The 72,089-nt window shown below is 43.3% G+C and overlaps 1 protein-coding gene across 3 annotated transcripts; it reads right to left on the bottom strand.

Moving 5' to 3' along the window:
- Positions 1-6,390: 6,390 nt before the first annotated feature.
- Positions 6,391-55,665, bottom strand: ATP6V0D2 (ATPase H+ transporting V0 subunit d2). 3 transcript variants are annotated; one of them, XM_043880263.1, is made up of 8 exons: positions 55,344-55,664; positions 41,975-42,146; positions 18,199-18,377; positions 16,938-17,017; positions 15,070-15,147; positions 10,443-10,601; positions 9,179-9,256; positions 6,391-7,324 (listed from the first exon to the last, which is right to left on the bottom strand). In XM_043880263.1, the coding sequence occupies exons 1-8, from the start codon at positions 55,471-55,473 to the stop codon at positions 7,163-7,165; spliced, it is 1,038 nt and encodes a 345-aa protein (XP_043736198.1). In that variant the 5' UTR covers positions 55,474-55,664; the 3' UTR covers positions 6,391-7,162. The 3 variants fall into 3 exon arrangements, with proteins under 3 accessions (XP_043736198.1, XP_043736196.1, XP_043736199.1); XM_043880261.1 differs by having other exon boundaries at positions 10,425-10,601; positions 55,344-55,654; XM_043880264.1 differs by lacking the exon at positions 10,443-10,601 and having other exon boundaries at positions 55,344-55,665.
- Positions 55,666-72,089: the final 16,424 nt, after the last annotated feature.

Here is a 72,089-nt window from a genome sequence, read left to right on the forward strand (position 1 = left end):
CCAGTCTTTCTACTGAAAGCCTTTCAGGTTCTGAAAGATTTGTTCAATACAAACCTCTCATCACAGCACCAGGGTGAATCCTTGCACACAGTCATGTGATCTGGACACTCAGGGCTAGAATTGATGGCCACCCAAGCTTCCATGTTGCCACATATCTTAAGAAATAGATTGAGTTAAAATATATCTAATCATGATCACTAAGGGGCGTCCCTGATAGCTCAGACAGTAAAGAATCTGTCTACAATGCAGGAGACCTGGGTTCAACTCCTGGGTGGGAAGATTCCCTGGAGAAGGGCGTGGCAGAGCATGCCAATACTCTTGCCCGGGGACTCCTGTGGACAGAAGAGCCTGGCAGGCAGGCCACAGCACATGCAGTGGCAAAGAGTCAGACATGCCTGAGCAACTACCCCAACCACAACAACCAACAATCGTGATCACTGAAGTATTACCTATAGATTTCCTTTTAATCTTCACTTACATTTGGGAAAAAAGGAAGTCAGTGTCATAGAAACAGAGAGTAGATAAGTGACCAACAGGGCCAGGGAGAGGTACCAACAGGGAGAAGTTGGTAAAAAAAGGTCCAAACCTTTGGTTATAAGATGAATAAGGTCTTATTAATAGAATCTAATGTGTTACATGGTGACTACAGTTGATAACACTGTATTGCATGTTTGAAATTTGCTAAGAGAGTAGAACTTAAATATTCTCTCACGGATAAGAATAAAGGTGTTAATGTGATGGGAGGAATCCTTTCACAGTGTCGGTGTCTGTGCATATCAAATCATATTGTGCACTAAAATACCTTACAATTTTGTCAATTGTACTTCAAAAAAACTGAAAAAAATGAAAATCTGTTACTTTAAAAAATTCCTGACGTTGCAGATGCAAAGATGGGCTCGATAAAGGACAGAAATGGTAGGGACCTAACAGAAGCAGAAGATATTAAGAAGAGGTAGAAAGAATACACAGAAGAACTGTACAAAAAAGATCTTAATGACCCAGATAATCACGATGGTGTGATCACTCACCTAGAGCCAGACATCCTGGAATGTGAAATCAAGTGGGCCTTAGGAAGCATCACTACAAACAAAGCTAGTGGAGGTGATGGAATTCCAGTTCAGCTATTTCAAATCCTGAAAGATGACGCTGTGAAAGTGCTGCACTGAATATGCCAGCAAATTTGGAAAACTCAGCAGTGGCCACAGGACTGGATAACGTCAGTTTTCATTCCAATCCCAAAGAAAGTCAATCCCAAAGAATGCTCAAACTGCTGCACAATGGCACTCATCTCACACACTAGTAAAGTAATGCTCAAAATTCTCCAAGCCAGGCTTCAGCAATACATGAACTGTGAACTTCCAGATGTTCAAGCTGGTTTTAGAAAAGGCAGAGGAACCAGAGACCAAATTGCCAACATCCGCTGTGTCATCAGAAAAGCAAGAGAGTTCCAGAAAAACATCTGTTTCTGCTTTATTGTCCATGCCAAAACCTTTGACTGTGTGGATCACAATAAACTGTGTAAAATTCTTCAAGAGATGGGAATACCAGACCACCTGACCTGCCTCTTGAGAAACCTGTATGCAGGTCAGGAAGCAACAGTTAGAACTGGACATGGAACAACAGACTGGTTCCAAATTGGGAAAGGAGTACATCAAGGCTGTATATTGTCACCCTGCTTATTTAACTTATATGCAGAGTACATCATGAGAAACGCTGGGCTGGATGAAGCACAAGCTGGAATCAAGATTGTGAGGAGAAATATCAATAACCTCAGATATGCAGATGACACCACCCTTATGGTAGAAAGTGAAGAGGAACTAAAAAGCCTCTTGATGAAAGTGAAAGAGGAGAGTGAAAATTTGGCTTAAAGCTCAACATTCAGAAAACTAAGATCATGGCATCTGGTCCCATCATTTCATGGGAAATAGATGGGGAAACAGTGGAAACAGTGGCTGACTTTGTTTTTCTGGGCTCCAAAATCACTGCAGATGGTGATTGCAGTCATGAAATTAAAAGACGCTTACTCCTTGGAAGGAAAGTTATGACAACATATTAAAAAGCAGAGACATTACTTTGCCAACAAAGGTCCATCTAGTCAAGGCGATGGTTTTTCCAGCGGTCATGTATGGATGTGAGAGTTGGACTATAAAGAAGGTTGAGCACCGAAGAATTGATGCTTTTGAACTGTGGTGTTGGAGAAGACTCTTGAGAGTCCCTTGTACTGCAAGGGGATCCAACCAGTCCATCCAAGAGGAGATCAGTCCTCGGTGTTCATTGGAGGGACTGATGTTGAAGTTGAAACTCCAATACTTTGGCCACCTGATGTGGAGAGCTGACTCATTTGAAAAGACCCTGATGCTGCGAAAGATTGAAGGTGGGAGGAGAAGGGGACAACAGAGGATGAGATGGTTGGATTAAATCACCAACTCAATGGACATGGGTTTGGGTGGACTCCGGGAGTTGGTGATGGACAGGGAGGCCTGGCATGCTGCGATTCATGGGGTCGCAAAGAGTCGGACATGACCGAGTGACTGAACTGAACTAAACTGATGTTGCAGAAATGAACTATAATATATTAGCATTTCACTCATTTTTTAAAAAAGCAGAAAATTAAAAATAGAACAGTAAAACAAACCAAAAATTTAAAAACAGTGAACATCTTATACAACAAAATGTGTATCTCATCAGCATGAAGAGTTGAATACAGAATGAACTGCTTTAATTTTTAAAAACTTACAAAAGAAGAATCTGAAAATGTTTAAATAGTTTAAAATCTAAAATTACTGTTTGTTCAAAAAATGACAAAGGTAATAAGGACCATCACCTCTGAAGAGCTAGACTCAGTGTCAGTGAATCTGGTACTGCCTGATCTTATCGGAAAGCAAGACGCTACACTGTCATCTAGAGTTGCTTGCTCCTATCTGGCTTTGGGCATGACATGTCTGTCTTCAAATGGCACAGAAGTAGTCCCTCCGGGTCAGCGTCAAGACTCACTTGCAGGTGATATATGTAGAAAACCGTTACCTACCCCAACCGCCTGCAAAGATGACTGGAGAGTGGACGACTTAGGCAGGCCAAAGAAGGACTTCAGGGTGGCCACAGACACTGTAAGACATATCAGTGGATGACTACTGAGCGCCATTGTTTCATTTGTACTACTGCATAAAAGTACCCCTGATTGATCGGTTCAAAGCAACAACCCTTTATTGAGCTCAAGGATACTGTGGGTCAGTAGTTTAGGACAGGACTTGTCTAGGTAGTTCTTGCCTGGGGTCTCTCATGCAGTTGTGGTTAGGTATTGGGTTAAGCTTTAGTACCTGAAGGCTGGCCTGGGCTAGACATGGCAGTCTAGACATAATACTATTGGTAGGAGTTCAACTGGGATTGTCATATTGAATATACCTTGCTTCTCCATAGTGTCTGAGTGTCTAAACTTGGCTGCTGAATGTGGCTTGCCTTCCTCAGTCTGGTAGGCTCAGGTAAGCTGGACGACTTCCATGGTAGCTCAGGACTTAAAATCCAGTAAGCAAAGGGAACGGAATAACCTTGGACGGCATACAGCACTGCTTTTCTGGATTTTGTGGGTTATGCGTAAGTCACTAAAGATAGCTTATGTGCAAGGAGGGGGGACAAAGACCCCCATCTCTAGGTGGAGGGGTTTTAAAGAATGTGAAGACATATGCAACCTTGCAGAAAAGCCACTGCAAACAGTCTGAATGACAGCCTGCCCTATTGAGAGGGAGTCTGGTACTTGCTTCCTGAAATGGAGATCTAATAATTTCTTCTTATTTATTTATAAAACTTGCTTCCAACTTTGTCAATAAGATCCACACTAACTGGAATGTTAACAACATTCTTACAGATATCAGAAGTCTGCCTAGAGCTACCAATGTACTTTTATAGCTCATCAATGATCCTAGTCTTTAAATGACATTTTGTGGATCTGGACAGAATGACAATTTCCTGGGGACCATTTCCAGTATATTGATTGACACTTGTTTCTGTGTGCATCTCCTTAGTGTATTCTCTTTCCTTTTCAAAGAGAAGTCCAACTTGCCTTCCGTGGGACAAGCAGCCAGACTCTCTCATTGAGCAGTGCTCTGAGCAACTGTATTTCACTTAGTGATCAAGCGGGTTGTGTAAGCTGGAAATTGCAGCACAAAGTGACTGAGGAGAAAGTGAAAAAGTAATTGATGGGAGGCCAGATAGAGTAATGAAGATGTAAAAGAGAAAAATGAAGATGGGAAATTGCTCAGGGCAGGTGGTTTGGCTGTTATGATAGTTTCTGCAGCCTATTATTCATAAACCTCATACATTTTGTAACTATGCAGCAATCCAAACTGACATAAAAACTCCCACTATCAGGTCTTGCCACAATACGGGAGACACGGGTTGGATCCCTGGGTTGGGAGGATCCCTTGTATTCTTGCCTTGAGAATTCCATGGACAGCAGAGCCTGGCGGGCTACAGTCCATAGGATTGCAAAGAATCGGACATGCCTGAGTGACCAACACTTTCACTTTCACATATATCTGCATCTTACCTGTGAGGTCTGACATTATCAGCATGTTTCAAGTGGTAGGTTAAAAGTTATTACTGATGACACCTCTCAAATCTGACCACCAAGTCCTTCTTCACTCTACAAAGTTTTATTTATCTTTCTTAATGTCTTATTAAGTTGTTGCCATGCTGGGGGGAAGGGTTAATTCAACTTGTCCAATATTCAGCAAGACAGCCTTAGGCGAAGTTCACCCAGATTCAGAATGTCCTTTTTATTTGCTCTCAGCATTCCTAAAGCATTGCGACAAATAAAAGGACTGCAATTTCCCCCCCACCCCCCAGATATTCTCCAAATTTCCTGAGAACTGCAATTGCTGATTTTGAATCCCCAAGCACCGCAAATTCTCCTGACTGCAAAACTTTCTTAGAGATTTAACAGGTTCCTGCCCACGGATAAACTGATAAATGACTTTGGAACCTTCGAGAAGGGGGTGGGAATGAAGGGGTTGGGAGTGGCCGGAAGTCTGCCTGTGGCGCGGGCTGGACCGGGTGCAGACCAAGCATTTCTGGGTGTAGAATCCACTAGAATACAGTGTTCCAAGACCAACTGCAGCCGTTTATGGAGGTGGACATCTGAGACTGATGGAATACTGCTGGGAGGTGGGTGCTAAAGGGATGACAAGCAGCCTCAGCTCCCACCACTTAGGAAACGAAATACATTTTTGCCTCATAGTTTTTTGTGTTGCTCCATGTACCTGATTTGCTGGCCTCGTTTCCAAAGGGTCCCCGAGGTATTACAGAGAAATCGGATCCCAGCCACTTAGAGGCTGTAACTTCCAAGCCAAGTTTTCCCAACAGCAGTGTGCGCCCCGATGTCTAACAGGGCACATCCTACAGAATGTGCCTCATGAAGGGACAGGAAATTCCTTTCTCTTCTGTCCGCACGATGGTTAGACTTGGTGGCTAGGGAGGGCTTCGGGGGGCTGGCGGCTTCATTGCTGGCATGGAGGTGATGAGAGGTAACCGCAGCCCGCAGCCCTGGGGCACGTGAAGGGCCCACACGGGTCATGGAGAGGCGGGTGGGAACGGCCCGGTCTGAGAAAGCACTGGACTTTCTCTAAGGGGCCGCTTTGCAACCAGCATCTTTGCCCTCGACCCTTCCGGACGCCCAGTCTTACGCGTCTCCCCCGCTGCAGACACCCTGGGTGGAAATGTAGCCTACGGGCGTCTCCTGGCCTCCGGGCTTCGGAGGGGAAGACGGCAGCGGCAGGTAGGGGCAGGGGCGAGCCGGGGAGGACGCTTTCCACGCCAGAGGCGGCCCTGGAGCAGCTCCCGGGTCCGGCTGCTGAATCCGCGCTGGAGCCTGAGCAGGGCGGCCTCCCCGTGGGGACACGGCCCGGGTCCCCTGCGCCGCTGGGCGGAGAGGCACCGCCTTCCTTCTGACTCCGAGAGCCACTGCTCTTCCTCCTGCTTAAAAATTCCTATCACTGAAATTAGAACTATTTTACGGTAAGTTTAATTTTTTTCCCCCCAAAATGGATTTACTTCTTGGTCTTTGGACCTAATTCAGTATAGGTATACTGAATATTCCTGGACTGCCCTGGTGGCTCAGACGGTAAAACGTCTGCCTACAGTGCGGGAGACCCGAGTTCGATCCCTGGGTCGGGAAGATCCGATCCCCTGGAGAAGGCAATGGCAACCCACTCCAGTATTCTTGCCTGTAAAATCCCATGGACGGAGGAGCTTGGTGGGCTACAGTCCATGGGGGTCGCACAGAGTCGGACACGACTGAGTGATTTCACTTTCTATACTCTCTGTAAATATTCTTACTTCAAGAACTTTTCAAATATAAATATGTTTACCTTTTAAAATATAACAAAAAAACCCAGATTTTTCTATTTAGGAATTTTTTATTTTTATTTTTAAAGAAAGCACTGGAGCAGTGTTTGTTGATTTTTCTTTCTCTGGTAAACTTGAGTTTTATAGAGTTGCCATATCCTGTGAACCTATGATTTATGTTTCTGAATGAAATAAAATATAACAACTTTTTATTCTCAAAGTATTAATATGAAGAAACTGTAAGAAAGAGAGGTATACCTTTTTTTTAAATGAAAGTTGTGAGAGAATAAGTTATAGTTGGTAGCCTTAGTAGGAAATTTAACACTACCTGCACCTATGGAATATGATTTGGAACTGTGTAGCTTTCCCAAGCCTACCAGATCAAAGTGTATTAGGAAAAAATACAGTGTTTTCCACCAAGTGTGGTCCTTGATGCCTATGTACTACTCTGGATTTCTGTGGACATAGATAAGGAATGGACAGTTAACAAGTAAAGGAGACACTCAGTATTTGGGCCTGTGGATAAACATGGGAAAGCAAAACACTTTTTAATAGATTTGATTTTATAAGAAGAAAACGAGAATAGGGAAAGTACCACAGGTTAGTTAAAATTAATGTCTAAGGCCCAGTGGAGAATGAGGCATAACAAGATTTAAGGCTCCCGGAAAAAGATACGCTTTGTTTCCGGGTAGCTTTGCTGTGCTTCCAGTGGGTGTATAATTCATGAAGTGCAGCGTCTAGATAATACGACACAACTCCTTTATTGCCCTCATCACCTCCTCTTAACATTTATGATTTTCTGCATTTGAGGCCCCTCACTGGGTTATAAGATTGGAATGTAACTGTTGATTTTAGTTCGTTGTCTCTGTGAAATGCATTCGGCTATCCACACGATGTTTCTCATTTCTTGTTCCTTCAGCTTGGTGTATGCGTAAAACACGCCATAGTGGAATTGCCTGTTAAATGCCAGCAAGTTCATCTGTACCTGAGGAAGGAAGAAAAAAAAAAGAAAAACATCGACCATCACCTTATATGGAACATACTACATTAGTGAAAGAACAGGAAGCTACAGACCAGCTTGTTTAGTGTTTATCTGTATTTAAATAGACAATTTCCAAGTTGGGTCAAAGAAAGGGAAACAGCAGGAAATTTAGCAAGTCTAAAGGGAGGGTGTCACTTTGCAGAGAAAGGCAGACAACCAGCAGTTTAGGAAGTAAGTTTGGAAAATTGTAAGACAGGCTCCAGATCTCAGCAGCACTGCTAGCACTGACTCACTCATTCCTAGGACTGCAACTGTGTGTGTGTGTGAGTGTGTGTGTAAGTGTGTGTAAGAGTGTGTGTGAGTGTGTGTGTGTGAGTGCATGTGTGAGAGTGTGCAAGTGTGTGTGTGAGTGAGTGTGTGCGAGTGTGTGTGTGTGAGAGTGTGTGTGTGAGTGTGTGGCTGTGTGTGAGTGAGTGTGAGAGTGTGTGAGTGTGTGTGAGAGTGTGAGTGTGTGTGTGTGTGTGTGTGTGTGTAACTTGGTAGTGATATTGATTTGGCTTCTAGCTAGTGGGCTTCTCTCATTTAGATATTTTCCCTTGGCCACAACGTTTACAATTCTCAAGTAGTTTTTAAGCTACTGAACTCCTTTTCAGGGCAATGTCATACAGGAATCGAATCTGGACCAAGTGACGCTATGAGTTTCCTTAGAAACTTGACATATAGTTAAACTGTTAAAAGAACATTTAAAAAAAAATTTTTTTTTAACTAGGGTACAGTCTGAAATGGAACAATGCCTTTATTCTTTTCCATTTAGGAAAAAGAAGAGGTACCAAGTCCCTCAGTTCTGAAAACCTCAAGCAAAGTTGTCAGGAAGGGGAGGCTCCCCTCTGTCAGGAGCAGGCAGGCATTTTTCCTGCCAAGGGGGCCCCTTTAACAGCCGTCTTTGCAGCAGAAGTGCAAGAGTGTGGGCTTTTAAAACATCCCTAATATATGAAACAACTTGCATTGTTTTCACTTCCTTCTAGAGAGCTGTTAGAAAATACCTAGAGTAGGACTTACAGGAAGACTCTCATACTGCTTTCTGGAGCCAGTCTGACCCTAAAGTGTGGGTAAATTTCAGGCTTCTCTCTAAAACCAGTGGTTTTAGGGAGATGAATAAAACACATCGTAAAAAACTCTCCAGATTTGGGGGCCCCCATAGAGCTACCTGCCTCTTGTTGCACATTCCAGTAGCCCACGAATTGGCTATAAGATTAAAGTACTCTTCTGCCTTTTCAGGGAAACACAATAATCTAGACTGGATGGATTTCCATGCAAATAATTCTGAACTGTTATAACAGCACAGGAGTGATAAATCCTCCTTGAAGAAGGGATGGGTTAGAGGGTGTGCACTTAACAGAGTGAGCTCCATGATGACAGTCAACACGCGATCATGAGGGCATCCTAGCTTTGTTTCCCTAGGTAACTATGGACGAGCTGCCTCACTAGCATATGCTGTGCTGGAGAATCCCCTGGACAGAGGAGGCTGGTGGGCTACAGCCCAGGGGGGCGCACAGAATCGGGCACGACTGAAGCGACTTAGCACACACGGCTGGCTCACTCCCGGAACCTCACTGTGAGCACATCTGTCTGGATGGGACAATCCCACGCGAGGCCACCATTTGTGAACCTCAGGGCCTTGACGCTCCACGGCAGGCACACTAACTGATACCTGTCCAAGCTACGAATGTGCCTAGTCAGTTGGCCTGGTCAACTGTAAAAAGAAAACCCAAAGCGTACAAAATAAGAAAAACCCCTAAAGCCCAGAGTATGAGAAAAAGGGTGTAAACGTTAGGAGCATTTCCATTTCCATCATACCTCACGCTCATAAAACACATCCTCCAGGGTCTTTCCCCCACTGCTGGCACTTACAGCCTCAAACAAAGGCTTGTATGCCTGAAAAAGAAAGACAAGACATCATTTTTTAAAACAAGTTTTCACGTTTTACAAGCATAAAAATTATATCTTCCCAGCAACAAAAGAATTGCGCATCTATTTTAGAACATCTATCCAGAAGGCCTGGATGTTTTTTGTAGGCTCTTTGGTCTCTTGAGGAAATAACAAAAAAAATCCAAACAAGGAGAGTAGGGATGGAATTCCATTCTGTTGGCTTATTCAGGCCTATAAGCCAGGAGGCAAAAGCAATTCTACTCTCTGTGCACACAGTTTAAGCTAATTTCCATATTTGTCTCTTAGCACTGGTTAGACACATCGTAGAGGCTAAATGGTTTAATCGGTATGGGTTCACGGGTTTTTTTGAGATGACAACGGATAAAATTCATGTGGAATTTTAAGTGAGGAAGGGGTGAAAACGGGGAGAAGCTCAAATTTTAGGATTATGCTCAAGAGCCTCTTGCAGTGACACAAAGGTTCATGCATTGTTGGTTGGCTTATCTTTCCCTGGGGGCAAAGATGAGAGGGGTGTCATTCTAGTCCTGGAAAAGCTCCCTGGAGGCTCTGTGTGTTACTGTCTGCAAGTGAGAAGGGAGGGTGGCAGGGGATGAGGTTATAACCTTGAGCTGAGAAGCTTCGGGCTGTCCAAGAGCAACCAGGCGCGCAGTAAGAGGACGTGGCAGCCCTCTTGCCCGAATGCTGGCCACTGAGCAAAGAGAGTGCTATAAACAGTATGACCATATTCTGCCCTCCTAGGAGACATTCTGTACCTAGCAATGTTTGCCCAGTGGGCACTTGAAAGGGCGGCTGGGGCAGGCTCTTTCACATAACTCTGACATGAGCTCACATTTCCACCGCACCAGTCCCTTGGGGAATTTGCTCTATCAAGCACTTTATAAAAAAAAAAAAAAAAAAAGGCTCAAATGACCATCCCCTGGAGATTTAAACAAGTACTTGCTTGGCAGGAATCTTAGAAAACACACTAGCTTGGTTTAGAAACTTGGTGTATTTCTTTGGGAGAGACATCCTAGCAAGAGAGACTGCCTTCTAGCCTATAAACATTATAACCTCATTAGATAAAGTGTCAATGTGATGTGTGGACTTTCTAAAGCACGCGAGACGAAAGCACGCGAGACGAAAGCACGCGAGACATTCCAGGGCAAGCACGCACTCCGTAACTGTCCGCTACCCTCTTCATCTGCTCGAAGTCCTCGGCTTGGGCCAGCAGGCGCAGCCCCTCGGGGAAGAGCTTGCCGCAGGTCGGGTAGAGGGTCTCCCGGTCCTCTTTGCTCAACTCGGTGCCAAAGGAGTTCAGAGTGATGATAAAAGCACGCCGGTCAGCCTCAAACTTAATTTGCAAGACATCAGAGTCAGTGAAATTGAACCAGCTACTAAATGCTCTAGACAAATTCATTTTCAGAACGATCTGCCTTCTTTCCAATCTATGGCTAATTATAATGTGGACATGTGTTATTAATGTTCCCACAGTCTCTTCCTGTCACGGAGCAACTCGGCTGGCCAGAGAAGGAGCCCACAGCAGTGACGACAACCCAGGAGGCCAGGGCATTCCACTAAAACTCAGTTCCCAGGCTCTGTTATCAGTTACTCAAGCGTTTCTCTCGCATAGGCGCCTAGAGTCTCGAACGGCTCTTCCATAAAGATCAGAGTAAGACCTACTTGCTGGGATCGATTCAGAGACAGGACAAGATAATGCAGATAGAAGGTCCTGGCAAAATGTATAGAACCAGAAAGTGCATGTCCTACCAGTTAACATCCCTTTCTGAATGCTGACATCAGTAGGATCTTTAAAACAAACCGGGCTACTTACCATCTGTTTGTACTTTTTTCTTCTTTCAAGTCCTAGGGTCAGTTCAGTTCAGTCACTCAGTCGTGTCCGACTCTTTGTGACCCCATGAGTCTCAGCACGCCAGGCCTCCCTGTCCATCACCAACTCCCAGAGTTCACTCAGATCAGTAAATCTAAGCCTGTCGCTAAGGATCATGGGACTTGGGACAAGGAAATACCTGTTTCCTCATTTGTCAACGGTGAGGTCTGACCACACGCTCTCAGGAGGGGTCAGTCTGCTCCCCACCTGTCTCCTCTGCGCTGAGCCCTCCTAGACGCTGAGCTCCCAGCCCCACGTGCCGACTCTCTGCTTCATCTTACCGCCAGACCCTTCTTGAAATCGCCTTCTATGTCTTCACACTCCTCTTGGTTCTGCTTCTCCCCACTCTGACCATTCCATCTCAGTCTGTCCCCCATTTCACCTCCTCTGCCTGCCGGGGGAATCTGCTATGATGACCTTGGGCTAAGAAGGCCTTCTCCACCTACCCAAAGCTACCTGCGCTTACCACATTATTTTAAAATCTCCACGTGTGTCTTTCATCCCACTGCACTCTAAAATCTTTGAGGGGTCATGTCTGTCTTGTTCCTTATTTTTGGATATCTAGTGCCTGACACAGGAAGATCTTAAATGTTTACCAACTCCAACAGAACGGTCCACCGTCCTACCACTCTAAAATTCTCCACCATGTTGCTACCCGAGGTGTGTTTCAAGGGTTCGTAGTTTTGACATCAATGGAAAGCTTATTAGAAGTTCAGAATCTTAGACTGTAGTCCAGACCTAGTGAACTAGAATCTGCATTTGAAATGAGATCCCAAGATTACTCATATGCACATCAGAGCTGAAATGAATTGCTCTGCAGTATCATTTTTTGTTTTTTTTTTTACTAATTAACCAATAGCAAATCCAGACTTACAACACATCTTACTGGAACTGTGTTGTTAGAACAGGTGTTTCCTATCAGAGCGAGAGTTGGTTTCTTCTGATTCTTTTGATTGCTCTCATGGAAATTATGGGCACGTCAGAAGCAAGGGGAGGCCTTATATGGAAGCAAAGGCAGCTGCCTCTGGCTACTGAATATAACCAATCCTGTCAGTAATCTTAGGCCTTCCAGGGATAAGAAAAGAAATGCAAGAGGGAGATTTCATGGCAATAAGAAACCCAGTTTCTGGTATATAATATATGTTAGCTATTAATAGTGCTATTGTATACCTCTGTAAGGTTATTATTCTTTTTTAATTTTTATTAAATGAAAGATTATTCTATAGTGCTTAATGATTTTCAAATTTCACGTTTCATATAATCCCATAATAACCCTTCCCCCTGTTCTGTCCTTCCCCCTTCACTCACTTCACTGGTAACCACTAGTTTGTTCTCTTTATCCCCGAGTCTGCTTCTTTTTTGTTTTATTCACTGGTTTATTTTTTAGATTCCACATATAAGATAACATACAGTACTTGTGTCTCTCTGTTTTATTTAGTACAATGCCCTCCAAATCCATCCAAGTTGCTGCAAATGGCAAGATTTCATCCTTTTTCATGGCTGAATAGTATTCCATTGCATATATGTACTACATCTTCTTTACCTTTTCATCTGTTGATAGACATTTAGGTTGCTTCCATACTTTGGAAATTGTAAATAATGCTACTATACACATTGGAGTGTATGTATCTTTTCAAATTAGTACCTTTGCTTTTTTCAGATATGTATCAGGAGTGGAACTGCTGGGTCATGTGGTAGTTCTAGTTTCTTTTCTTTTTTTTTGAGAAAATCCCATACCATTTTCCACAGCGGCTGCACCAATTTATATTCCTAGCAACAGTGATGATGGTTTCCTTTTCTCCACATCCTTGCCAACATTTGTTGTTTATATTCTTTTTGGTGATAGTCATTTTGACAGATGTGAAAGTTATTAATCTTAACATAACTCTTTCCCACATATTTGTTAGGTACAAAGTATGTGAATCATTGCTAAGCCACAGGAATTATGCCATGTAGAATCTATACTTTGAGCCATAGATAATGTGGCTTTTTATAAAATAGCTAGTACTTAAATTTATGAAAAGAAAGTGAGATGCTTCAGAGGGTCACTAGGCTGCTTGTGTTATGCGCTCAGCATGTCTGGAACTCACTTTTTGACAACTGGCATGCCTTGAAAAAATCATTTTTGATGCCCACTGCCTATGTAATACAGATAGAGATAGAAAATATTTTTGGAGTCCTCCAAAGAGCTCTTACTTCAAGGACTGCTTTGACTTTAAATTTTCAACAGTATCTTTAACTATAAAAGTTTAATAATTAGATATTTGAAGGGAATTACTTTTATCAAGGGGCTTCCCAGGTGGCACTAGTGGTAAAGAACTTAAACTGCTAATGCAGGAGATGTGAGAGATGTGGTTTGATCCCTGGGTCGGGAAGACCCCCTGGAGGAGGGCATGATAACCCACTCCAGTATTCCTGCCTGGAGAATCCCAAGGACAGAGGAGCCTGGTGGGCTACAGTCCATGGGGTTGCAGAGTTGGACACAACTGAAGCGACTAAGCACAGACACACTTTTATCAAACGCAGTATCAGAACGTTAGGTTAAAATACGTGCAGATGACGTTATTTCAGCTTTTTTTCTTCTTCAATGAACAGTTCTTATCAGGCTTTTCTTGAAATCAGAAGTCATTCAAATTTGTAAATATTAATATCTACCTAGTCCTGAGTGTTCATTGGAAAGACTGATGCTGAAGCTGAAACTCCAATATGTTGGCCACCTGATGCAAAGAGCTGACTCATTTGAAAAGACCCTGATGCTGGGAAAGATTGAAGGCGGGAGGAGAAGGGGACAGCAGAGGATGAGATGATTGGATGGCATCACCGACTCGATGGACATGAATTTGAGTAAACTCTGGGAGTTGGTGATGGACAGGGAGGCCTGGCGTGCTGGTTGCAAAGAGTCGGACACGACAGAGAGACTGAACTGAACCCACCAATGAAGCCAGTATAACTGATAATCTAATGATTAGGGATATTCTTTAGACAAAACTCCTTTCCACAGGGCAAAGCAAGAGCTTTCTAAGCCCAGTAAGCTTTTGTGTTTTATTTTTTGGCTGTGCCACATGGCTTCAGGGATTCTTAGTTCCCCAACCAGGGATTGAACCTGTGCTCTTGGCAGTGAAAGCGAAGAATCCTAGCACTGGACCACCGGGGAATACTTTTTTTTTTAAGATCCAGGTGAAATAGTAAGTCAGCAAGAGAGATCCAGGTAAAACACTCAGCACAAACTACGCCCAGAATTCCCCTCCGATCCCTTGATCTCTGGCCTGAGTCTCCCGTGTGTGTGCAGACTGACAGTTGCAAGCAGGAGGGCCTCTGGGCACAGATGAAAGCTGTGATGATGAAGAGGGATTATAGGGAGTATAGCATCAGTTAGAGAGGTGGGCGCCGATGGTGGCATCTGCCACTCTGTGAGGAGTAAGTGGGCACGCCGACTGGGAATCACCACCCCTGGTCTTTCTGCTGGGGGTGGTGATGCTCAGGGGTTGCTCGTGGAGGCCTGTACTTTAGGACTTACATGAGGAGCGCCACCCACAGGGGTTTTGTTGACAAGCTGTGGGGGTTCCCAACAGGCCCAAAGTCGGGAGGGAACTTGGTGATTGTTATGGGAACCTATAGTGCACCAGTTGTCCAAAGCATACTAAATTTTTAATGAATTATAATCTGCTTTCTTCCTACTACATCCAAGTAAATCATGATCAAACTTCTATAAGCATTATTCTTTTTTAATTTCCAAATAAGCTCTTCTCTGTAGAAAACTAGGAAAACACCACTCTATTTGAAGACATCAAATGATACACATAATAAAATATATTGCTATTTTATTTCTAGATAAAATAACTTCTAAGAATAAAAAAAATGGTAGGACTATATAAGTAAAAAGCGTGTAAGCCTGTTATTTGGCATAAAAAAGTCAAGGTCTCTTTCTTACCTCCAGAATGGGACACATGACTTCTGCTGTGATATCACCGTGATTCTTACAGAATTTGTAGAATGCCTCGATGTAGGACTTAAAAAGAAGAAAGACCACAAAACAAGAAAATGAACATATTTTTATTTTGGAAATTTCTAGATCAGCTTTTCACTACTTATTAAACTGTTTAATGAAAATTGAATTACTTCTCCCATAGGGAGATATCTTATAATACGTTTGATGCAAACTTTCACCTTGCAGTACATTGCAGAGCCTAAAAAGCAAAACTCCGTAAAAGAACAAAATTGAACTTATCATAGCTTGAAATAACTTACCAAGCACTTTTTTGCATGGCTCTTGGATTATTTCATAGTTAATTCTCGCTATTCTAACAAGAGTATGAAACTCTCTTATGAGCTCAGCAAATAAATCCAGAATTGGGCCTATGAAAAAGCGAAAGTCCAAGCACTCAGGAGACACATTTGGGATGGTGCTGAGTGTGGACAATACATGGGGAAGGCAGAGTCTAGGCGTAGAGTCAGGCGGTCTGTGTTTGAGTCTCAACTCTATTACCTACTAGCTCGCTGACTTCTGCCAACTAAATTTACCTCTCCACGTTTCAGTTTTCTCATCTGGGGAGTGGGGATGGCATGTACATTTGCTGAGAAGAGTAAATGAACTCATACCTAGAAATGCTTAAAACAATGGCTTCTGCTAGCTGTATCTCAGGGATGCCTCGTCTAAGCCCATGGTCTCCTTATAAAAAGGAGGCAGCGGCAATGCGGTGCCTTGGAGAGGAGGGTTCATACGTTGCAGCATGAGAAGCTAGATAGAGGGCATGTCTGTCCAGGTGCCCTGTGAGACTGTAAGGATGCTGCGGTTGCATGGGGGACACGGACAGCCCCTGTGACTCAGCCCGTCACACAGAACGTCTCAGAGGGCGGCGGCGTGGTCCAGAGAGACGGTCACGCTGCACCAGGTGGTGTGGTGTCCAAGGGCGGCTCATCCTGGTGCACACCGTCAGCAAATTAAAATTCTGTGGGCAGGTTCACTGTGAGACTCACGGGCTCTGTAACAGGGCTGAGGTCAGAGACGAAAACTACATAACACAGGGCTCACAGGGTAAGCTGCTGCTTTTGAAATGGACTGACGTTGTTCACCCCACTCATCTATCTACCTATCCATCCTTCCATCCATCCAGTTGACACCTTTTATGTGCCAGGCACCATGTACAAGCTAAGGATACAGAGAAGAATGGGATCATCTCAGGAATCTTGCTGGATGGCAGAAGTTGACATACGAGTATTTAACTAGAAGACAGGTCAGGACTAAAGAGCTTTGTTCCCATGATGCCCGACTTCACAGTTCAGAGGCTGGCTAGCAAGTGCTAGCGCTAAGTCACTTTCAGTCGTGTCCGACTCTGTGTGCCCCCATGGACTGTAGCCTACCAGGCTCCGGTGTCCATGGGATTCTCCAGGCAAGAATACTGGAGTGGGTTTCCATTTCCTTCTCCAGGGGATCTTCCCGACCCAGGGATTGAACCCACATCTCTTCTGTCTCCTGCATTGGCAGGCGGGTTCTTTACCGCTAGCACTACCTGGGAAGCCCAAAACCAAACAGCTGAGCCGATCCTCGGTCAATATAGAGAAAGTGTTAGTTGCCCAGTCGTGTCCTACTCTTTGCAACCCAGGCAAGAATAATGGGGTGGGTTGCCATTTACTTCTCCAGGGGATCTTCCTGACCCAGGAACGGAACCTGGGTCTCATGCTTTGCAGGTGGATTCTCTACCAGATGAGCTGCTAGCAAGTAAATAACATCTGATGAAGAACTCTGGTTACAATGTATTATATAATAAAGAAGAACATCATATCTGGGGAAACAGTTACCTTGTACAGTTTATTACGCAGGATTTCAATATTCAGTTCATCTAGAGCATTTTCAGACGTACAGTCTTGAAAGAACGGAGCTGAAAGCAGAAATTATCATTCAAAATAAATCAAAAGAGGATTTTAAATTGTAGAAACTGTCTCCTGAATGTACCACCCCCTGCTCACTGCTAACTAGGACAATTGACAGCCTCAATGAAGCTCAGTGGCGGTGATGGGGGAGTGACTACTGAGGAAGCATTTGCTCTGTGCAAGCCCTCAGTAATCACTGGATACACTTGAACGTTTTCAATCCTCCCAACCTTGTACTCCTCACTTTATGGTTTCCGCTTTTGAAGTCCCTCCCCACATCAGCCAGCCACAGTTACCATTTGCAACCTTACGATGTGACAAGTATGGAGCTGTATTAAAAACTGTCCTAGTTTTAAAAACTCTTTGATAGGAAGAGAGTATTGTTTTCAGCATGAGGAAACTTGAGTGAAATGAATTCTCCCACGTCCCGTGGTTGGGGGCGGCAGGGCCTGGCTTCGTGCCTGTGAACATGGGTTTTCAGACTCATCGTCTTTCGGCCACGCTATGCTCCTGGAGCAACCGACCCTTAATAATGATGCAATTACTTTTTTTTTTAAAGTTTGTTTTAAATGGCAGCTATTATGACGAATGATCAGCAGTGAACAGCTATTATCAGGGTTTCCTGACAATGGAGGTATAAAATGATTCCTTCAGCATTTTAAATGCTGCAACTATTGTCCATGCCAAAGTATGATGACATTAACATTTATTTTCTCACTGCTTCAGGTCGTTTGACAGACACTCCTGAGCATCTCAGAAAAAAATGGCATTCCCAAACTTCCTAAAACAAAGTGTTTCCCAGACACAGCCCTATACAGAAATTTAAAATGAAAAGGTAAGGAACTTAATCACCTAAAACACAGCTAGAAAATTTTTTGAAAAATTACAAGTGTTATCATTTATTTGCTGTGATCAGGAGTGAAGCCCATGGGCTTGGATGTTGGAAGGTGAGGCCTGGCCCTGCTCGGCTACCAATGGTCTGCGTGGGGTCTGGGGTGGTATTACATCACTCGTCTTGACCTGAAAAAGGAGGGAGCTGGACCAGATGATTCTGCAATGTCCCCTTCCCCTTCTAGGAATCTGTATAGTATGACGCTGCATTCATGGAGACAACTGTGAGTGGCAAGTGCGTTTTCTGATGGTGTGATAACGCGCACAAACAGCCGCACGGTGACTTGGGCGCTCGTACCTAAGGGCGTCTCCACCAGAATGGCGTTGAAGAGGTCAGAAGGCGTCTCTGCGATGTTGACTGCTTCCATTTCCGTGAAGTGGCCGAGGGGGTGGCACTTCCCCAGAATGTCCTTCACGGGTTTGCTCTGCAGAGCGCCGTTCATCAGGAGAATCACGTTGTCTATCATGTAACTGCACCTGGGGTGGAAGGGGGACCCGGTGGTTAGGGACACGATTGCACGAGGATAAGGAGCACCCCACAGGTTAAAGCAGCACACACCGTCCAGGCACGTCCTCGTTCACGAAGGAAATCACATCTCCTTTAAGTTTAAGCTCTGGCGTATGAGAGATGTGGGTGGGGTAAGATACATGACTCGCAGAGGGAACTGTAGTTTGAAAAACCACATTCATAGCTCTAATAACTGACCGGTGAACCACGCAGGAGATGACCCTACACACTAACTATCGTATGTGGGGGGTGGGGCTGGGGGCAGAGAGCCGCGAGGGTGTAGATTGTTTGATTTCTGGTAATGGACTGTGGACTGACAAAGTTGAGAAACACAGAACTGAAGGGTTTCTTTCTACTTTAAAAGCTGACTGTTGAAATCTGTGATGAAGCCCCATCACTGAGGATTCAAAGTTTTAAGTATTTAAAATAAAAAGGAATAAAATTAACATATTCATTTTAAAATTAAAATGTTTTATGTATTTAAAATTAGACTGTTCCGGTCTTTTTCTCTTATGAGGGAGTGAGCTTTCTAACCTCTTCCCCCTCCCAGAACCCCAGGAGTCCACAGATTCACACTTTATGTGATTTCTTCCTTCAATACAAAGCCCTATATTCCCAGGATGTTGCAAACGATGAGGTGAAGAAGTAAGAGAGACCCAGTCGCCTCCTGTGTAGAGAACACAGCTTGAGGGAGGTCCTGGAGAAGGAGCCACTGGGATGCCCTGCAGCGCAGCAGGCAGGCTGTGCAAAGATTGAGGGTGGCGTGCGGCCTCAGAGCTGGGCCTTAAACCTGTCTGGGGTCAGACTGATGAGGTGGTTGGATGGCATCACCGGCTCGATGGACATGAGTTTGAGTAAACTCCGGGACAGGGAGGCCTGGGGTGCTGCAGTCCATGGGGTCGCAGAGAGTCGGACACGACTGAGCGACTGAACTGAACTGGGAACAGACTTCCTAGGGAGTGACTTCAGGCTGCAGCTTGCAGAATGAGTAAGAGCTGTCTAAGCAAAAGCAGCCGGGAATGGGGCGAAAGAGTGCTTGCAGGCAGAAGGGAGAACACGTGGAAAGCCCCAGAGGTGGAGAGCCAGGAACAAGGACATCCTTCTGCCTGAGGCTGAGTGCTGGAGGTGGGGCCCAGACTGAACAGGCGAGGTCCTGAAGGACTAGATGAGGAATGTAGATCGAGGGCCATGGGAGATGCTGAGTGCCTTTAAGGACGGGGAGAATTACGATCTATATAGACAGAATAGGCATTAAAACAGAAGAGGGAAATACACTTATATAGCAAAGTGCTTTACAAAACTTATACTGCATTTATATTTAATTATGATAATCACACTGTAATGATAATAGGTACTATTATTAATGAAATTTTACAGATGAGCAACTAGAGGCCCAGACAGGTAAAAATCTCAGCCATGATGACACAGCTAACAAATGAGAGAGCGGTGTGTCAAACTCGGTCTGCTCCTGGAACCTTTCTCTGAACGCTCAGGTTATGTTGTGTTTAGTTGTCAAGGATGACGCATCGGTTTCTGGTTTTAACAGTTAGAAGCTGGAGCCATTTATTGAGATGCGAGCGTTGGAGGAAGAACAGGTTATAATAGGAGCAGGTTTGGGGCAGAGTGAGCTCAGATGCCCAGGAGGAGATACCAGGCAGGCTTCAGCCATCTGAGTCCTGAAGACAGCGCTGGGGCAGAGACGGTCAGGGAACCGGGCAGTTTGAAGGTAGAAGCAGATGTTTGGGAGTGCTTGAGGTCACACCTTGGTGGGTACCTCAAGAGTTCAGTCCTGAGAATTCTGGGGAGCCCCAACATTCAAGGCCCTGGACAGAACTCAGCAGGAATGAGCAGACGGTAGGAAGAAAGCCACAGGAAGGAGTTCTAGGACATTTCAGAAAGAAGACGTCAAAGGCCCCAGGAAAATCAAGGTGGACACTAAAGCAAGTGTTCTCAGGATGCAGCCACGCAGAGGTCCTCTAACGCAGAGCGAACACGCGTTCAGGGGGGTTTGCTTGTGGAAGGGGAAGGGAAGAAGGCAGAAAGCTGGCCACTGTGTGTTTAGAATGAGAGGGAAGTAAAGAGGTTTTGTTCGCTTTGTTTTTTAAAAGAGTTCACGCTACAGGGCGGCGGAAGGTAACTAATATGGAGACCTAGGGGCTGAAGGAACTTTGGACTTCCAGTTTTGGTGTTTTTCCCCTGAAGATGGGAGCGAAGAGAACGTGATTAAGAGCTGAGGGGAAAGAGGCAGCGAGAGGCTGAGGTGGACGAGCCAGAAAGGACAGCTAAGCGGTGAGACACAGTCCTCAGGTCTGACAGCAAGGGGACTCACCCACTGCACAGTTCAAGCTTGAAAAACAAACGCCTTTCAGGACTTCCCTGGTGGTCCAGCGGTTAAGACTCTGCCTTGCAATGCACAGGACGCGGGCTTCATCCCTGGTCAGAGAGCCAAGACCCCACATGCGACTAAGCTCACGCGCCTCACTAGAGACTCGTGTGCTGGAAACCAGAGTCCACGCACTCCAGAGCCCCGCCACAACCACAGAGGCCCAGGCACCGCGACGGAAGATCCCGCAGGTCACAACTAAGACCAGACACCGCCAAAGCTGAATAAATAAATGTGAAAAAAAAAAACCCAAAACCCACCTTTCACTGGATGAAAATAAGCCTGTCCACTCAGAAGCACAGTCACTGGAGTCTGGCTGCCTGGGTTACAGGCTTCCTGGGCAAGAATGAATTTCCAGCAGGAAAATAGTCTCCTGCATGGCCCCTGAGCTTCTCAAAGTTATCCCAACAAAAATTTTACCCAAAGGAGTTTAAAACAAGGCACGTATCCCTTCATGAAATTGTGTAACTATAAAATTTCTTCACCCCCTCCAAACAGCAGTGCCACATTTAGACATTATGGAATTGGAGAATCCTTTTTACCTCCTGAAAAGGATATTAAAATGGAAGTGCTTATTTAACTGTCCCTTTATGGCTCAGAAGCTATTACCTGAGAGGGGAATTGCCAGCACTTAATAATCTTAGCAGACTCGAGATATTTAATTGTTCCCCACAGCACCCCTGTGATGTAAAAGCAGGTGAGCCGCCAACATTCCCGATTTGCAGAGAACTATTAGACCGACGCTCACGGGGGCGAACAAAGTCAGTGAGACTTCAGCCCACAGGTCACAAGACCCAAGCCCTTGCCTGTATGATGCATGTGGGCATGTGTACGTGTGTGTGTGTGCACATGTGTGTATTGGGTGCCTTTTTTTTTAAAGTTAATGGAGAGGCTAGTCCTACATTGCAAAGAGAAAGGCATATGGAGATTGAATTGTTTTATTTCAACTCATTTAAGTGGCCTTGTTTCCAAGATGGGATAATAATAGCAGTTCTCAGCTGTGTCCAGAAAACGAAGTGAGAACTCAAGATTGGACCACGGCAGGTGAGAGGCGTCTCTTTCCTCACCTCCATCACACAGGCCCTGGGTGCATAATGAGTGGCGGTTTGGGGTGGAAGGGGATAGTATGCCCAGAAGATAGCTTGTTCTCTCCAGACAATAATCCTGATAACCTTCAGGGCCATGCCTCCAGGGGTTAGGAATGAACTCTCTAATGGGTCACTTGAGTCATGTTTGAGTTTAAAGTCACCCGGCTGCTCGCCTAGTTCAAACTCCTCATGTTTTCAATACTTGTGCTTATAAGTAGTAACAGAGCCAAGACTTGTGTCCACTCAGTTGGGTCAACGTTTTTCCCACTTATGGTCTAGACAAACATTCTCACTAAGCCCCTTCTAAATATTTTCTCTATAACGCTGACATCGGCACCTCTGAAAATCATGAAGTGAAGTGAAGTGAAAGTTGCTCAGTCGTGTCCAACTCTTTGTGACCCCATGGACTATACAGTCTGTGGAATTCTCCAGGCCAGAATACTTTCCCTTCTCCAGGGGATCTTCCCAACCCAGGGATCGAACCCAGGTCTCCCGTATTGCAGGCAGATTCTTTACCAGCTGAGCCCCCAGGGAAGTGCATGAATGAACCTAAAATTGTGAGAGTAAATGACACAATTTCAAAAAGTTTAGGTTTTAAAAAGATGAATTTTTAAAAATGCCAACCTTGCTTGAGGTTGTTAATATGTGTCAGACATTACATGCAATACACACATGGTTCTACTCAAGACTCCCCCCCAGCCAGCGCTTAAGGACCACTTCACACGGAGGAATCAGGCTGTGGGGGTTCCATACCTTGTCCAAGGCCACCCCACTGCAGAGGGGCAGTGTTGGGACCCCACCGCCAAAGCCCGGCTCCATGCTGGATTTAGACAAAGCAGCTTCGCCCAGAAGATATTTTAATATTTCCTTTTGGACTTAATGCTGTTCTTTTTCCTTCTGCTCCCAAACTTATTTAAGGATCTGGAAGCTAACTAAATTAACTTTCCTGTGATATAACTATCAAATTCTGGGCTAATGTAACAGTTGTTATATGGTCAGACACTAGAGCGAGCCATAATTTGGTGCTAGTGGAACTGTTCTATGAATAAAAGTTTTAAGTACTTAGGTGTCATTAGCAGCGGCTGAGAAATGACCATCATTCCCGAAGCACTCTGGCGCGAGATAGTTAGGCAAAGAGAGGTATAAGAACTGTACCTCTATAGGCAAAGAACCATATTCTTCTTTTAAGAATGTAGTTAGCAGAGGTTCGGAAGAAAGTGGTCATGTCTTTTCTGAAGACACATCTACTAAGATGGTAGGCAGAGGGAAAAGCCAGAGGGTTTTACAAATCCTTTAGGCTTCTCTGGTCGGATTTTGGTCTAACCATATCATGCACCATTTGACCCCCCTCCCCAACCAAGTTAATATTCAAGATATATGAAAAGGAAAACATTCATCAATACAGTGAAATGAGGGGAAAAAGAGATTTCAATAAATCTCTATAAGATCTCAAACACAGAATTCTGTTGATGGCTTTAGAGCAAAAGAAGTCCCTGATCAGAAGGTACATGTGATAAAGCAGATGCAGAGTTGGGAAACTGCCATGAAAGGTGTCAGGCTTGGGCCGGTTCAGGAACAGTGACAATTGGTTCAAGGCTGTAAGGCAAGGGTCAGGGCAATTAACTACAATAATTTTCCAGGGACGTGACCTCCCAGGTGGGGCAAGGCAGCAAGTCTTAGGAGCATTGCCGTGCAACCACACGAAACAATTGCTGAAAACTACACACAGCTCATTTACTTTAAGTCGATCCGTAAAAACTTTTACGGTAAGCTTACACACTGCAAAGACATTTCTGGTGTATCATAGCTGCCAGTATTTAAAACGAAGCTCTTAAATCAGTCAAATTAAATTATTCAGTGAAGTGTCTGGATACTCACCTGCTATATGCTGATTTCTGTCCTCCTAAAATTCACATTGAATGAAATTCCAGCAAACTATTCAAATCCTTAAAGGATGATGCCATCAAGGTTTTGCTTTCATTATGTCAGCAAATCTGGAAGACCTGGTAGTGGCCACGGACTGGAAAAGGTCAATCCTCATCCCAGTTCCCAAGAAGGGTGGTACTAACGAATGTGCTAACCATCGGACAATTGCACACATCTCCCAGGCTAGGAAGGTCATGCTTAAAATCTTGCATGCTAGGCTTCTGCTGCTGCTAAGTCGCCTCAGTCGTGTCCGACTCTGTGTGACCCCATAGACGGCAGCCGACCAGGCTCCTCCATCCCTGGAATTCTCCAGGCAAGAATACTGGAGTGGGTTGCCATTTCCTTCTCCAATGCATGCTAGTTCGTTAGAAGAGAAAATTTAACAATATTCAAAATATCACTTAAGTGGGCATGAGAGACAGTAATGGCTAGAGATATAATGATATTTCAATAACACAGCATCATTCCTAGATAAAGCTTGCATACCGAAATAAGTTCTGAGGATGCAACCCATATCACATCAACAAGTAGGAGAATAACAATCCTAAGAGCCATTCGCTTCCGCTGAGTGAAACCACTGCTCTGGGAATTCATTCGGTTCATGATAAACACACACACTATTTGCAGTCTTATTTTAAAGGCCTTTCTGAGATCTTGAAGAGCGATGCCTGAAAACTTAGGAGATCTGAGTCTAAACGGAGGTGAAGAACCCAGCGCACCTGGCCTCCCTGCCCGGGACGGTGTCGTGGCGGCACCGCGAGCAGACCCTGCCCGGACCCGCCGCCGCCCAGGGCCACGGCCGCGGCCTCCGACTCACAGAGCTTCCGCGCCGCCTTACACTGCGCTGCGCGGAGGCCCAGCCCCCGAAGCCGCGGCGCCCCTCGGGGCTACGCTGCGACGCCCACCGGCTCCACTCGGCTCGGGAGGGCCGGGGGCGGGCGACGGTAAGGAACCGCGCAGGCAGCGATGGCCGCGGAGGCCCGGAGCTGGACGCGTTATTCAAACCAAGAACTTCCAGAGGTCCAGGCTGGGTTTACAAAAGGAAGAGGAACTAGAGATCAAACTGCCAACATTCGCTGGATCATAGAGAAAGCAAGGGAATTTCAGAAAAACATCTATCTCTGTATCATAGATGACACTAAAGCCTTTGACTGTGTGGATCATGACAAACTTGGAAAGCTCTCAGCGAGACGAGAAGACCTGTATGGGGGGTCAAGATGCAACAGTTAGGACCCTGTGTGGAACAGCCGATCGGTTCAAGGCTGAGAAAGGCGTACGACAGGGCCGCCTGCTGTCACCCTGTTTGTTTAACCTATACACGGAGCCCATCGTGAGAAATGCCGGGCTGGATGAGTTACAAGCTGGAATCAAGATAGGCGGGAGAAACATCAACAACCTCGGATATGAGGATGATACCACTTTAATGGCAGAAAGTGAAGAGGAGTGAAACAGGCTCTTGATGAGGGTGGAGGAGAATGAAAGAGCCGGCTTAAGACTAAATATTAAACTAAGATCATGGCATCTGGCCCCATTACTGCATGGCAAATAGATGGGGAAAAGGTGGAAGCTGTGACAGATTTCCTCTTCTTGGGCTCTAAAATCACTGCAGATGGTGACTGCAGCCATGAAATCAGAAGATGATTGCTCCTTGGCAGAAAAGTGATGACAAACCTAGACAGTGTGTTGAAAAGCAGAGACATTCCTCTGCCAGCAAAGGTCCATCCAGTCCAGGCTATGGTATTTCCAGTGGCCATGTAGGTTGTGAGAGCCGGACTGTAAAGGTAGAACACCAAAGCATTGATGTCTTCAAACTGTGGTGCTAGAGAAGATTCCTGAAAGTACCTTGGACAGCAAGGAGATCAAACCAGTCAACCTCAAGGAAGATCAACCTTCAATATTCACTGGAAGGACTGATGTTGAAGCTGAAGCTCCAGTATTTTGGTCATCTGATGCAAACAGTAGATGACTCAGTAGAAAAGTCCCTCATGCTGGGAAAGATTGAGGGCAGAAGGAAAAGAGGGCGTCAGAGGATGAGATGGCTGGACGGCATCAATGATGCAATGAGCATGAACTTGGGCAAACTCCGGGAGATGGTGAGGGGCAGGGAGGCCGGGCGTGCTGCGGTCCATGGGGCTGCAAAGAGTCAGACAGGACTGGGTGACTAAACAAAAAATTCATGTTGATACCCTAGGCCCACTGTGATGGTATATGGAGTTGGGGCCACTGGGGCTGTTAATTAGGTTCAAGTGAGGTCCTGACGGTGCAGCCTGCATGACAGGATTAGTGTCCTTCTAAGGACAGACACCGGCATCTTGCTCTCTCTCCTGCTGTGTGAGGACACAGTGAGGAAGAGAGCCTTCACCAGGGGACCAAATTGGATGGCACTTCCGTGCCTCCAAAACTGTAAGAAATAAAGTCCAATTAATTTTGGACTTCCGTGCCTCCAGAACTGTAAGAAATAAAGTCCAATTATCCAAGCCACCAAGTCTGTGCCATTTTGTTACAGAAACTCAAGCTCACTAAGACACCACCACTATTCAATTACAGATACATAAACAAAGAAATTATGTTGTTCTCTTTTTTTTCTGGAAATGTTATTTCTACTCCAACTCTCTGATGAAATTTTACACTAATACAGCATTTATGTCTTCATGTTGAAAGTCTTTTATGGCTCTCTATAACTCTCTATACATGTAATTAAATACTAATTTGTCATTTCCTGTGATCATAGGCTTCAGATGTTAGGTTTTATGAGTTATTATTACTGTTACTACTATGTGGATACAAAAATATGGAATAAATTTTTAAAGCTTTTTATCTTGAAATAATTACAGATTCTCTAGGAAGTTGAAAAATATCGTACAGAGAGGTCCTACGTCCTCTTCACCCAGTTTCCACCAGGGGTTACATCTTCATAGCTCTTATGTTAGAACTAGACAATTGACATCAATCCTCCGCATGTGTGTAGTTCTGTCTTACTTTATCCCATGCGTAGATTGGTGCAGGCACCACCATAGTCAAGGCACGGAACTCCCACCTCACCTAAAGACCTCCAGCGTGCCACCCCTTCATCGTCACACCCTTTTCCCGCCAACCATCTCCTGTGCTGTAGAGTTCAGTCACTCAGTCATGACTCTTTGTGACCCCATGGACTGTAGTCCGCCAGGCTCCTCTGTCCATGGGGATTCTCCAGGTCAATAATACTGCAGTGGTTGCCATGCCCTCCTCCAGGGGATCTTCCCAACCCAGGGTTTGGACCCAAGTCTCCTGCATCACAGGTGAATTCTTTACCATCTGAACCACTTGGGAAGCCCATCTCCGAACCTCTGGCAAATACTAATTTGTTCTTTCTATAACTTTGCCATTTTTGTGCATAATATTTAACAGGAATTGTTTATTATGTGACATTTTGAGATTGGCTATTTTAATTCAGCTTATTGTGGTTCAGCTGGTAACGAGTCCGCCTGCAATGTGGGAGACCTGGGTTTGATCCCTGGGTTGGGAAGATCCCCTGGAGAAGTGAAAGGCTCCCCACTCCAATATTCTGGCCTGGGGAATTCCATGGACTGTATAGACCATGGGGTCGCAAAGAGTCGGACATGACCGAGTGACTTTCACTTTCACTAATTCCCTTGAGATACATGTAATACAAGTTGTTGCCTGTAAATAATACAAATATGGACACTTGTGTGTCAGTTTTTATGTAGAAATAAATTTCAGTTTATCTGGAATAATGCTTAGAAGTGCAATTTGAATTGTATGGTAGACTATGTTTAGTTTTTTAAGAAACTGCATAAATCTTATCTCTTAAGATTTTCTCTTACCTTCCCTACTTATAAGAGAACTGTCTTAAATATTTCCTCCATATACAGACCACATCAGAAAAATATTAATTTTTGCTTCAACTGTCAACTATAAAATAGAAAATCAAGAGGAGGAAGTCTGTTGTATTTACCCATGTTTTCCTCCTATTTTGTTGTTCTTTTCTTGCTGTTCCCAGATTCCTTCTTTTATCATTTCCTTTGTTTCAAGAATTTTGTTCAGCCATTCTTTTAGGGTAGGTCTATGGGCCACAGATTCTTAGTTTTCATTCTTCTGAGGCTGTTTTGAGTCACCCTTCAATCTTGAAAGATGCCTTCATTGTATACAGAATTCTGGGTTAACATTTCTTTCCCTTTAGCATTAAACAATGCTATAACCCTTCCTTCTGAACACCGTGGTTTCTAAGGAGAAATTCACTCCTGTTCATATTGCTTTTCCCCCATGAGTATCACAGCTTTTAGGCATTTTTGTCTTTGTCTTTCAGAAGTTTGACTATGATGTATCTTGGCTTGGGTTTCACTGGGTTCCTCTTATTTGGGGTTCGTTTAGTTCTTGAATCATTAGGTTTGTGTCTTTTGCCAAATTCCGAGGGTTTCCAGTCGTTGCTTCTTTGAACAGTTTTTCACCCTTTCCTCTCTTCTCTCCTTGGGGACTCACTGCTGCTTTGCATTGAGTCCTGGGTGTGATGGAAGGTGGAGCCGGGGGAGTCTTAATCTTAAAGGGTGCAGAGGGAAAAGTTGGAAGCTTGAAATCCAGAAGCTTGGAGAAGGGCTCTGCCCCACACAGCCCCCCAGTCACCCCTGCAGATGAGTTCTGCACCTCCACCTGCAAAGCAGAAGCCGGAGGACCCACTGCCATCACATTCTATCAAAGGAGCCTCCTGGCACCGCCTGTGCCATCACGAGCACCCGGCTGAGGCAGTGTTTGCCAGACTCCTCCACCGAAAAGGCCCTGCCTCCTCTTTCCATATTGTCCTCTTTGGAAGTCAAGCATAAGAGAAGTGGGAAATACGGTACCCTCCTTGAGGATGGAGCATCTACACAAATCATTCTGTAAGGGAGATGTGTCCCTTCTCGCTCATTTATTAAATTAGTCAATCATTTATTTAGACCAGGATGGTCTTAAAAAATATTTGTTTTATACTTTGGATGATAATTCAGTACAATTTCCTTTATTTCGCTGCTCAAATTGCTCCAGCTTTGGCCCCTGGGAGCTCTTGCAATCAGTTCCTGTGAGCGCCTTTAACACACCCCAAACCATTGCAGGTTTTTTTTTTGCTTTGTTTCATTTTTCACATCCTCATATTCTGGTACTACAAGATAGTTCAAGTTCATCCTGTATATTTCTTGCTCGAGTCCTCAGATAGCTGTTTCTCCAAGGAATGTCGGTTCCCTTTATGGGGGAATGGTTTTAGAAACCAAGATCTAACAAAAGAGCTGAAAATTTTATACCCAATAGACTTAGCAACTAGAGTGGTTTTGAGGTCATGGTGGGGTCAGAAATAAGACTGAGGTGGGTTGAGAAAATGAGAAGATAGGAGTAGAGACCATCCTTTTTTAAGAAGCTTGGCATCAAGGGGTGGGAAAGGGCAGAATATCATTGTCTTCACACGACTGCGGTGCAAACTAAATCAAATCACACATACGAAAACAGTTTGTAAATCATCAATTACAACAGTAAAAGGAGGCCAAGCTTTGAAATAGATAAGCCTAATTCTATGCCCAGCTCTGTCACTTAAAAACCAGTTTAAAAAGAGCTCCATTTCCTCAGTCTCAAATGGAAATATTTATTCAACTTGAATTGTTGGCACCAGGATTAGTCATACATCTGAAAACACTAGTACAGTGCCTCCAGTGAAGGAGAGTCACATACCCTTAGATGAAGCTAATTCCCTGTAAACTGGACCTTGGAGGAAGAGGAGATAAAAATTAGAAGCTGTATACATAATATTTAGTGTAAAAATTTTGCAACTTTTATACTCTTTAAGCAAGCCTGAGATTTCTATATCTCTATACTTTTACACTTAGTTCCAGTTAATAGAATCCTTCTAAAATTTACCTATTGCTCTTAGAAGACAAGGGATTAACCCCTGGGATGGCGTGGAAATATGAGGCTGAAGGCTAAAGTCATCTGGGAGACAGAACATCCCCAGGACATAAACCACGATACCTGTTGGGATAGTAGCCCTCAGGTCTGATTTATACCTTTTATAAAATCTGTTACCAACCTGTTCTGCATCTTCTAAACCTAGAATTATCTTTGTGTGGTCATCGTTTCATGCGATGTCTCCGTTAAGATATCTGAACTTCAAAATGTTTAATGTTTTCTCTTTGGAAATGTAATCACTAATTTCAGAACATGCTGGTTAACTCATGAAATGATAGCTGCTTTTATGTATAAAAAAGACTGACCCCTTAGTGAAGATGGAAGCTCTTCATGACTCCGACTGAACTCCCTCCTCCAGGCACGGCTGGATAGGAAATAACTTGGTGAACTTGGAGACGGACAATAGATTCATCATCTCAAAGCACTGTGGCTAAGGTTTGGCTTCATCACGGGAGGCACACCCTGATATCAAGACTGGTTCCTTCTACCTAAGCGGCCGGGTCAAAATCCTTTCATCTGCAGCACGTAAAACGGTGTTCTCAGCGCCAACAGTTCTGTTCCGGGTGAGCAGGACGGTATGTTTCCGGGTCATGCTTGTACGTATGGAAAACACAGGAAGAGGGACGTAAAATGCACAATTCATGGAAAGTGTGGGGGGAGCGCGCGTGAAATGCATTAGGCGCACTTACTTCATCCTCAGCAGCGCCCCGCAGAGAGAGGCGCTGATCCGCCTTAACAGGCCCGCCAGCTCTTCACTGTGACCCAGACAACGGGGCTGCTTCTCAGGCCCGCCGGTCAGGAGACGGTTCGGTCCCCTGGAGGAGGGCGTGGAGACCCACTCAGTATTCCTGCCTGGAGAATCGTGTGCTCAGAGGGGCCTGGCGGGCTACAGGCCATGGGGTCACAAAGAGTCGGACATGACTGAAGCGCCTTAGCACGACAGCAAGCGATAGGGCCATGTAGGAAGTATTTTCCAATGTGTTAATTTTCAAATGAAAGCTTTTCTTGACTGCATTGATAAACATTTCTGTTACCCCAGATGTACCAAGTCCAATGCCAATCCCAGATACTCAGGTGGGGCAGCCCTTGCATTTAGTCTGATTTGTTAAAGAGGCTGTTGAGGTTTAGAATCTCCCCATTAATATTCTGTACCTTCTTGAAAGTGGACATTTGGGGTAACATTTCTTACTCCCCTGAAGTTTCCCACTTTTTAAATAGAGGAAGTGAAAATTACAGCAATTTTTAAAAGCAGTTCATTTTGCTATCACGTGCATTTTTTTTCCTTCTAGGAAAATAAAATATTGAAAAATTATCCTGAAGTCAGCATTGCTGGAACAGCACATTTCGAACAAGAATGCTGGTCACTATGCATTTCTCAAACCCTTGGTAGCTCTGGAATCTTTAGCATTCTTCCCTAGTACTTAAGATTCTCGACAACCTCGGTCTAACCTATTTGTTTGGATTAAAAATTCTTCAAACTCATTCGTCCTTTTCTATATCAGTGTCTTTGTTCCTACCCCCTCTTTAGATGGAAAAAGTATCTGTTCCCCACCAATTGCTAAATGCCGAAATCCTCCCCATCCTTTAAGGCCAATATTCAAATATTTAAGATTTTAAAATATCTGTAGCTAGAAGTGATATCTTTCTTCTGTCTCTAAAGCTCTGTATTTATATTTATCTTGGTGTGAAATTAATTTTTAGTATACATTGGCAGTAGCCATGGTGAACACAGGGAGGAGTTAGCTCGTTCATTCACAAATATTTATTATATATCTAAGGAGCTGAGACCTGGATTCAGCATTAATTCTGTCACGCTTCAATTGTGTAATCTTGGGTAAGTGATTTCACATGTTCATTTAAATGTAATTATTTACAGATAATTCGTCCAATATCCTTAGAGATTCTGTTCATTTTTTGTGGCCTCCATGAGGCCTGAACCATACTTGCCCAGAACACGAGCACAGTGATGATTTTTTTCAGTGGATGAGTACGTTTTTTCCTACGTTCAGACAAGTATGTTAACTCTGATAGTCCCTGGGTAAAAAGGATGAAGGAGATACCTGGTACTTTTTCTAGGGATCGAGGCTGCTTATTCCTTGCTTTTCCTATACTTTTCTATTGAGAAGAACAACGTTAGTGAGATGGCTTCAGTGCTGCCTCTTCCACAGCAGTGTATGTAAATATTACAGAAATGGACAGGAAAACACCAATGGGGTGACGATTCTTCTTGTCCACTAGACAGTTACACGTGCTGTGAGTGTCTATTATAGGCTGTTCCCTATCTGGTCAAGAACAGTGACTGGTGAATCTCGTTTATTATATTCAAAACACCAGTCACAACAGGTTTTGGAGAATCTTATTTCTTCCAATGAGGAAAGAAAAAAAGAAACAGCTGAGAAGATAGGGGAGGAACAAAACATTCCAAATTGTTGGAGTATGAGAGAGCAATCTGCTAATAACTGTCAAAATCTAGAACCTGCACAGTTATGGACAGAGCCATTTCACTTCTGGAAATCCCTCGTAAAGAAATGCCGGCAAAAGGAAGCAAACATAATAGGTACAATGATTTCTGTTGTATTACTTGAAATAACAAAGAAATAAAATAAAGTATATGGACAAAAGAGGGAACAGAATACAATGTATGCTTTAAAATAAGACAGATCTGTGTGCACTTATGGGCTTTCCAGGTGGCTCAGTGGTAAAGAATCTGCCTGCTAAGGCAGGAGCCACGAGTCCAATCTCTGGGTCAAGAAGATCCCCTGGAGAAGGAAATGGCAACCCAGTAAAGTATTCTTGACTGGAAAGTCCCATGGACAGAGGAGACTGGTGGGCTACAGCCCGTGGGGTCACAAAAGAGCCAGATACGACTTAGCCACTAAACAACAACATCTGTAGAAAATTCTTAATATCAATAGATTACACTAAAAAAAAAAATTGTAAACAATATATCATATAACCTAACTGTTCTAAAAAAGTTAAAACCAGTTATGTATATTTTATATGTTGGTTTAGATATAAATATATGCACACATACAAACTTTTTTCATGTTGAAAGAAATTTGAAAAGGCATACATAAAATTTATGAGTGCTTACTTCTGGGCTTTGGGAAATAGGTACTGAATTACAGTCTTAACTTATAAAACCTCTGTTCTGTATTTCTAAAAAGCCCCTCATAGGATTGTGTGAGAATTAAATTTAATGCATGAAGAGTGACTGTAGGGCTTCCCAGGTGGTTCAGTGGTAGAGAACCCGCCTGCCAATGCAGGAAACTTGGGTTCGACTTCTGGGTGGGGAAGATGCCCTGCAGAAGGAAATGGCAACACATCCCAGTATTCTTGCCGGGAAATCCCATGGACAGGAGCCTGGCAGGCTATCCCATGGGCTCTCAAAAGTCAGACACAACTTAGCAACTAGACAACAACAAAGCGACTATAAAATTGTTGGTCTGCAGAGAGCACTAAATAAATTTTTTAATAAAAGCTATTTTTAAAAATACAGGTGCTTCATTTTAAATTAAAAAAAATAAACAAGATAAAATACAACTTGGGCAGTGGTTATCTGAATTAGTACTAGGGTTATGGGACAGTCTCAAGTCTTACTAAACAATTGCCGGGGAAGGAGTAGAGATTTGGAAAAAGGGTTACGGGGATCAATCGCGCCCCCTGGTGGTTGACTGCCGCCTAGCCAGACTGTTGATAAAACGAAGGAAACTGCATCTACCTTGACCCTGATGTATTTCTCACTCGGGAGAACTGCTGTAGCATCCTGAGGTCTTTTACACCCATGACCTTAGCATCCTTAATCCTCAGACACCACTTTTGCTGTTATCAGTTAAGTGGGCAACCCAGCAGCAGGACTGGTTAAGCCTACGTTTCTGCTCTCTCCGCTAGATTTTTCCGTCCTGGCTGGGTACAAACAGGGTCCCATCTTTCCAACCTCAGTCTCAGCGTTACCGCCTTTATTATGCAACCTTTTCCCACTTTCACAGGTGATAAGACCCTAGTGCATAAAGTTAGCTGTATTGAGCAAATGCATGTAGATATACTGTGTGTGTGGATTTATTTATATATTATATATGTGTACATTTTTCAGTGAGCTTCCCCTGTGGCGCTAGTGGTAAAGAATCCACCTGTCAATGCAGGAGACGCAAGAGACACGGGTTCCATCCTTGGGTTGGGGAGAGCCCCTGGAGGAAGCCAGAACAACCCACTCCAGTACTCTTGCCTGGAGAATCCCATGGACAGAGGAGCCTGGCGGGCTACGGTTCATGGGGTCGCAAACAGTTGGGCACAACTTGGGTACTAAACCATCACCATGCTTGGTTTAATTCTCTGCTGTTGGTCTCTTGAAATTACTGTTTCTTAACAAGGGCCATGTATTTTCATTTCACCGGGCCTCATGAAACACATAACTTTCAATTAACACTTAGACTCTATATTATATATGTGTTTTCAGTTAAACTTGCAACTCTATTGTATATAATTATTATTCTAGACGAGGAAAAGGCTTTGACTGACTGAGGCACTTTTCCAGGGCCCCACAGCTGGTGTATTGCAGACTCCCAGCCTTACTGGCTGTAAGAATTTCTCATGTAGATCAGGGTCACCGGAGGGCCTTCTGAAAGTGTGGATTCCTAAACTGCAGTCCAGGACTTTCTAAAACCCAATTTTTAGAGGCATGGGCTTGGAATCTGCGCCTCAAGTAACTCTTCCACTGGCTTAGAGAAGCAAGTCCGTATTCAATTGATCTCTAGTCTTAGAACCTAGCATAGGCCTTCACTCATAGCAGTCACTTAATAAAGGTTATGCTGATTAATTAGGCTTCCCTTGTGGCTCAGCTGGGAAAGAATCTGACTGCAATGAGGGTTCGGTCCCTGGGTTGGAAGATCCCCTGGAGAAGGGAAAGGCTACCGACTCCAGTATTAGGGCCTGGAAAATTCTCAGAGTCGGACACGACTGAGTGACTTTTACTCATTCACTCACGCTGATTAAGTATCATTCAGTTACAGAAAGACAAGTATTGCTTTTGTAGAAAAGCACCAGTGTTTTCAATTCCAGCACTTAGAGAATTTTACACAAAGAAGGTCTCATCAGCAGCTGGATTAGAGACATTTTTGCTTCTCCCATTGAATATTCACATAGAATCTCAGGATATAAAACCTTTAAGTTGGTGCAATCTGTAAGATTTCAGAAGACCTTTTCTGGCCAGAGTCAGAATCACAAATACACAGTGTTGTCAACCAGATATTATTCAATCTGATATTTTTATTGGGAATTTGATTCTTGAAATCAGAATTTAACAAATTAAATATTTTGCAGACTTGGAGGTCAGGAAGAAACAAAACATACCTACAATGTTCATGATCAGATGGAAGCCTATGCAGTCATTTAAAAATACTAGAAAAAACCTGATGTGAAAAAATTTTGGTAATAGATATTAAAGATTAAATTATTTTACAGAGTGATCTTAATTCCTTTAAAATGTGTGAGTATAAAAATATGTCAAATCATGGTGAGACTAAGGATAATTTGTTAATTTAATTTTATCTAAGTTAAATAGATTTCTTATTCTTTTTGACTAGAAATAAAACAAAACCCTTTATCTCATTTGCAAATTCTTTTCTCCCTTAGCTTAGGATTCTAGGAATCATTGATTGCTTTCTCTCACTCGTTGCATCATAAATCAAGACGCTAAATTCTGTCAAGTCTACCTATCAAATTCATCTAATCACTGTTCCCTCCTTCCTGTCTCTACCATCGATATTTTCAATGTAAACGTTTAAAATAGCTTCCTCTATAGTTTCTCTGCTTCAGGTCTCATGTCTTCAATGCATCTTTCACAATACCAGCAGAATCATCTTCCTGAAATATGTAGCAGATCATTCCCCCTCACTTTTCGAGACAATGAGAGTTGAAAAGTAAAAACAAACAAGAAAAAAGTAGCATCTTTGAAATGCTGTTTGGAAAACCCAGTGTCACATTGGGGAAGGAACTGGCACCCCGCTCCAGAACTCTCGCCTGGAAAACTCCACGGATGGAGGAGCCCGGTAGGCTATGGTCCATGGGGTCGCAAAGGGTCGGACACGACTGAGCGACTTCACTTTCTTTCTTTCTACCGTTCCTTTTGGAGAAGGAAATGGCGACCCACTCCAGTGTGCTTGCCTGGAGAATCCCATGGACCGGGGGCCTGGTGGGCTGCAGTATGTGGGGCTGCAAAGAGTCGGACACGACTAAGCAGCTAACACACACACACACAATGTCACATCTTAGGGTCTCTACTACTTACTAACAGAAAGGACGTGGATGTTTGAAGCGGGACATGGTAGCATCCTTCCTGAAATCTCCCCTCGACTGGCTGTTGCTGATGGAGACAGGTGAAGCCCTGCGTCAGCCAGCCTCTCGTCTCGTTCCCCAGCCACGCTCCGCTCTTGCCTGGGCTCCAGCCACGCCTGAGATGCTTCTCACCTCTAGGTACACAATATTCTCATGTCTCACTTACGCAGTGTATTCTTTCAGTCTGATGCCCACTTGAAATACTGGTTCAAATGCTACCTTCTCTGCAAAATCGTTCAAAATCAGGATTAGTCATTTCACCCTCCGGGTTCCTCCAGTTCAATGTTCAAGCCTCTATTACAGCTGCTGCGTAATTCTGTCATTGTTTCACCCTTTGTGGACGCATCTACCTGCTCCATTAGAATGTGAGTTCCCACTGACTCAGAATTATACTATTTACTTTTTGACTAACACGTGAAGGGGTGAGCAAGTTTGTGATGCAGTTTGTGGAGGACTCTGGTAAAGAATGTGCCTGCAATGCAGGAGACCCCGGCTCAACTCCTGGGTCGGGGAGATCCACTGGAGAAGGGATAGGCTGCCCACTCCAGTATTCTGGCCTGGAGTACGCCATGGACTGTATGGTCCACGGAGTCGCAAAGAGTCAGACACGATTGAGCAACTTTCACTTCCTCATGTTAGCACCAAAGGACCTGATTCTGAGAAGCTTTTTAGGGCAAACCGAACTGCATAGCCCTCTAAAGTACAACACAACACAAAACCTGTGGAGGGTTATAAAGTGTCACTGAGATAGTCAAGAACTTTTGATTAGCTTTTAAAAATGAATCTCTAAAGATTTCTTCACTGTGTGGATCTTAACCTATGATTCTTGCTTGATGTTACTGTGAAGTATTGACGATTATATTTCCTCGGTTATCCTATACTGAGAAAATTTATTTTGAAAGATTAATAAAATTTAAAGCTTAAAGAATTAAATCAGTATTTTGAATATTAAAATATTTGAGTCAGAGAGCTAATCTCAAAAGATAGAAGTTGAAATGCTGCTGGAAAGTGTTGAGTAGGAGGGAAGAAAAAACAATCCAAGCCTCTATTACATAGTCTCTTCATTAAAATACTATAGGATTCACTCCTTTGTTTCACAGCACTATGTATAATTATAGTACACAAAACCACCAGATCTTCCTGCGATTAGGCATTTAAAAATATACACTCCAGATTTTCAAAACAAGTTTCACATGTAGGGTAATTCTATCACACGAATGTACAGTTCTTGAAAATTCATATTGTGTTTATCATACCACTTTAAATATAGAGCATTTCTATTAGGGTTGGCTTAGTCATTTTCATAATGATACCCTGGGAATTCCCTAGTAGGGCAGTTCAGAGGTGCTAGACAGACACTTGACTTTGCAACACGTTCTAAAAGAGAAGTAAGAAAAACAGTTTCAGAACTACTGGACACCTGTCCCGCACACAGACACCTTTCGTTTTGGTAACATACATCCAGGCACTGCTGGACGCTGGCAGGTCACATGAATAGTGGGACAAACCATGGACTGAGATTCAGAAGACCTGGGCTTCGGTGTGATTCTTTTGGTCTCCGACAAGGAGAGAACGCCATTCATTGTCATTAACTGTGGCAAGAGACTCATGAGAATAATTGTGAAAGTGACGTCCAAGTCATAAAGTTGGGGCACCATAATGGGACGTTTTCAATTAGGGGTGCACATCTAAATAACCCGGGTGCCTTCCAAAATACAGGGGGGGCCCACTCCCAGATCAACTAGGTCAGAACCTCCTGGGATAGGAATCAGGAATATACTTCTATTCTAAAGGCCCACAGATACTTCTGATTTACTTGCCTTTTGACAAACTATGGAGTGAGTGCAAGACCATCAGCTTTCTAGAATGATGGACCCACACCAAATACTTTCCAAATCTCTTAATAATGCTCTGACTTTGAAATACACATTGATTCATTGAGCCTCCGTTTCTCTAATTTGAAAATTGGAGATATAAACACTTCTTTGCATGGTTCTGGTGCAAAGATGTAGGTAAAACATCTAGGTCTGATGTCTGATAAGAAACCTAAACATCTGGGGTCTGATAAGTAACTTAAATACCTGCAGATCATAAGACAGAAGGGTGTGTTGGAGACCATGGCTAATTGGGGAATGCAAGTCTTAATGAAACATATTTTTTAATATTACTGTAAAGACTACCCTGGTCACATAAAACACATCTATAGGAATGACATCTGGCTTTTAGCCCTAACATACCTTCAATAAATAACCATCCTCAAGTACCATATATTAATTAAATGTAAGATATAAAATCCTGAATTGTCCGAAAGTATGTTTCTATATGCATGTGTAGGATGCTGCTAGATACAGGATTATATACTGATTCAACAAATATTCAGTGTTCATTATTTACTAATGAGTCCAGATAGAGATCCTTAAAAGAACTAGTTCAAAGAGTTTATCATCAAGAGAGAGAAAGGGAGAGAGGAAGAGGATGAATTAAAGCATGTCCATTACTAACAATACTAATACTACCAAATCTATGCTTTCGTGTCTATTTCTGCATTAACATTCTACCCAGGTATCTGTGACTATCTATACATACTTATACACAGTTTTGAAATATCACTAATGACTAGAAATATTTGGAATTTTAAGTAATTATTTTTAGAAACAGTATATTTTAACTAGATCGATATGATAGTTTGTTGTGAAATAAGAAGGCTTGCTGAATTAATCTAAGGTTCCTTCCAGGTTTAAGATTCTATAGTTAGAAAACAATAAATCACGGAATCATCACATAAGAGGAACCACTGACCAAATGACTCAGAGTCATTCTTAGAGCACTTCTTAACATATTTGGGGGAAAATTTTCATCATGTGAGATCGTCTCTCGACCTAAAAAGTACAAAACCTGGCAGCTTTCAGATTGAGTTAAAATTGGACTTGCCCTGTCTTCATCACAGGTCAGCTCTTCTGCACTCATCTAAAATCTGAGCAAAATAATTCTGCAAAGCCTACTGCTAGCATTTATTTCGAATCACTTTTTAGTGATTTGGGCAAGTTCCTCCTCTTAAGTTTTCATTTCCTCATCCTTAAAATGGTGATGACCAGAACTGAGGAAGACTTGTCACTGAAGACTCCATAATCTGACTGGAATTTTCTCCCCTAGCCTCCCTTCCCCATTCCTCTCCTCTTCCTGCACAGCCTGCTCCAGCCAAAACTGACCGGTTGTTACTCACGCAGCGTCCTTCCCATCGGCTTGCTTCAACCCCAGCCTTCTCCGGAATCTCCAGTTTCTACTCCATTTCCAGCCTTGGCAGCAATGTCGGCCCTTTTGGGAGACCTTTCCAGAATCTTTCTCAAAGAAAATGCTTGGGCTTTGGACTGAGTCAGACCCAAGTTCATATCCGATCTTCATTTTCACTAGTTGTTTATTGGTGGATTCTTTTAAAACGTCAGCATCTATATCTTGTCTGTAAACAAATTCCCAGACTACAGCACTACTTGGAGGCTAGATTGCACAAACAAGGAACACAGGTGCTAACAACACGTCTCAAGTGCATCAGTGACTACTTCCTGTTTGATCATTCCTTCTAACTGCTTACTGGATCATTATTTGGGAAAAACAATTTGAGCTGGATCCCTACTCTCATTCTTTACACAAAAATACATTTTAGATGAATCAAACTTTTAAATGTTAAGAAGTGAAACAACAACAAAAGAATGGAAGAAAGGACAGGTGAATTTACTAATCCTTTGGAGTGAAGGCTTTTCTAAGCAGGACGCAATAATCAAAAGATTGTACAATAAAAAGACTGGTGATAACTAAATTAAAAAGTTCACTATTCCTACAGCAAAAAAATCAAAATAAAAATTAAGTTATATCAAACTGATGAAGGGCTAACTTTCTTAACTTATAAAGAGTCCTTATATATCAACAAGAAATGCTGCACATTCTAATAAGAAAAATAGACAAGGAATTTGGTCAGGTAGCAAATACACATGACTAAATGTGTAAATGTGAAAAGATGTTCCATTTTGCTAATAAAGAAATACGCAAAATGAAAGTCACTCAGTCACGTCCGACTCTTTGGGACCCTATGGACTGCAGCCTGCCAGGCTCCTCTGTCCAAGGAATTCTCCAGGCAAGAATACTGGAGAGAGTAGCTGTTCTCTTCACTCCCTTCTCCAGTGGATCTTCCCAACCCAGGGATGGAACCCACATCTCCTGCATTGCAGGTGGAGTCTCTACTGCCTGAGCCACCAGGGAATTCCAAGAATACGGGAGTGGGTAGCTTATCCCTTCTCCAGGGGATCTTCCTGACCCAGGAATTGAACCAGGGTCTCCTGCATTAACAGGCAGATTCTTTACAAGCTGAGATGCCACAAAAGCCCATAAAGAAGTATAAATTAAAGCAAAGAGATAGTTTTTAACTTACTGTCAAGGTAAAAATGAAAAATATAGTATCTGATGTTGGTAATGGTGTACGTAGGGGCACAGGCCTTCTCATGCACTGTTTTGGGGGTACAAATTGGTGCTACTTCTGTTGTGTTCAAGTTAGCAGATTTTCTAAAATAAATAAAGGGACATTCCTTTGACTCACTACTTGCACTGCTAGAAATTTAGCTTAGAAATAAATTCAAGACCTACACTATAATAAGCTAGAGCCAGTTACAAAACTTTTTGTAATAGGAAAAAAAGTTAGTTATTCGTTAATAGATTCCTGATAAATTGAGTTATAATGTATCCCAAACATGGACTTCTACACAGTTATTAAAAATGCATGACACGGATGAGGATATTTCTAACAAATATTAAGTGGGAAAAAACTGATGTCATCTGTATGAATTTGAAATGTGGGAGTAGAGTGGGTTGAATGTGTATCAATATACATATACAATGCAATTTTTCTTTTTTTTTAAGAAAAATAATAAACTGAGAAGTGCTTACTTTTAGGGAGAGGAACTGGGCGGGGAGGAAGGGGATAGGTGGAATAGAGGGATATTTTTATTATATGCCTTTCTCAACCAGTCTATGGCCTGGATGTAGTAATCACAGCTGTATATTAATCTAAATTATACGTACATGGTAGACAGCTCATCCTTTGTGGGCGTTCGTTCTCAGCTTATCAGCTAAGACAGCTAAAGGGGCCCAAAGTTTTGAGCACTGGATATAGTGTATTAACTACATTAAGAAATACAATTTACTATTGTATAGAAATTCAAACATTTTAGAAAGAAGGGCCTTCACACCAAAAGACTGGAACCACTGGTGATGGAGAGGGATAAAAATAAGACACATCTAACTATGATGGGAGCACCTTATTCTGTTGAAGGGGTAGGTGTGGCTTTAAGAAAGATCTGTGATATTCCAACCCTACCTTGACAAGCGATCTGAAAATCTGAAAGGCGTAATACCTACCTTCAGTTCCAAGAGCTGGAATGTTTCAGACATCAGCAGCACTTATCACTGCTAAGAGTGAGTGACCTGATCATGTTTATAAGTAAATGAAATAAATAAATGAAATCTATTTTCTAACAGTGAAAATGTGGATCTATGCCCTTCCCTGGTGGCTCAGACGATAAAGAATCTGCCAGTAATATGGGAGACCCGGGTTTGATCCCTGGGTCGGGAAGATCCCCCGGAGAAGGCAATGGCCACCCATTCCTGTATTATTGCCTGTAGAATCCCGTGGGCGGAGGAGCCTGGTGGGCCACAGTCCATGGGGTCGCAAAGAGTCTGGGGATGGAGTGACTCACACTAAGATAAGACACGCGCTTATCAGTTCTCAGATCTGAATGCATTCAAACTTACAAACAACAGACGTGACCTTGAACTTCAGGCCAGCCTGACCCCCGCCTGGAGCTCTTAGGGGTGGTTCGCAGTCACCCTGGAGAGGAGCAGGGCCCCTCCTGTCACTCACGTCATGTATGTGAAAAAGGTGCTTAGCGGCTCCAAGGAGTGATTCCGGAAATACTCAAACTCTCTGCACAGCTTCTTCCTCATCTCCGTGTCAATAACGGAAACAGTAAGAGGGGTGGCTTGATTAGCCAAGAAGTTGCCATAATCGGTGGTCTGGAGATGAATTTTCAGATCTGAAATTAAGGAAAGCACCAGATCAGGCTAAATTTGGAACATGCATGAAAAAGCTTTACAACACTGAATTTGCGGTAACTTTATGATAAACGCATAGTTATGCACTGTTTATTATTGATTTGGTTGCACTGGTCTTCGTTTCTGCCTGTGGACTCTCTAGTTGCGATGACCCTTCCTGCCGCAGGGCACAGGCTCTGGTGCACGAAGTTCGGTAGTTACAGCCCGTGGGCTCCGGAGCTGTGACTTGCAGGGCCCGGGGCTCGCAGGCTTCAGTAGTTGTGACTCAGGGGCTTAGCTGCTCCACAGCGTGTGGAATCTTCCAGGACCAGGAATGGAACTCCTGTCTCCTACACCGGCAGGTGAATTCTTATCCACTCTATCACCAGGGAAGTCTCATAAATGCATATTTAATTATTGCTATCTTATTAGGCCTTAATATAAGGTCTACATATGATTTAGACTTGAATGTTAATCTCTACAGCAATAAAGGATTCAATGTTAATGCAGATAATCGAAAATAACTTTTTTTTTTCATTTATTTTTATTAGTTGGAGGCTAATTACTTTACAATATTGTAGTGGTTTTTGTCATACATTGACATGAATCAGTCATGGATTTACATGTATTCCCCATCCCAATCCCCTCTCCCACCTCCCTCTCTACCAGATCCCTCTGGGTCTTCCCAGTGCACCAGGCCCGAGCACTTGTCTCATGCATCCATAAGAACTATAGAATTATTGAGCACAGTTGAAAAGAACATTAGAAACCACCTAGTCCAGAGATTGCAAATTGGTTTTAACTGAGCCAACGTAGTCATTTGGAAATAGTGCTAGGAAAACTGTTTGAGGATACCAAGCCTCCATCCCAGCTTGATGGCAAAGAATATTTACACTACAGATAAAGAAATTGAGTCTCCGTGTGTCTAAATGGGTTTTAACATTCAAAAAACGAAGATCATGGCATCTGGTCCTGTCACTTCATCAAGATCAATTTGAGAAATTGATTCAAAGCCAGTGTTATACCTTTAAAAAAACTGTTTTTTATTACCAATCAATTAAATTGGATTATCAATTATTCTGTTACTTAATTCTGTCTGGTGGAATTATTTAACCTCACTCATCTGAATTTCAAAATACTTGGATAATACTTCTAGCATACCTCCTGTCTCAGGATATCACAAAGCCTTAATATGTTAACTCCAAAGGGGCAGTTCCAGTTTCTTAGTAATATCTTTTATCTTTTGGTTCCTTGTGTGGTACCCAACATAAGTGTCTCAAATATCTGAACATCAGAAATGTCTTTGGCACCATCTAGCACATGACTGGAGTCAATAGAGCATTCTAGACCTCACTGTAATTTTCATCGAAACATTTATTGAGTATCTATTATGTGCTGTTACCACTGGGGACAAGACATATTCCTCATCTTCAAGGAAACTCATAATCTGGTGGAGGTAGAGGCACGAAAAAACAGATGACACAACCCGCTGAGTTCAGGATAAAGATAAGAACCTTGATTTACGGGAACACAGAAAATGACTCGATGGACATGGGTTTGGGTAAACTCCGGGAGTTGTTGATGGACAGGGAGGCCTGGCGTGCTGCAGTCCATGGGGTCGCGAAGAGTCGGGGACGACTGAGCGACTGAACTGAACTGAACTGAGAAAATGAGAGCAAGACTCAGAGGGATGAAAGCAAAACAAGCCTAGGAGAGTTTCCGGAAGAAGGTTAAGCCAGAGATGAGCCTTGAAGTGCTATGCAAGGGTGCAAGGAAGGCGTTCCATGAATTCGTACAGGTGGGGAGGGGGCAGGAAATTCAAAGCAGTTGAGTGCTGTTGAAGTGCTGAGTGGGAGGGGAGGAGGGGTAAGATGTGAAGCCAGAGAAAGACGCAGGGGCTGTCCCCAGGAAGACTTGGCGTGACATCCTTGATCCTGAGGATAACAGGGAGCCCCTGTGGGTGATGAGCTAATCCCTCTGGTAGCTGATGGGGGAGGGGGCATTTGCACTCAGTGGTTCTTGAGTCTCAGCAGACAGGCATTCTTCAGGGTCTGGAGTAGATCATGCATCAGAGATGCTCTTCATCTGACTGACCGCAGAATTTATTTTGCTCAATTACCTATTTAATTAGCTTAATTCAAAAAAAAAAAAAAGCATACTCTTTTGCCGTGTCTTGTTTGGCTTTTATTTTGACAGTTCAGGTTTTTATACAATTTGACAGGGTGTAGTCTCAGCATGGAGAAATATTTGCCAACAGGAGTGACACAAATTGTGTTTCTTCCAAAACCATGATATATGGCTCATGTGACACATGTTTCTCTCAGGCAAAATAACTTCCAAACCTTTCAGCTGCCAGTGAGATGCTGAAATGAAATGTCTCAAGTGTTTCAGACCCTGCTTAGGCAACCTCGTAAAAAACTGTGGCTGGTGGACAGACAGTTAAGACAGAAGGAGCCTTGCCTCCCCACCCCAAGGTGATCCAAGGGACCCTGGAAATCAGATGCGAAGAAAATCTTGGCTTGAAGTATCTGCTCTGAGTTAATATTATTACCATGATAACGATCATGCTGATAGTTTTATAGTTTTACAAACGGGGTCACATTTTTTCCTCGCATTTCCCCCAGTGCTCATCTAAGCACGTGTGCCTACGTGCTCAGTCGTGTCCGACTCTCTGCGATCCCACGGACTGCAGTCCACCGGGTTCCTCTGTCCGTGGGACTTTTCCAGGCACGAGTACTGGAGTGGGTTGCCATTTCCTGCTCCAGGGGATCTTGCCAACCCACGGGTAGAACTTGCTGTCTCCTGCATCTCCTACACTGGCTGGGTGATTCTCCCCGATCCACCTGGGAAGCCATGCTTATCTTAATAGGTATGTGATAAATAGAGCTTTGTGGTCAGATACATTCGGAATAAACAGGCTTCTTCACTGCAGGAACTGAAAGCCTTTAATACATTCATTTGAATGATTTCTTTGGAAAGAGTTTGGTACAGAACTTCCCAAGTCACTAGAAAACAATGCAGCCACCCACAGAGCACGCTTTGGAAAATTACACTTTTTTTATCCAGAGTCGTGTCGCAAGTGACACTTTTTCTTTTTTATTCAAATGAGGAACCATGAGATCACTGCCAACTAAATCAGTTTTACAGGTCCCAAACACAATAGCACAATGGGAACAGATTCAGCTATTATAAAAAATATCTGAGCATGTCACACAGTATAATAGCTTATATGCGTGTACAAAGAGTCATAATGTAAAAATGCTTCTTCCGTGGGTTGCAGTCATTGGGCTCGGGGAATTAGCTGAGATCTCTTGACTAGTGAGGCAGGAACACTCTCTGGCTGCTATCTTTTCTCTGTTGCTTTGCTGGGTCGTTCCTTTTTCATTCCCGTGCAGCTTCCTGTTGGAGCTCTTTAAATATGAACGTCCAGACTGTTCACACTCCAGGTAGCTTTATGCCAAGGCAGCACCTGTGCTTGTGAAGGATGCTATCTTTGAGCAGCCCCCTACCTCTTCCCCACACTCTGCTTGATGCTGAACTTATGGGAATTACCTGACCTTTCTGAACTCAGTTTTCTCACCTACAAAATGGGTTAGAATGTATGCTTTTGGGGTTACTGCGGAGCTTTAAAGAAGATAATGTAGATGAAGACCTCTTTTGCCCCCTTACTTGTACCTATCTCCTTCCAAAATAATTTGATTCGATTGGCTAAGACTTTGATTTTTATTCCCTAAATCAGAATTTTTGTAAACAGTATATTACCATCATACCTTACAGTTACTTAAATTTGAATACACCTATCAGTATTTTAAAAGCCAGATGTTTCTTTCTCCATTTTTGCTAAGGTACTGCCATCTCACGGTTATAAAACTTCAAGTCCTCTTTGAAGATTTATTAACTTCAAATCCCCTGCATTGTTTCTGAATATCTTCCCAGATTTCCTCTCCTTATACCCCAGTTTAGAATGATGATATCGTAAACCTAGATCACTGTGGCAATCTCTAATAGATTCTCCCAGGTTTGTTTCCCTTCTGTCCTCCATGCCTCAAACTTTAATCTTTCCTAAGAAATGTTTGGATTTTAGAATAATCCTCTTAAGTATCCTGGAGCTACTGAATTTTAGGCAGATTAAAAGCAATTTGCAAATTACTTTTATTTTACCACTGACAGATGATTTTAACACCAATATAAGCCTTAACAATAATCCCCATTTCATAGATGAAGAAGCCAAGACTCAGAGAAACAACTTGACCATCTTTCCAAGCATACATGTATTTGACTGAAGATTCAGACACGCCTCTCTCTTCACTCAATATTCTGAAGTTCCATAATTAGACCTTTGATGGCCCTCAAAAATTTTCACAGCATAAACTCCTGCGTTATTGTAATACTCTAGTATTGCAGGCAACCGCTTTATCCTCACCATTATGCTTTTATGTTTTTCTATTTATAGCCCATTAATTCTCCCCAAGAGCCTAGGACATCTTATCATCTCAACTCCCCTGACCCCACCTCCAGGTCCCCATTCCACTGGCATTTTCCCAACCCACTGTCCTTCAAGATTCAGCTTACTTTCGAATATATCCTCTAGCTATAAACTCTTCTTAAATTTTAATAGTTTTTATTTATTTATAGAATGATTGTTTCCAAAACAAACCAGTGCTCTTTGAAGGAAAACAGAATCAACAACATAGAGGCATACACCAAACACCATTAACCATAACCAAGAAACGGAACAGATTACTTCAGGAATTTAAAAGTCCAGCAGAAGAGGGTAAATTAACTCTTGTTGTATATACACGGCAGTTCAGGCGGTGTTCTTATGACTTCCTGGGAATTCTCATGATTTACAGTATACAAAACATTTTCAGAAATTTCTGATTCCCTTAGTAACTGGGAGTTAGGCCAGGGAGATACCATCTACCAGAAAGGAAAGCACCATGGCTAAAAGTTAAGCAGTTGGCTTAACATCCCAGGGCCAGAAAGCAGAGTCAGGACTTAAACATGCAGACGTCTCTATTGTGTATTTTCAAATTCTTACTTCAAATTCTTACTACACGCAAAACACAGCCTTAGGCTAGGGAAGCTAGGAGACAAAGAAGGATATGGTGTGGTTTCTATACTTTAAAAAAGTCTTTTGTTTTTTTTTTTAAAGTTCAGTTCTATTGAGGTATAACCAACAAATAAAATTCTAAGGCATTTAAAGTATACATCGTGGTGCTCTGATACACTCTTAACGCTGTGAAAGGATTCTCCCACCTCCTTAACTAACACCTCTATAAGCAGACGTATTTATAGTTTCTGCCCTTGAGAAGCTTACAGTTTAGGAGGGGATAGATTCATTTATTCACTTATTCATTTATTCACTTAAGAGTTAAGCCCTTAACTGTGATCACTCAGGGGAAGAGACAGATAAAGGAGACAAACTGCCCCAGAGTGATATACTTAGGCAAATATCACAGATGCTATACAGAATTAGGTACATTACTCAGCTCGATGAATCACAAAATTGAGGCTTGTCAATTCTATCCCAATAGAAATGAGTAGAAAAGGGTTTATAGAGAAAGTGACTTCGAAATGGAGACTTCAAAGAGAAATGGGTGTTCTCCAGGTAAGCAAGATGCAGAATGGAATTTGTGGCTGAGGAATAACCTTAGAAAAAGGCTGAAGAGCTCTGAGGAAGCGCTTCCCAGGTAGAGACTGGATGCTAACTGGCCTCAGCTCAGCTGGTTAGCTGCCGCTGCTCAGCTGCTCTAATCGTGTCCGACTCTGTGTGACCCCGTGGACTGTAGCCCGCCAGGCTCCTCCGTCCGTGGGATTCTCCAGGCATGAATACTGGAGTGGGTTGCCATGCCCTCATCCATGGATCTTCCTGACCCAGGAATCAAACCCAGGTCTCCTGCATTGCAGGCAGATTCTTAACCATCTCAGCCACCAGAGAAGTCACAGTTGGTTAGATTGTGGTGCTAACAACGCCAAGATTGCTGGTTTGATCCTTGTACCAGCCAAGCTATCTAGCCTTTAAACTGAGCTAAGTTTATCCTGCCTGATGAGAGTATTTCTGAACACTTGACAATATTGTATATGCATTTTTAATACAAGGCAGAGAAAATAAGTACTCTAATTAGGGCTTTCTGGGTAGCTCAAATAGTAAAGAATCTGCCTGCAATGCGGGAGACCTGGGTCCCATCCCTGGGTTGGGACGATGCCCTGGAGGAGGCATGGCAACCCACTGCAGTATCCTTGGGGAGAATCCCACAGACAGAGGAGCCTGGTGGGCCCCAGTCCACGGGGTCCCAAAGAGTTGGACATGCCTGAGTGACTAACACTTTCATTTTCACATAATGAGAGGTACAAATAATGTGTAAAGGAGATTGGTGAAAGCCCTTTGAAATAAAAGCCTTCCTTCTGTGAGAGTTTTTTAAAATTTAGACTACCTTTTAATAGATAGTAGGTAAAGGCCTCCTACTTGTAAACTAATATCCACACCCCTGCCACTTATTACTAGCCCCAGTAACTACTATTTTTAGTTCCATATGAATCCTTTCACACTTCCTTATTTCCTCTTTTTTCTGTAGTTATAGGATATTACATTATATAACTGCTCCATCATTTATTTAACCAGCTCCCTTACAGTGGACATTTGATTTGTTTGTCATTTTCTGCCATTCCCAACAGTGCTACACGAAGTCCCAGGCCAAGTGTACATGCATTTAGAATTCTGAGGCCCAACCACTCTCATTAAGGGGCTCTTATTCTTTTAATATTTCTATTTGTTAGAGTGGGAGCCCTTTAGGGTGGGGTGTATCGTTTTCATCTTTCGTTCCTTGGCTCTAACTAGAAAGTGCTGAGTACATGCATTAATTCCCACGTGAAGGCACCGTTGGAAAGGAATAAAGGTCATGTTCCTTGAAAAGGAAGCATTAATAATTGGCCGTAAGCTGTAACCAGCTCCTCTCACTCGCTTCCCAAAAATGACGGCAGAGAGGACAAGGTCCAGGCTGGGTCCAGGCCTCTCACCGTAACCTGAGAGCAGGGATCACTTTCCCCACGTATTCCAGAGAAAGCTTGTTGTTGTTCGTTGTTTAGTTGCAGCCCCATGGACTGCAGCCCACCAGGCTCCTTTGTCCACGGAATTCTCCAGGCAGGAATACTAGAGTGGGTGGCCACTTGCTTCTCCAGGGGACCTTCACCACCCAGGGATCCAACCTGCGTCTCCAGCATTGCAGGTGGATTCTTTACCTCTGAGCCACCAGGGAAGGCTATTTCTTACTAAATTTTTGAGCTTTGAAGTGTTAATCTTTCCACTTTGTCTTTTTTTTTTTGAAGAGGAAAGAATACTTACAACAGTCTGGTTTGTAATTTAAAAATTTAATGAAAATAGCAGTGTTGCCATGAAAAGACATGAAGGAGCCTCAAATGTATGTTATTAAGTGAAAGAACCCAGTCTGGAAAGGTTACATACTTACTTAATGATCCCAGCGGTGTGACATTCTGGAAAAGGCCAAACCAGGGAAACGGCACAATGATCAGCGGTTCCCGCAGGGGGTCACCGATACGGAGAATAGTCAGAGCACAGGGCAGTGAAAATACTCTGTATAATGTAACAGTGGTGGGTACGTGCTGTACATTTGTCCATTCCCAGAGAATGTGAAAGAGGAGAGTGAAAAACTTAAGTGAGAGCTTAAAACTCAATAGTCAAAAAACTAAGATCATGGCGTCTGTCCCGTCACTTCATGGCAAATAGATGGGGAAACAATGGAAACAGTGACAGACTTTATTTTCTTGGGCTCCAAAACCACTGCAGATGGTGACTGCAGCCCTGAAATTAGAAGACACGTGATCCTTGGGAGAAAAACTATGACTAACCTAGACAGTATATAAAAAGCAGAGATACTACTTTGCCAACAAAGGGCCATGAAGGAGTCTCTTGGGCCTAGAAAAGACAACAACAGTCTCAAAGGCCCCTTGCTGAATCATCTAACTTCGGAGAAAACAAAGCATAACTTTAGTTCCATCCTGATGCTCCAGGCCAGTTGCATCTATCTGGGACTTATCACCCCCTGTCCGGAAACCTACCACCCCCTACACCCGCCCAGAAGACTTATCACCCCCTGCCCAACTACAAGTGTCATCTCAACAAAAGAATACTCAAAATATCCCGCCTGATTGACGTTTCCCTTATCGCTTCCACAAACCTCCCTATAAGTATGAAGCCTCCCTGATGCCTTTCGGCGCTCAGCCTGGTCGTTAGGCCGACTGTCGCCCCGCCTTGCCTGAATAAAGGTAGCCTACTTCTGTTGAGGTCGTCTTTCCTTTTCTGCCTCGCCGGAACTATGCCTTACAGTCCATATAATCAAAGCTATGGTTTTTCTGATAGTCATGTATGGATGTGAGAACTGGACCATAAAGAAGGCTGAGCACTGAAGAATTGACGCTTTTGAACCGTGGTGTTGGAGAAGACTCTTGAGAGTCCCTGGGACTATAAGGAGATAAAACCAGTCAATCCGAAAGGAAATCGATCCTGAATATTCACTGGAAAGACTGATGCTGAAGCTGAAGCTCCAATATTTTGGCCACCTGATTCGAAGAGCTGACGCACTAGAAAAGACCGTGAAGAAAGATTGAAGGCAGGAGGAGAAGGGGCCGACAGAGGATGAGATGGTTGGATGGCATCACTGACTCAGTGGACACGCGTTTGAGAAAGCTCTGGGAGGTATTGAAGGACAGGGAAACCTGGCACGCTGCAGTCCACGGGGTCACAGAGTCGGACACGACTGACAGACTGAACAACACAGGATGTGTAAGAGTGACCGCAGTGTAAACTCTGGACTCTGCGTGATTACGAGGTATTGAGCACAGGCTCGAGGATTATACAAAATGCACCTCTCTAGTGGAGGATGTTGATAACGGGGGAGGCTATGCATGTGTGGGAGCAGGCGTTATATGAAAAGTCTCTGTACTTTCTCCTAAATTTTGCTGTGAACCTATAGCTGCTCTAAAAAAAAATTAATTAAAAATTAGCAGTGCTAATTCTTCTAAAGACTATTTTATGGCCCTTTTACATTATTATTTTGGTTCAAGCTAATTTTAAATAACTTTTAAAAAAAAGTCACTTTTTAGGAATTTTCTATGTGCAGTGCCAGTGAGGCAGGCTATGTGAACTGGCTTCCTCTCCTATTCCCGGGAAGGACTGAGTCATGGAGGGTCCTAGTGACTGGTTCAGGTGACTGTTAGTCAGGGTCAGGCCGTGGAGAAGACGAATATTTCTGACCACACTCACTTGCACAATCATAAATGCCAGGATTTTTCAAAGCTTTTGTAGACAATGAAAGGTTGTTGCTGAATGATAAGACGCTGGGATTCTTGGCCTCTGGAGGAGACGAATTCTATCTGGGGCCAGAGACAAGGCTGGATCGCTCAGAGCTTTTGCGTAATAAAGTTTTATTAAAGTATAAAGGAGATAGAGAAAGCTTCTGACGTAGGCATCAGAAGGGGGCAGAAAGAGTGCCTCCCTGCTAGTCTTCGGCTGTTTGTTATACAATCACTAGCAGTCTGTTAATTAAAGAAAGGAATGTCTTAACTCAGAATGGCACCAGGCCCCTCATCCATAAATTGCATTTTGTGCTAATCCTGGCACCACATGATTCATCCCAGGCCATAAAACGACTGACTTGAATCTTGTAGAAGGGCAGATTACCATACAAATAGTTTCGTTTATACAGATTAGGGGAACAATATCTGAGTATGACAGGCTGGTTTGTCTAAAAGGTTCTGAGCCATTTGGCGGAACTTGAAGACAGCGTCTGAGGTACATTAACATAGCTTAAGACAAACATTTCCATAAGAAAAAATGTATTGGTTAACTCAAGGTTTGAGAGTAATTAGTTTCAGGTGAAACCTGGTGTCACGGCAACACAGCATTTTAAGAGAAGCCTCCTTTTCAATTTGTATAGAGAAGGAAAAAAATATCGCCAGTTTGTTTCCTCCTGCCGCTTAAGAGAGATAAAAATGTCTGGCACTTGCAGCCTATTTCCTCCGTTTGGAGACCCCTGGCCTTCCTGCCTGTTACCCTCTCAAAAATCTTCATATTTCTCTCTTCCAAAATGACCTGAAACCTCCTATGTTCCTGATAAATGATTCTAAAACAATTGGTTGGTATCAGGATACTTTTGTTTTAAAAACTAGAAAAATTTAAAAGACTAAAGGCAAATTTAATCTTTGCCAAATTAGCTTTCCTTTACAGTAAGTGCCTGCTTCAACACACAGTACTATCTGGACAGTTTTATCTGCCCTTCTTTACCCATCACTTGTACGGTATATATTGTGTGCAAAAGTAAACAGAAATCCTAAAGTTCTTAACTTCTGTCCCAAGGAGTGTCCGCGTGTTTTAAACCAGCTGGGAAGGTGGCTGGTTTCTCTCAGTAAATTCACAGATGCGGTAGCTGAGTTGCTTTTCACAAGTGCCTTATTTCCCAACATCCTATAAGATAAACAAGCAAGGCAGACCTTATTATTTTCTATATCAAAATGGAGCTGAGAGCAACAGCGACCTATTCATGGATCTTCCATTCATGCTCAGGAGGCAGACATTTTAGTGGAAAAAGTATAATAGATGCAGATGTCTGCATACCTCACACCTGGTGAGGTGGTTAGACTGGTCACAGCCACGCCAAGCCTCAGAGTCTTCAACTGAAGACATGAAACCTTTATTTAGATTGATTTTCTCAGCAGTCATTATAATCTGCAGTTTGAGGGCATATTTGATATTCCCAAGAGTCTCCAAAAAGATTGGAAACAGATTCAAACATAGTTGTGAAATGAATGGTTGAAAAAGAACTATTACTGGGAGAAAAGAAAGGTAGAAATCATGAGATATGATGAAAATAACAAATGGTGTATTTAGGAAGGTTTCTTATTCAGCGTTCAGGATGACTTCAGGTGGTCACGACTCCTTGAAATCATATGGAAAATTCTGTATGTGTGCACCTGTGTGTATTTTTCTAAGAAATTCACTCTTCAGACCTTCAAGAGTCTGAAACCTTTCCTTCTCCCCCAAATTGAAGCTGAGGGTGGTTTCTCTTTGAATTCTTTAGTGAGCAGGCTTAAGCCTTGCTTTGTATCATGAAGACGTTTATGTACGGTTTGTGTTTAAATCTGCATTTCTCAACTCATTTAAAAGCCTGAAAACTACTGAATTCATTCAAATGGCTTCTCTCAGAAGCATGCATTCTGCCTTGTGTTAATTTTTTCTACCTCAATTTACGCATATTTTCTATATGTGATTAACATTCTCCAGGCACCAAACTCCAAATTAAATATGCTGAAATGATTTAGGATTTGGGATTATATTGCAATTATTTGTAGCCAACAGGATTAGTTATCATCTACAAGATCTGTCCAGCCATGTCCATCGCTAATGAAAGGAGAGGCACTCCCTTAATTGGGGCATTTCTGCCCTCAGCCCTGCCTGAGAAGCCTACAAAGTCACCTTGTTTTTTTGTTTCCTTTTCGCTTTCTGATACTCTTCCTGGCAGTTTATTACTTTCTTGCTTTTTCTAGAACGATCTAGACATTTTAAAGCACCCTATTATTGGCATTATAATGATTTTATGAGCATGTTTCAAAGTTAGTAAATGTAGCCTTTTTAAATAATAAAAACACTATATTATCGATGTGAAATCTTTGGTAAGGCTTTGAAAACATTGTAGTGTAGTTTCCAGAGAGGAAGGGGAAATTGGGAGGGACTGGTCGAAGGGTATGCAGTGTTGGTTACACAAGACAAGTACGTCCTAGAGATCTGCTATAGAGCACAGAACGTATCGTTCTCACACACACATGCACACACACACACACAACAACAGAGGGCCGGAGGAAACTTTCAGAGGTGTCAGATGGGTTTATGGCACAGACTGTGGTGATTTCCCAGGTGTACACTTATCCCTAAACTCATCAAGTTGTATACATTAAATATGTACAGCTTTCGTACGTCAACCATATCTCAGTAAAGTGGTTTAAAAAATAGATAATTGCCTTTGTAGAGTCCTAAAGAAAATCAACCTTGAATGTTCACTGAAAGGACTGATGCTGAAGCTGAAGCTCTGATACTTGGCCACCTGATGCGAAGAGCTGATTAACTGGAAGAAAAAGACCCTGATGCTGGGAAAGATTGAAGGCGGGAGGAGAAGGGGATGACAGACGGTTGGGGTTGGATGGCATCACCGACTCAATGGACATGAGTTTGAGCAAACTCTGCAAACTGGTGAAGGACAGGCAGGCCTGGCGCGCTGCAGTCCATGCGGTGGCAAAGAGTCGGACACATCTTAGCGACTAAAGAACAACAAGAGTGCTTCATAGCTCTTAACACATTCTCTTATGTACTGCCTTATTTATTTGTCCAAACAACTCAGCAAAGCAGGCAGCATTACCATCCAGTTTCACAAATAAGGAATCAAGCTCAGAGGTTTTGAGCCTCAGGTCACCTACTGACCTTTTGTAGAAATCAAAGTCAGGACTTTTGAATCCAGGATGGCCTCACCACATGCCTGTCTCTTGCTTTTTTTTCTTATGCTCCAATGAAGACAAATCTCAAATACACATGCCCTCATATTAATATACACCGAGAAAGAGGATAGAAAAAAATTTTCTAGACCAAGATTTGGGAGGGGTGGGTATTTAGGCTGTGGATCCCTGGACAGTTTGGTGACACCTTTCTCCAAACATTTGTAAATATGTAGAATGAAAATGTATAGAATTACAAAGGAAACAAAATATATCAAAATAGAGTTACTAAGATATTGTAAAATGTGTAACAACGTACTTCTTTATTAAGACAGTAAATATCAAGGATGAGTCCAATATCTAGCATACTTTGAAGCAGTGAAAGCATAAATGATATTTCAAGGCATCTGCAAGAACAGTAAGAGGATATGAAAACACTGAATTTCTATTCAAAGTGCTAACCAGCTGTGATTGTTGCCTACATTCACAATGAAAGGAAATGCTAAATTTCACTTAGAGATTATTGAAAAATAGAGATGCAATCTTTTTTTTTCCCCCTCGTCCAAATTCAGGGACCCCTGAAGTCTGGATCTTGGGCTGAACACCCTGCCTTGGACTCTGGGCCAGGGGCTGGAGCTTCCTTCCAGCGGGCGGCGTTAGCCCCTTTTTTTTTTTCCCTTTTAAAGAGCGGCGCTTACCTTCCAGGTTCTCACACTGGACCAGGTTGACGTAGTCCTGCCGGGTCAGGAGGCCGGCCTTGCAGCCGCGCACCAGGCCCTCCAGGTAGCCATGGTCGGCGTTGAAGTTCAGCTCTGCGCTTTCGAGCATCGCGGGAGCGGCCGCCGGAGGCTGCAGCGGCGCGCGGGGCTGGAGGGGCGCTCGGGTCTGCAGGGGCGCGCGGGTCCGGAGGGGCTTGCGGGTCCCCAGGGACGCAGGTCTGCAGGGACGCGCAGGTCCGGAGGGGCGCGCGGGACTCAGGGGCGCGCAGGTCTGGAAGCGAGCGCGCGGTTCTCTCCGGTGGCCAGACGGCGATCTCTCAGCTGATAGTCACGCTGTGGTGACCGGTTTCCTCCGCTTTCGGCGGCTTTCCACACAGCCGGCCCAGCCCTGTTTTTCCATCCACAGTGGATCAGCCAGATAACCCGAGGGGGACCCGGGAGCAAAGCCCTGCAGGGAGACTGGGATCGTGGGAGGGACGGAGGGTCAGACGCCGGATCCCGGCCCCGCTCTGCTATTGCAACCCGGCTACACCTGAATGTTGTGCAAACAGTCCTCCCCGAGTCGAGCTTCTGTGCTTTCAATTGCAAATTACATTCTTCTTAAATGTCTTGAGGGCTACTAAGAAGAGAGGAGTTTCTCTCTTTCTCTCTCTCTCTCTGGAGTTTCTCTCTCTCTCTCTCTCTCTCTCTCTCTCACAAACACACACACACACACCCCACGCACACCTTATGTGAATAGATCGAATGTGAGCAGGCGGTTTGGAGAACCCCGACAAGCTCATTTGACAGCACAGTGTCTGCAAAACAAAACTCTATTAATGTCCTGCTTAGCTGCTCAGTCGCGTCCGACTCTTTCCGACCCCATGCGCTGTAGCCCACCAGGCTTCTCTGCCCATGGGGATTCTCCAGGCAAGAATCCTGGAGTGAGTTGCCATGCCCTCCTCCAGGGGATCTTCCTGACCCAGGGTTCGAACCCAGGTCTCCTGCATTGCGGGCTGATTCTTTATCGTCTGAGACACCAGGGAGGCCCCGGGAATGCCTTACCCTTCTCCAAGTCTCCTAGCTGCTTCCCTCTCAGCTCGGTCCTGGGGCAGAGACCAGAAGGCAATCTTGGAAGCAGGTACACGGTGCTGTGATTATATAGTAATAAGCCACTGTCTTTGCAAAATCTGAGTCTTTAGGAGGTGCTCTTCATTCTCTTTTCCCCTTTTCAGTTCTGTTCAGTTCATCCGCTCAGTCATGTGCGACTGTTGGCGACCCCATGACCCGCAGCACGCCACGCCTCCCTGTCCATCACCAACTCCGGGAGTCACCCAAACCCGTGTCCATTGAGTTGGTGATGCCATCCAACCATCTCATCCTCTGTCACCCCCTTCTCCTCCTGTCCTCAATCTTTCCCAGCATCAGGGTCTTTTCAAATGAGTCAGCTCTTCGCATCAGGTGGCCAAATTATTGGAATTTCAGCTTCAGCATCAGTCCTTCCAAAAAACACCCAGGACTGATCTCCTATAGGATGGACTGGTTTTTTCCCTTTTAGATCTCAGGATTTACTCAGAGGAGTATCTGGACTGATCCTGTTACTGAGGTAGGTCCTGTCCTGCTCTTTACTGTAGCCCCTCCAGGCTCCTCTGTCCAGGGAATTTTCCAGCAAGAATGCTGGACTGGGTTGCCATTTCCAGCCAACCGTCATTGGGACTACACTCGTTTGTCAGTTGCAACCAGATGTTGGCAACAGATACTAGAGCTGAACAAAAATCAATGAAAGCATACTGTGAAAATCAATAGGCTAAATGGAATTTATATGAAAAAATATTGTTTTATTGTTATTTGTAAGTTGGGTGATACACATCCATTATATCATAAAATTTATGAGAAACATATGTACCTATTTTGGAGGGAGAGCCAGTTCTTAAGCATTTACCGTGCAACACAAAATCTTCACACACTCAAAAAAGAATGGATTTTGTGTGTGTGTGAAAAGTTGTTTCTCATATTTTATATTCATAAGCAGTTAAGTTCCAATGTTTCTTTAAAATTATACACATCTACTTTCTCTACTTTTATGAAATTTGAGGATGAGGTAAGCAAAGTATTTCCCTTTTTCTTGGATGAGCAGACATGTCTTATTCTTGCTAAAGATACTTATAAAAAATGAGATCAAACTCATGGGATATGAGAGGAAACCCAGTACAGTGACAATAATCTAGAGCTTGTTCTTAAATGGGTCCTTCTGGTGGAAGCATAATAAAAATGTTCACTTCCGTGTTTAAACTACCAGTGATGCTTAGGAGAGTGGGCTTTGGCGTGTGACAGAGCATGAGTTTAAATGACTTCTTTTCTCTGAGTGCCAGTGTTTCCATGTGTAAAATGAAGATAATAACACCTCGGTTTGTTGTAAATATTAAATGAGATACAATCCTAAATATACTTAGCAAGTGTGGATATATGTGCTAAGAAGCAACTGCAACAGCTTCTCCTCTTCCTCTTGTTACTGTAAAACACTATAATTTCAGTTCATCAACTAGACTGCATTCCTGAAAGCCAGGAACAGTATCTTATTCATCTTTCTGTCTCTCAAGTGCCTACTAGAATGCCTTGAGGGAAGCAGATACTCAATAGCTGTCCACTGGATAAAGTTACACTTACAGAATCTTTAGCTCCATGTGTCTCTAGGAAACACTATATCTGGAAATTGTATTTGAAGAATGAAGGTATTTTGTGGGTTTCTATGGTTTTTCCACTGGTCATGTATGGATGTGAGAGTTGCACTATAAAGAAAGCTGAGCACAGAAGAATTGAGGCTTCTGAACTGTGGTGTTGGGGAAACTCTTGAGAGTCCCTTGGACTGCAAGGAGATCCAACCAGTCCATCCTAAAGGAGATCAGTCCTGGGTGTTCATTGGAAGGACTGATGCTGAAGCTGAAACTCCAATACTTTGGCCACCTGATGTGAAGAGCTGACTCATTGGAAAAGACCCTGATGCTGGGAGGGATTGGGGGCAGGAGGAGAAGGGGACGACAGAGGATGAGATGGCTGGATGGCATCACCGACTCAATGGACATGAGTTTGAGTAAACTCTGGGAGTTGGTGATGGACAGGGAGGCCTGGTGTGCTGTGGTTCATGGGGTCGCAAGGAGGACGCGACTGAGCGACTGAACTGAACTGGACTGGACTGAGGCTCTCGAGAGGACCCGAGGAAGCAAAGAAGATCTAGACCCCTTCCCACGAGCAGTCCTCTGCAGGTCACCATGTGGCTGACCAAGGCAAGCCAGGGCTAAACTCTGAGGTAGTTGTGGACAGCCACACCTGCCCTCAAACAGTCCCTCAGAGTGTCTTTAAGGGCCGTGTTGTGTTGGATTCACCCTGGGGTGGGCCCAGGGTGCCATCCTCAATAACAAAGTCAAAGGCCAAGTCAAAGGCCTTTCTTAAAGCTAGCAGCACTTAAACAGTCTCTGTTGCAACTTTCACCTCTGCCTGTGCAGCAGTCCTCGGTCACAGAAACAAATGAACTTGACTGTTTTCCAGTAAAACTTCACCAAAACCATGTGCTGCGCCAGGTTTGGCCTCTGGATCACAGTTTCTGGATCTATTCTATAACATCGTCCATCTCCTTCCTTCCCTGAGTGACTGTCAAGGAAACCAAAGATATCTTATGTCTTGTCCATAAATATGTCAGTATCTCTAAAAGACAAAAAGCCTTTAGTAATAATACAATACTGTTATGTGAGAGTGTGTGTTAGTTACTCAGTTGTGTCCAACTTTTTGTGATACCATGAACTGTAGCCCATCAGGTTCCTCTGTCCATGGAGTTTCCCAGACAAGAAGACTGGAGTGGGTAACCATTTGCTTCTCCTTGGGATCTTCCCAAACAAGGGATCAAACCTGGGTCTCCTGCATTGCAGTCAGATTCTTTACCATCTGAGCCACCGGGAAAGTCCACTGATGTATAAGTAAGTAAGTAAAGTTGCTCAATCGTGTCTGACTCTTTGTGACCCCATGGACTGTAGCCTACCAGGCTCCTCTGTCCATGGGATTCTCCAGACAAGAATACTGGAGTGGGTTGCCATTTCCTTCTCCAGGGGATCTTCCTGACCTAGGGATTGAACCCGGGTCTCCAGCATTGCAGACAGACGCTTCACCGTCTGAGCCACCAGTATATACTATATTACATCTTAATGACCTGGATAACCACAATGGTGTGGTTACTCACCTAGAACTTAACATCCTGGAGTGTGAAGTCAAGTGGGGCTTACGAAGAATTACTACAAAAAAAGCTAGTGGAGGTGATGGAATTTCAGCTGAGCTATTTCAAATCCTAAAAGATGATGCCGTTAAAGTGCTACACTCAATATGCCGGCAAATTTGGAAAACTCAGCAGTGGCCACATGACTGGAAAAGGTCAGAGTTCATTCCAGTCCTAAAGAAAGGCACTGCCAAAGAATGTTTAAACTATTGCATAACAGCACTCATTTCACATGCTGGCAATGTAATGCTCAAAATCCTTCAAACTAGACGTCAATAGTATGTGAACTGAGAACTTCCAGATGTACAACTTGGGTTTAGAAAAGGCAGAGGAATCAGAGATCAAATGGCCAACATCAGTTGGATCATAAAAAGCAAGGGAATTCTAGAGAAATATCTACTTCTGCTTCACTGACTACGCTAAAGCCTCTGAACTGTATGGATCACAACAAACTGTTGAAAATTCTTAAAGAGATGGGAATACCAGACCACCTTACCTGTCTCTTGAGAAACCTGTAGGCAGGTCAAGAAGCAACGGTTAGAACCAGACATGGAACCATGGACTGGTTCCAAATTGGGAAAGAAGTATGTCAAGACCATATATTATTACCTGCTTATTTAATTTCTATAAAGAGTGCAACATGAGAAATGCAAGGCTGGATGAAGCACAAGCTGGAATCAAGATTGCTGGGAAAAATATCAATAACCTCAGATATGCAGATGATACCACTCTAACTGCAGAAAGTGAAGAGGAACTAAAGAGCCTCTAAATGAAGGTGAAAGAAGAGAGTGAAAAAGCTGGCTTAAAGCTCAACATTCAAAAAGCTAAGACCACGGCATCTGGTCCCATCACTTCATGGCAAATAGATGGGGCAACAATGGAAACAGTGACAAACTTTATTTTCTTGGGCTCCAAAATCACTGTGGAAGGTGACTGCAGCCATGAAATTAAAAAAATGCTTGCTCTTGAAAGAAAAGCTATGACCAAACTAGACAGCATACTAAAAAGCAGATACAACTTTCAGCTGACAAAATTTTATATAATTGAAGCCATGATTTTTCCAGTAGTCATGTAAAGATGTGAGAGTTGGACCATAAAGACGGCTGAGTGCCAAAGAATTGATGCTTTTGAACTGTGGTGTTGGAGAAGACTCTTGAGAGTCCCTTGGACTGCAGGGAGATCCAACCAGTCAATCCTAAAGGAAATCAGTCCTGAATATTCATTGGAAGGATTAATGGTGAAGCTGAAGCTCCAGTACTTTGGCCACCTGAGGTGAAGAACTGACTCATTTGAAAAGACCCTGATGCTGGGAAAGATTGAGGGCAAGAGGAGAAGGGAACAACAGAGGATGAGATGGTTGGATGGCATCACTTACTCAATGTACCCGAGTTTAAGCAAATTCTGGGAAATGGTAAAGGGCAGGGAAGCCTTGAGTGCTGCAGTCCATGGGGTTGCGAAGAGTTGGACATGACTTAGCGATTGAACAACAAATATTATATAATATAATCATAATTATATTATACTTGAAGTTATTCCTTGGTATTAAATATCCAGTCAATGTCCAAATTTTCTCAAGGTAATGATTTTTTACACTTGGTTTGCTTTAATGAGGAGACATTACAGTTGTATTTTATGTATCTTAATTTCCTTTTAGGAGGTACACTTTCTCTCTGTTAGCTTCACATTTTGTTTAAAAAACCTGGTCATAGATTCTAGAGAGTTTTTCACAGTTTGGAATTTGCTGATTACATCCTGAAGTGTCATTGAACTTGTTGCTCTATCTCCTGTTATTCCTATAAATTGGTAATTAAATCTGGCGGCTTGATCACTTTCATGTTAGAGTTTTTGTAAGAACACTTCCTAGCAGTATTGACTACTTCTATCAGGATGCATGTAACATATCTTTTTTTTTTTTTAATTTTAAATTTCACCTGCCATTTATGATTACTACTTAGATCCACTGTTTCACTGTCACAAAATGATTATATTTTAGACTATCATCCCTTCTTCGTTTATTAGCCGGAGAACTTATATAAAAAGAGACTTTGCAACATCAACTGTTGGTTACCTTAGCTTACATTTCATTCAGGAAAGATAGCATAAGGACTTCCCTGGTGGGTCAAGAATCTGCCTTCCAGTGGAGGGGACATGGGTTTGATCCCTGGTTGGAGAACTCAGCCCCACGTGTGCAGGATGGCTAAGCCCGTGTGCTCCAATTAGAGAAGGCTGCTTGCTGCAGCTACCGAGCCCACACACTCTAGAGCTTGTGCCCAGAGAAGCCTGCGCACGGCAGCTAGGGAAAGTCAGCGGGCTGCACGAAGATCCAGCACCGCCAAAAAAAAAAAAAAAGCTGGATAAATACTTAACTCATTCCATCTACCAGCTTTCCAAATAATGTGTTGGTTCCCTAGAATCCTCCAAAAGTGACCAATAAAGGTTTTTCTTTTTATTTAATATTTATTTTAATTGGAGGCTAATTACTTTACAATGTTGTAGTGGTTTTGCCATACACTGACATGAATCAGCCACGGGTGTACATGTGTTCCCCCCCCTCATCCTGAACCCCCCCCCCCCCCCCCCCCCCCCCCCCCCCCCCCCGCCATCCCTCAGGGTCGTCTCAGTGCACTGGCTTTCAGGGCCCTGTCTCATGCATCGAACTTGCACTGGTCATCTATTTCTCCACTTTCATCCATCTCATTAGAACTGATTCAAATGTATTCTTTTTAATGGCTGAGGAATATTCCATGTGTATGTGTACCATAGCTTCCTTATCCATTCGTCTGCTGATGGGCATCTAGGTTGCTTCCATGTCCTGGCTATTATAAACAGTGCTGCGATGAACACTGGGGTAAACGTGTCTCTTTCAGTTCTGAAATCCTCAGTGTGTATGCCCAGCAATGGGATTTCTGAGTCGTATGGCAATTCTATTTCCAGTTTTTTAAGGAATCTCCACACTGTTCTCCATAGCGGCTGTACTAGTTTGCATTCCCACCAACAGTGTAAGAGGGTTCCCTTTTCTCCACACCCTCTCCAGCATTTATTGCTTGTAGACTTTTGGATAGCAGCCATCCTGACTGGCATGTAATGGTACCTCATTGTGGTTTTGATTTGCATTTCTCTGATAATGAGTGATGTTGAGCATCTTTTCATGTGTTTGTTAGCCATCTGTATGTCTTCCTTGGAGAAATGTCTGTTTAGTTCTTTGGCCCATTTTTTGATTGGGTCTTTTATTTTTCTGGAATTGAGCTGCAGGAGTTGCTTGTATATTTTTAAGATCAATTCTTTGTCACTTGCTTCGTTTGCTATTATTTTCTCCCATTCTGAAGGCTGTCTTTTCACCTTGTTTATAGTTTCCTTCATTGTACAAAAGCTTTTAAGTTTCATTAGGTCCCATTTGTTGATTTTTGCTTTTGTTTCCAATATTCTGGGAGGTGGGTCATAGAGGATCCTGCTGTAACTTATGTCATAGAGTGTTTTGCCTGTGTTTTCCTCTAGGCGTTTTATAGTTTCTGATCTTACATTTAGATCTTTAATCCATTTTGAGTTTATTTTTGTACATGGTGTTATAAAGTGTTCTAGTTTCATTCTTTTACAGGTGGTTGACCAGTTTTCCCAGCACCACTTGTCAAAGAGATTGTCTTTTCTCCATTGTATATTCTTGCCTCCTTTGTCAAAGATAAGGTGTCCATAGGTGCATGGATTTATCTATGGGTTTTTCTTTTTGATAAAGACATTATTATTAACATAGCTTTAAGCATAGTCGTCATCTTCTTCTTTTTAAATATTTACTTATTTACTTGGCTGTACCAGGGCCTTAGTTGCAGCACGTGGGATCTAGTTCCCTGACCGGGGATCGAACCCAGGCTCTCTGCACTGACAGCCCAGAGACTCTGCCTCTGGACCACCAGGGAAGTCCCCATCATGTTCTTTTGATTTAACCCTAGCAGTCTTCGACAACTGCCTTGCTTTCTGTAAGGACAGGCTGGTCCATGCTTATTTTGTTCCATTTTTACCCAGACCTAGAATCAGCTGTTTCTCCAAGGAGCTCTGGTTTAACACTGCAGTTCAGAAAAGAGTGTTCAGGAAAAAAGCACATTCTCTGCAGGGGGGCGGACAATGTGCTCAGTGGTGTGTGATGGCCCCACACTGCTCACTGGAAGCTGCAGGTGGGTGATTTCTAAGAGCACGTGGACCCAGGGCAGGCAATGCTTGTGTCGATGGGTTTGCGGTTACTTCTCCTTCACTGTTTTCTCCAGTACGCAAGCTCTCCAATTAGAACATGTGAACATAAACTTCCCATATCAGTCCAAAACACCCCATCATGATGAAAAATTGAGTTTTGAAGCCACATGAACTTAACTTCCGTGTGTGTTTTTCAAGAATCCCAGCTGGATTAGAGGGGGTTACAGTGAGAGACCCCAGACAGCACGTGCCTGAATTCAGCACAAGGACTCCGCAGGCAAAGCAGGGCGCTCCCCTGACACTGATTCAGAACAGCGATCACGGTGCTCGGCCCGGCGGCGCTCCTGATTTAACTCTCTTAAAAGCAGGAGGGTTGGCCAACTGTCCTCAGCATCATTGCCTTTCTGGGCCACGTCGGTCAGGAGAATCCCTTGTTTCAGGTTAAAAGTGGGCGTATTTTTGCTTTGTTGGCTTTGGCTAATTTAAAGTTTTAAGGATGTTTTAATATTTTTCTTCTTGCTGAATAGAAGACTAAAAGTACTTCACGTGTTAGCTGGTGATGAAATCTATTTTGTCAGGAATTTGTAATGTGCTATTTGCCCTAATGATTTATCTTTTATATTTTATCAAAATAATATCCTTTATATGTTAATTAAACCTGGACCTGATATAATATGTGTCTTCCTTCATAATATCTTACTGTTCTTCAATGACCCTATCTAATGACTTATTACAAAATATGTTCTAGGGAAAAAATTTTTAATCTGATTAGAAAAGTACAAAAATGAATCATCACTCATAATATTTAGATAAAATATTTATATAGCTCTAAAGCGAAGGTAAAATAAAGGTAAAATCCTGTTTGTTTAGAAAGATTAAGGGCATTAATGTACTTTAATCCAGATTCTATCTTTGGACTTGCAGAGAAATGAATGTCAACCTGAGAAGGGTGATTGTTTCCCTTGTATTTTGCTCTGATCACCAGAGCAACGCATACTTTTTGCAAAACTTTTGACTATTACAGCAATATATGAGATGAAAATCCCTCTAATACCACTCAGAAGAGATAACCACTGACAATAGTATGGGCAAACATTGAAAGGAGTTACTTAAACTCCAAGATACTTGCTGCTCATGGTACCAGGATTAATTTTTCAAAGGATCATTTTGACTTTGAACCACAAGGGGTCATCATAACATTATAGCAAGCACCTTTTCATTTGATTTACCAGTCAAAAACCAATTCAACTGAGTATCTCTGAAGGTGTAATTAGCTTTATTCGACAACTCATGAGCCAGAAAGCATTCCACCTGGTACTAGAAGGGCCCTACAGGAGGCCAGGAGCTGGGCAAGGCAGAAGGCTTTTACAGAAAGCAGGGTGGGGTGAGGAAGTCATTAGTAAAAGAAGAGGAAGGATTATTTGGGGCCAGGACAACTTTTTTTTGGAAGGAAGAGACCCCAGGGTTTTATCATGTGATTCCCTCTTCTTCCTCTGGTGTGGTGTCAGGGAGAAGGCCCATGTGCTGACTCAGTTCAGTCAGTTCAGTCACTCAGTCGTATCCGACTCTTTGCAACCCCATGGACTGCAGCACGCCAGGCCTCCCTGTCCATCACCAACTCCCGGAGCCCACGCAAACCCGTGTCCATCGAGTCAGTGATGCCATCCAACCATCTCATCCTCTGTCGTCTCCTTCTCCTCCTGCCTTCAGTCTTTTCCAGCATCAGGGTCTTTTCTAATGAGTTGGTTCTTCTCATCAGGTAGCCAAAGTATTGGAGCTTCAGCTTCACCATCAGTCCTTCCAATGAATATTCAGGACTGATCTCCTTTAGGATGGACTGGTTGGATCTCCTTGCAGTCTAAGGGACTCTCAAGAGTCTTCTCTAACACCACAGTTCAAAAGCATCAGTTCTTCAGCGCTCAGCTTTCTTTATAGTCCAACTCTCACATTCATACATGACCACTAGAAAAACCATAGCCTTGACTAGACAGACCTTTGTTGGCAAAGTAATGTCTCTGCTTTTTAGTATGCTGTCTAGGTTGGTCATAGCTTTTCTTCCAAGGAGCAAGCGACTTTTAATTTCATGACTGCAATCACCATCTGCAGTGATTTTGGAGCCCAAAAGATAAAGTCTGTCACTGTTTCCATTGTTTCCCCATCTATTTCCCATGAAGTGATGGGACTGGAGGCCATGATCTTAGTTTTCTGAATGTTGAGTTTTAACTCAACTTTTTCACTCTCCTCTTTCACTTTCATCAAGGGGGTCTTTAGTTCTTCACTTTCTGCCATAAGGGTGGTGTCATCTGCATATCTGAGGTTATTGATATTTCTCCTCACAATCTTGATTCCAGCTTGTGCTTCATCCAGCCCAGCATTTCTCATGATGCATAATGTATATGCATATAAGTTGTATATAAGTTAAATAAGCAGGGTAACAGTATACAGCCTTGACGTAGTCCTTTCTCGATTTGGAAGCAGTCTGTTGTTCCATGTCCAGTTCTAATTATTGCTTCTTGACCTACATACAGATTTCTCAAGCAGCAGGTAAGGTGGTCTGGTATTTCCATCTCTTTAAGAATTTTCCATAATATTTGTTATCTACACAGTCAAAGGCTTTGGTATAGTCAATAAAGCAGAAGTAGGCATCTTTTTGGGAAATCTCTGGGTTTTTGATGATCCAGCGAATGTTGGCAATTTGGTCTCTGGTTCCTCTGCCTTTTCTAAATCCAGCTTGAACATTTGGAAGTTCACGGTTCACATACTGTTGAAACCTGGCTTGGAGAATTTTGAGCACTACTTTACTAGCGTGTGAGATGAGTGCAATTGTGCGGTAGTTTGAGCATTCTTTGGCATTGCCTTTCTTTGGGATTGGAATGAAAACGGACCTTTTCCAGTCCTGTGGCCACTGCTGAGTTTTCCAAATTTGCTGGCATATTGAGTGCAGCACTTTCACAGCATCATCTTTCAGGATTTGAAATAGCTCAACTGGAATTCCATCACCACTAGCTTTGTTCATAGTGATGCTTCCTAAGGCCCACTTGACTTCACATTCCAGGATGTCTGGCTCTAGGTGAGTGATCACACCATCATGGTTATCTGGGTCGTGAAGATATTTTCTGTACAGTTCTTTTGTGTATTCTTGCCACCTCTTCTTAATAGCTTCTGCTTCTGTTAGGTCCATACCATTTCTGTCCTTTATTGAGCCCATCTTTGCTTGAAATGTTCCCTTGGTATCTCTAATTTTCTTGAAGAGATCTCTAGTCCTTCCCATTCTATTGTTTTCCTCTGTTTCTTTGCACTGATCACTGAGGAAGGCTTTCTTATTTCTCCTTGCAATTCGTTGGAAGTCTGCATTCAAATGGTATATCTTTCCTTTTCTCCTTTGCCTTTGGCTTCTCTTCTTTACTCAGCTATTTGTAAGGCCTCCTCAGACAACTGTTTTGCCTTTTGCATTTCTTTTTCTTGGGGAATGGTCTTGATCACTTCCTCCTGTACAATGTCACAAACTTCCGTGCATAGTTCTTCAGGCACCATGTCTATTAGATCTAATCCCTTGAATCTATTTCTCACTTCCACTGTATAATTGTAAGGGATTTGATTTAGGTCATACCTGAATGGTCTAGTGGTTTTCCCTGCTTTCTTCAATTTCAGTCTGAATTTGGCAATAAGGAGTTCATGATCTCAGCCACAGTCAGCTCCCGGTCTTGTTTTTGCTGACTGTATAGAGCTTCTCCATCTTTGGCTACAAAGAATATAATCAATCTTCTTTTGGTATTGACAGTCTGGCAATGTCCATGTGTAGAGTCTTCTCTTGTGTTGTTGGAAGAGGGTGTTTGCTATGACCAGTGCGTTCTCTTGGCAAAACTCTTTTAGCCTTTGCCCTGCTTCATTCTGTACTCCAAGGTCAAACTTGCCTGTTACTCCAGGTATCTCTTGATTTCCTACTTTTGCATTCTAGTTCCCTATAATGAAAAGGACATCTTTTTTGGGTGTTAGTTCTACAAGGTCTTGTAGGTCTTCATAAACCTGTTCAACTTCAGCTTCTTCAGCATTACTGGTCGGGGCATAGACTTGGATTACCGTGATATTGAATGATTTGCCTTGGAAACGAACAGAGATCATTCTGTCATTTTTGAGATTCACCCAAGTACTGCATATTGGACTCTTTTGTTGACTATGATGGCCACTCCATTTCTTCTAAGGGATTCTTGCCCACAGTAGTAGATATAATGGTCATCTGAGTTAAATTCACCCATTCCAGTCCATTTTAGTTCACTGATTCCTAAAATGTCAACGTTCCTTCTTGCCATCTCCTGTTTGACCACTTTCAATTTGCCTTGATTCATGGACCTAACATTCCAGGTTCCTATGCAATATTGCTCTTTACAGTATCGGACCTTGCTTCCATCACCAGTCACATCCACAGCTGGGCGTTGTTTTGACTTTGGCTCCGTCTCTTCATTCTTTCTGGAGTTATTTCTCCACTGATCTCCAGTAGCATTTTGGGCACCTACCGACCTGGGGAGTTCTTCTTTCAGTGTCCTATCAATCTGCCTTGTCCTACTGTTCATGGGGTTCTCAAGGCAGGAATATTGAAGTGGTTTTCCATTCCCTTCTCCAGTGGAGCATGTTTTGTCAGAACTCTCCATCATGACCTGTCCATCTTGGGTGGCCCTACACGGCATGGCTCATAGTTTCATTGAGTTAGAGAAGGCTGTGGTTCATGTCATCAGATTGGTTAGTTTTCTGTGATTGTGGTTTTCAGTCTGTCTGCCCTCTGATGGAGAAGGATAAGAGGCTTATGGAAGCTTCCTGACGGGAGAGACTGACTGAGGGGGAAACTGGGTCTTGTTCTGATGGGCGGGGCCATGCTCAGTGAATCTTTAATCCAATTTTCTGTTGATGGGTGGGGCTGTGTTCCCTCCCTGCTATTACCTCAGGCCAAACTATGGTGGAGGTAATGAAGGTAAAAGGGGCTTCCCTGGTGGCTCAGAGGTAAAGCTTCTGCCTGCAATGCTGGAGACCTGGGTTTGATCCCTGGGTCAGGACCCTGGAGAAGGAAGTGGCAACCGACTCCAGTACTTTTGCCTGGAAAATATCCATTGATGGAGGAACCTGGTAGTCTACAGTCCATGGGGTTGCAAAGAGTGGAACATGCCTACGCGACTTCACTGGATATTGTATGTAACAAAGATAATGGCGACCTCCTTCAGAAGGTCCATGCACTGCCACACTCAGCGCTCCCGACCCCGCAGCAGGCCTCCGCCGACCCTCGCCTCCTCCAGAGACCCCTGGGTCCTCACGGGCAAGTCTGCTCAGTCTCCTGTGGGGCCACTGCTCCCTTCTCCAGGGTCCTGGTACACAAGGTCCAAGAGCCTATTTCCCAGTCCTGTGGAAGTTCTGGCGGCTCTATGGTGGGGTTAATGGTGACCTCCTCCTGAGGGCTTATGCCCAGAAAATTCCAACTTCTTCATTAATGTTGCATTTCGGAGGAAGGTTGACACCACAATTAGGTTAAATCCAGGTAGAATCATGGGCTTTGGCACAAGTGGCACTATATGTGGCCTACGGTTTTTCTCTTTAACGTACATTACCGTTTTTCTTTAACATACATTAACAAACATCAAGGAGCTCTCCTACTTTCTATCTCTTACTCTGCTGACCAGACTGTTAGGGGAAACGCTGACTGAAACTGTCCACCCTGGCCAGGCACCACAGTGACCATTTGCATGAGTTATTTTACAGCTATTTTATGACAGGAGGCCTGGTCAGGAGCAAGGAACTGACAAGCCACCACCAACCAGAAGAATTCGGGAAAGGTCAAAAGGAAACAGCAGTCCATGTGTCCTACCCACCTCCCAGAATCCTCCTTGCTGGAATCCATCTTGGCTGATCGATGCGTGTGCCACCAAGAGGGACCCTGAGCCAGAGTGACTGGCCAGAGACAACCTGGAAACCAATCCCCTCACCATGAGCCTGGAGATGGAGAGCCTCCTGGCAGAGCTGGGTTCTCTCGCCCTCCTGCTCTCCGTGCGGGTGCCCCTTCCCAAGGAAGCCTCTGGTTTTGTCAGCATCTGCGTCTCCTCAGATAACCCATTTCCCAGTGTTACACAAGAGCCCACTCAGGGGCCCTGGTAGGCGTCCCCTTTCCTGCAACAAAGCCGTCACTGGCTTCCCCCATAATGCAAGCCCTTCTCTTCATCCTAAATAGCATTTAAAAAAAATGTTTTCATCTGTTATTTCACAATCAGGTTGCATTTACCATACATATTCACTGCAATTTACCTTGTTTTAAGGATCTGTAAACAGAAAAAACCAGAATGTTGCTCGTCATCCGGTTACACAAAGGGTTACATTGCAACCGACTGCAGTCAGCCTCCAACAGTAAGTCCTGAATTCAGGGAACTCAGGATGGAAAAAATAGGATGAGCATTCTGTGTTTTGGAGTTCGGTCCCAAGATAGTTAAGATGCATATCTAAGGAAGAATTTTGGTGACTCCAGATTCTTGCACCTTCCCATAAATAGAAAAGCACTAAACTCATTGACTTCTTATATCTGGTTTGTGTGTGTGTGTGTGATTAGCAATAACCTTTTATCAAGATGTATGCTTGACTACATATATTTTCCAGCCCCAAATTCACATATATATTGGTGGCTCTTTCTCTACCTCTTCAGAGCCATTTTTCAGAGCTATCTGAGAGTGTGTCTCTTGGGCTACAGTCCTCAGTAATGTTCCCAAATAAAACTGAAACTCACTGCTTTTAAGCTGTGATTTTGGTTTTCTAATTTTTATTTTCAATCGATATTTCCTTGGGAGATGTTCTATGGTGGAAGGAAAAGTTCTGTGAACAAACAGGTTAGATAGTACCCCCCAACTTGGACAATCAAAATGCATGCTAACATACTGAAGTGTCTGGGAAGTCCTTTGGTGATCAGAGCCAGTTAACTTTAAGATAGCATTTTCCAAACAATTGATTGGACAATGGCTCCCTTTGTTTGGGCAACTAATGTCTTTAGTGACTTGAAGAAGTAGTATTCTTTTGAATAGTGTTTGAGAAATTCTGATTTATAACATCAGTTATTTTAAAAAGTTATAAAACTCATATATCACATGATTGTATAATCATGTTTTTACTTGAATAAATTATCTATTTTTGAATTCATGTGTATTTTAAAATGTAATACCCTTACAGTGTTTTTCTTTTCCACTGCAGATATTTCTGATTTTTCATTGTTTTCTGTCTTGATGGCAGAGATCCCAGGACCTGTCTTGCTACAACAGTAAGCTTGTATGGTAATTACGAGAACTAATGATGGAAAATTCACCAGTGGGAATAATAAATGGCATTGTTATGCTGAGAACATTATTTCTATGAGAAAATATGAACTAAGAAAAAATGAATTATTAGGTAGAAAGGCCATTACTTTACATTATTATAGAGATCATTATTATACATTATATTTGCATTTTTAAAAATGGCACAGAAGAAAGATTTGTAATCAGAAACAGTTTTATACATACAAACCTTATAATCTTAGCATAGGAAGGGATGTTATCAGAGAAAATTTGGTAGGATGTCATACCAACCGAAGAAGTATGGAGACACTCATGGCTTTTCGTGGCGAATTCTTTACAGAGTCTGGAAAAGAAATTTCTTGATTTGAGCTATCCCAGTGCCACATTTCATAAGATTATAAAGCGTACTGGAAATTATAAAGAGTTTAGGAACCTCAGAAGCAGTCTTCTTGGGCTTCCCTGGTGGTCCAGGGAATGTAGGGGACACTGGTCGGATCTCCCGTCCAGGAAGCTCCCCCACGTCGCGGGACAACTTGGCCCAAAGGCCACAGCTGCTGAGCCTGCACTGAGGAGGCCCTGAGCCGCAGCGGCCGAGCCCACGTCCCAGGGCCTGCGCTCCCCCACGGGAGAAGCTACTGCAACGAGAAGTCTGCACACGGCGGCCAGAGAGTGGTCCCCACTCTCTACAGCTAGTGCAAGGGAAAGCGAAGTCGCTCAGTCGTCCGACTCTTTGCGACCCCATGGACTGTAACCCGCCCCTCAGTCCATGGAATTTCTCAGGCAAGAATGCTGGAGCGGGTTGCCATTTCCTTCTCCAGGGGATCTTCCCGGCCCAGGGATCGAACCCAGGCCTCCCGTGTTGCCGGCACCCTCTGAACCACCAGGGAAGCTCCTACAACGAGAGAACTAGAGAAAGCCTGTGCACAACAACCAAGACCCAGCGTAGCCAAAAACAAATAAATAAATATTAAAAAAAAAAAACCAAAACCCACAGAAAACCAA

Source organism: Cervus elaphus, chromosome 21, assembly GCF_910594005.1.
Source record: "Cervus elaphus chromosome 21, mCerEla1.1, whole genome shotgun sequence".
In the NCBI taxonomy this organism is placed as follows: domain Eukaryota; kingdom Metazoa; phylum Chordata; class Mammalia; order Artiodactyla; family Cervidae; genus Cervus; species Cervus elaphus.

Bases quoted from the DNA above. Each gene is read 5' to 3' on its own strand.
- ATP6V0D2 (XM_043880261.1), bottom strand. From the start codon at position 55,473: ATGCTCGAAAGCGCAGAGCTGAACTTCAACGCCGACCATGGCTACCTG. The intron at 42,147-55,343 runs GTAAGCGCCGCT...CCTTAATTTCAG, and splicing joins CCAGTGTGAGAACCTGGAAG to ATCTGAAAATTCATCTCCAG. The intron at 10,602-15,069 runs GTAAGAAAGAGA...TTGCAAATTAAG, and splicing joins TCATGTGTCCCATTCTGGAG to TTTGAGGCTGACCGGCGTGC.